The sequence below is a fragment of the Henckelia pumila genome, chromosome 3 (genome assembly GCF_033568475.1).
Source record: "Henckelia pumila isolate YLH828 chromosome 3, ASM3356847v2, whole genome shotgun sequence".
In the NCBI taxonomy this organism is placed as follows: Eukaryota; Viridiplantae; Streptophyta; class Magnoliopsida; order Lamiales; family Gesneriaceae; genus Henckelia; species Henckelia pumila.
This window is the reverse complement of record NC_133122.1, coordinates 187,375,503-187,447,591: the sequence shown is the minus strand read 5'-3', so window position 1 is coordinate 187,447,591 and position 72,089 is coordinate 187,375,503. Positions and strand designations below refer to the sequence as shown.

Below are 72,089 nucleotides of genomic sequence, written 5' to 3'. Positions count from 1 at the left end.
CTATATGATCATTTGCAGGAAAAGCAGTGGCTTCTCAAGAGGAGCTTCAATATACAGAGGGGTGACCAGGTCTGAAAAATCGGCTTCTACACAAACCTTTCCCGATTGACAAAATTATAACCTGCCCGTTGCCACTGTCTGAAATCTCTGTTATTGCATTGTTTTTAGCAGACATCATCAACATGGTCGGTGGCAGGCTCGAATAGGCCGAGTGGCAGGAAACAAGGATCTTTATCTTGGAACCTTTAGTAAGTATTTCAGCTTTCTAATGTTTGAATCAGATATCCGTTACTCAGACTTGTTTCAGTGTGATTTGATCCATAAACGATCAAGCACAAATAGGCTTAATACGTGAAGCTGATCAGGTTTCTTTAGTCTTGTTGAATTTCTTATTTCTAATAGATGCTAAATTTTATCAGGAAATGAGTGTGCCCGATCTCACAGGTTTACGTACATTTTCAGGTACTCAAGAAGAAGCGGCCGAGGCTTACGATATAGCAGCTATCAAATTTCGGGGCGTAAATGCTGTCACAAATTTTGACATCTCAAGGTATGATGTGGAAAGGATTATGGAAAGCAACACCCTTCTTTCTGGGGAGATGGCTAGGAGAAACAAATTGGCTGATTCAATTAACGATAGCTCGCTTAACATTCCGTTGAATCCAAACAATATTATGGACTCAAATGTGTCAAAAGAGAGCAGCAGCAGCAATGTGTCTGATTGGAGAATGACCCTTTATCCATCCCCTAGTACTAAAGCTATAGAAGAATTTAAGGTTTCAAACGTCTCAGTTCCTTTCGGGGATGAGTCGGGGAAAATGGTGAACAATTTTTCGAGCAATTCTTCCTTGGTTACAAGTTTGAGCAGTTCTAGAGATGGCAGCCCGGATAAAAACAACAGTCTTCCAATGCATTTTCCGGTGCCTCCAGCAGGAGCGAAGTTTTTCCCGGCGGCCCAAACAGCCAGTTCTTGGATCCAATCTGCTGCCCAGATGAGGCAACAGGTGCCACTTTTTGCTGGGTGGACTGATGCATCATAATGTGATCTAGGGAGTCCGACTGGTCTTGATTTTGTTGTACTGTTTTTAGAAGTTAAAATGGCAAATTATGGGGTAGATTTGTTTGTGTGGGGCTGAAAATCAACTTTTTATGTCTACATAATTCAAGAAAACTAGTGGGGCGGGCAGCCTTTAAATGAAATTCTGGGGGTTTTTATGGAGTGTCGTGTTGATTTCCTTTCGAGATTCAAAGATTTTAAGTCGTGTTAAACATTTTATAGCTGAAATAGCGACTTTAATCAGTTTTGCTCTTTTTCTATATTATTATTACTAGCGTCTTGCACACGCAATGCGTGTATTTATCAAATTATCATATTAAAGAATAATTTATAAATAAAACTTGTTAATCCTTAAAAAAATAAGAAACCAACTCAAGAAGGTAAACACGTGAGAATTAATTTTTATAAAATTAAAATATGTTAAATTTGAAACATGAAATGGTGGAAAAGTTGTATGAAATTAAATTGAAATTGTTAAATAGTATTTTTTATTTATTGTATAGGGTTAATTTTGGAAATTTACATAAAATACCAAAAAGTAATTACTATGACACCCTCTTATTTTATTACATAGTATAGATTATTATTATTATTATTAGTAATTAGTCGGATAATATTTGCTCAATAAAGGGAACTAGGAGAATATTAACCGTATATAATGCCATCCGCATCTGTGCTAAGCTATTTTTTTAATTCATAAATTGATTGAAAATTATAATATTTGCTTATATCTTCTCGACTTCTCCTATACGCATATAAATGTATATTTTTTAAAAGTGACTTGTATATGTATTACCATGATCAAGTAACCAAGATATCATTTTTACATCGTTACCACTTAAAAACAAAGGAATTGCATCAATGAAATCCATATAATTTGGCCATTGCCAATGGCATGCTGAGCTCGTACATGGGCAACTGCGCAGTATCCATGCCGAATTTGCTCAATAATCAAAGCATTAGGAGCTCTTGGTGTCTCGGATTAGAAATAGACTGACAAACTACAGCCATATCAGTTTCGACGAGTATTGAAATCTAACTGCTGCCCAACAACCTTGAAGAACCACAAAAGTCTCAGCAATTTGTGGATCAAAGTAACAAGACAACCCCTTCAACGTCCCTACCAACCACTCCCACTCCAAAACTATCAAGATCATCCCGCACCGCAGCATCCACATTGATTTTTATGGTGTCCATTGGAAGTGTACTCCATAAATTACGAGGTATAGGAGCTATTGAGACATATTACCATTACCGACTTCAATCAAATAGGAATGCTAAGGAATCAAATCATGACACCTCCTTTATTCCTAATCTAACAGATCCTACGAGACAATTGAGGAATAATATCCACACCCAATCGTGTCAAAATGGTAAAGAGTATTCATCTCCTTTCACTCAAGATAATTGACAGCACAAACATAGAGAGCAATTGATTGTAATCTCATCTTTCTATTTATTGGATCACTTTCAACTGTAAAATAGATATAAAAATATAATACATCTTGAATTCTCTTCTCACGTTAAAAAGAGAATCACATGTACAAAATATTATCCAGTTTTCAATTTTTTTATGGTACTAGAGTCATTTGTGAGATAAAGAGAGTTCTATACACCTTAACCATGACACCTACAATTTCCTTGAATGTTGCCAACTTTGTCACACTCAAACTTACCCGAGAAAATTATCGCTTGTGGCTTGAACTGTTGAAGTATGCTTCTATAAGATTGAATAAAAATAGAGAAGAGATCAGATCAAATAGTGCAAATCAGATGAGTTCAGTGATCAGATAAATTCATGGTCCAGATCGAATACTGGGATTAGATCAAAGTAATGGTCAGATGAGTCTTCGGATGAGTTCATGCAGATCAATTGCTCGAGTACGATGACTTGGTTAGAAGTCAGATGAAGTGTCCAAGAAGCTGTAAGCTTGAAGGCAGATCAATGCAGATCGAAGTACAAGAGCAGATCAGACTGATGAATGAAGGTTTATCGGGTTGGACCATGTTGATTTTATAGCTGGGCCGTAAGTTGTGGTTGACCTAAAGCCCAAGATGAAAGTCGGTGTAATTCTCTATATAAGCAGATGGAAGCTGGCCGTAACGAAGATAAGTGAAAAATCAAAATTCTTTAGAATATATTGAAAGAGAAGAAGGAGAGATTTCGGAGGACAAAACCAAAGCGAAGATTGTGAAGGGAAGAATTCAAGTATAAAATCTTGAATTGAGTCTGTACCTAGTTTGAGAGTTTATCTTAGTCTATCTCTGTAATAAGCTCTGTTCTTGAGCTTGGATTTGTTCTGTTGGTGATTAATAAAGTGGTTGTGTTGCTCTTCCGTGGACGTAGGCAAATTCCTTGCCGAACCACGTAAACACTTGTGTCGTTTATTTGCTTTCGCGTGTGTTGAGTTTGATCTGTGTCCGTTGGTTTTATCTGTTTCTGGGATTATTGTTCTTGTCTGTTAATTCTCGGAATATCGTATTCTTCCGGATTGATTCCTAACAAGTGGCGCCGTCTGTGGGAAACTAAGCAAAGATGGTGGGATCAATGAAGTTTGATATTGAGAAGTTTACGGGCAAGAACGATTTCTCGCTCTAGAGAATTAAGATGCGGGCAATCCTGATACAACAAGGATTGGTGGAAGCTCTTAAGAAGAAGAAGGAGATGTCTGATGATATAAAGAACAATGATGAATTACTCAAGAAAGCACACAGTGCAATTATTCTCTGTCTGAGTGATAGACCTCTTCGGGAGGTGGCCAAAGAAGAATCTGCAGCGGCGATGTGGCCTAAACTCGAAAATTTATACATGACGAAATCCCTAGCTAACCGTCTGTACATGAAACAGAGGTTGTACTCCTTTGTGATCAAGGATGAGAAGAACCTTGAAGACCAGATTGAAGAATTCACCAAGATATTGGATAACTTGAAGAATATTAAAGTAAAGCTTGAGGATGAAGATCGGACTTTGATACTTCTGAATGCTCTTCCTAAAGCATATGAAAATTTCAGGGAAGCTTTTCTATATGGAAGAGAACAAACAATAACCTTGTAAGAAGTTATGTCTGCTATTCAATCCAAGGAACTTCAGAGAAAGTCAAACACAAACACTGAATCGCATGGTGAAGGTCTTACGGCGAGGGACAGAAGTGATAGGAGGACATCTGATAAGTTCATTTTGTATGCGTTAGTTTGTGTTAGTTGTATTTATATTTTGTGTGAGTTCATATTATTTTTATGTGTTTTTTATGTGTTTTAGTTCATGTGTATGTATTTCACTTCCCCGGTTAATTTTGTAGGAAATTGGATTTTTGAAGAGCGAATAACAGAGCAGTCATGACATAAAAATCATATTTAATTTTTGAGAGATCCAAATCCGATCTTCACCAGTCAGATTAAAGTTCAAGATGTTTTGAAGCTGCAGTCCAAGTTTCAGGTCAATCCGACGGCTAGATCTTAAGATATGAATTTTTCAAAATCGTCGCTCGGAGCAGGAAAAAGTTGCGCTGTTGGTGGGAGTTTAGCGCCTCAAGGGGCGCTAACGCGCTAAGAAGGTGAGCAATCGCGCTGAGGAGGAAGCTATCGGGCATGTTCAGCAAGAATAGAGCGCGCGCGCGCAAGGGAATTATCTCGCGCGCGCGCAAGAGGAATTTCCAGAGAATTTTGAGAAGAACGCGCGGGCGAGCTTTTATCTCGCGCGCGCGAGAGAGGAAACCTGAGTCTCTGTATTTTAATGAAGCACGCGCGCGAGGACTCCAAGGCGCACGCGCGCGTGTTGACGGGCCAGAAAATTCCGAAAATTATATTTCAACTAGGAAATTAATTTTTAAGGCTTTCCAAACACTATAAATAGGAGTTTTTATTATTTTACAAGGGTTCCACAATTTTTTTGAGTTGGAGACGGAGGCAGAGACGGCTACACGCTTGGGAGAAGAATTCTTTTCTCTTTTCTTTTATTTTTCTTTTATCAATTCATGATTAAAACTTGGTTTTGAATTATGAATTGTGAGTAGTTTTTCTTTTTCGATCAAGGCCAGGTGATTGGGCCAGACAATTTATGTATAAAACTCGTTTGTTTATTTGGGATTTTTAGACTTGATTTGAATTTATTAATTATCGAATTTATATTTGTCTTACAAATTTCTTGGCCAGTTATTTGTTTGCTTGTTAATCGATTCCAAGTCGACAGAGGAGGTCTCGATTTTGATCACTTCGATAATCAACATAGTGTAAAACTGACTAAAAATAGAATTCGGTTTCATTATGCGGTTTAGGTTTTTACTGAATTTTCACAGCAATTTATGCATTCAAATTTGATTAGAATTACGAAAGATTAGTTCATCAATATTTGAATAGGTTGATTGTTCTAGAAATAGTCCTTCGAACAAATTAGGAAAATTCCCGTGAATTACGATTAAGTCTGATATCTTAGATTTACTGCTTGTTACATGAATTGTCTGGTACCTACGTGAGTCCTTGATCGAACTTTTCCAAATTTAAGTTAATCCAAAGTTTCCAGCTGCGTTTTAATTAATTTGATCTTTATTGCAATTTTATTATTTTTTATAAAATATGAAATCATCCTTTTTAATTAGTCTAGATTAAGTAGAAATAAATATATTTTGGTAATCATTTTTATACAGTCCCTGTGGGTTCGACACTTGGACCTTTGTCCACTATATTATTACTTGACCTGGTACGCTTGCCAGTTGAATTTATTCACACCGATTAACGCGGTCAAGTTTTTGGCGCCGTTGCTGGGGACTGTTTGATATCAAAATTTTTATTTCTCTTGAGATTAGACTATTTTTTTTTATTTATTTGCTTTCTGAATTTTTTTTTATTTGTGTTGTCAGGTACTCATCTTCTAGTGCATGCGTCGATCTAGACTATTCAAAAATCTTCTACCACTCGATTTGGAGATAGAACGCACACTTAGCAGGATTCGGAGAGCTAGGAAATATCTTAATTTGGAGCTTGATTCTGAGTCTGAGGAAGAGATGGCTGACGAAGTTGACAACCGCACTGTTTGGGATCTTATTAGGCCTCCGGTTGAAGGTTATGGATCCAGCATCGTTCGCCCCACTGTTGAGGCGAACAGCTTTGAGCTTAAACCCTCCACTATTCAGATGATCCAACTTCAAGCACGGTTTGGAGGCACTTCTACTGAAGATCCTTACGCTCATCTGGAGCGATTCCTGTCGATCTGCGACACCTTCAAAGTCAATGGGGTAACCTCTGATGCAGTGAGACTGCGGTTATTCCCCTTCTCATTACAGTGCGAAGCCTTGGAGTGGCTCGATGACCTGCCGACTGGTTCTATTACTACTTGGACGGGACTTGTCCAAGAATTCTTAAAGAAATATTTCCCTCCTACGAAGATGGCTAAGTTATTCTCTGATATTATATCTTTCAAGCAAAAGGAGGGAGAATCTCTACATGCGGCGTGGACTAGGTTCAAAAAGATGTTGAGGACATATCCTCAACATAATCTTACTCAAAGCCAGCAGACCCAGACGTTCTACAACGGAGCCGATCAGTCGGTTCGATCTATGCTGGATGCTGCTGCCAATGGATGTCTATTCAGGAAAACGCCAGCTGATGCGTGGGAGATCATAGGCAATATGGCAGAGAGTAACATTGGATGGCCGGATGTAAAAAAGGAAAAGAAGGCTGGAATTCTGGAGGTCGATGCTTTGATGGCCCTGAACGCTAAGATCGACTCTCTAATACATCAAGTGGCACTCATGAAAACAGCGCCAGCACAAGGGAATCTGAAAGAAGATCAGCAGTTGTTTGAAGTTGATGCGGTAAATTTTATGGGAAATCAAGGACGGCAGCCGTACAACTCCTACAACAACACTTATAATCAGAACTGGCAGTCCAAGCAAGAGGAGAAGAAGCCGAGCTTCGAGGAAATAATGATGAAATATGTGGCGGGTACTGAGGCTCGTTTACAAAATCAAGAAGCTATGATGCAGAGGTTGGAAAATCAGATGAGTCAAATCGCAACCCAACTCTCTACTCGTCCTACTGGAGCGTTGCCTAGCAACACTGAACCAAATCCAAGAGGCGTGAATGCTATTATGGTCGTGACTCGAGCACAGTCTGAGGAGAAGCAGATGGACGAAGAAGAGACCATGGAGAGGCCGAAAAGTTCAGAAGTTATGGAAGATGTGCGGGTTGAAAATTCCTCCAAGGAAAGTAAGAAAGGTAAGAGTTCAAAATTTGAAGTTAATGAAAATGTTGATTTATCTACTTTACCTTTCCCCCTTAGAGCTAAGCAAATATTATTTGAGTCTCAATTTAAAAAGTTTCTTGAAATTTTCAAGAAACTGCATATTAACATACCTTTTGCAGATGCTTTAGCTCAGATGCCGAGATATGCAAAGTTTATGAATGATTTGCTGAAAAATAAAAAGAAGCTGAGTGATCTTACGCAAGTCACAATGAAGGAGGAGTGCTCGGCGGTGTTGCAAAAGAAGCTTCCAACAAAATCTCAGGATCCAGGGAGTTTTTCTATACCCTGTCATATTGGAAGTTTGTCTTTTGAGAATGTGTTGTGTGATCTTGGGTCGAGCATTAATTTAATGCCTTATTCTATTGCTCGAAAATTAGGAGTTGAAAATATAGAACCTGCTACTATCTTTCTTAAATTTGCTGATGGTTCTATTAAATATCCGAGAGGGATCGTAGAGAATGTCCTAGTCAAGATAGAACACTTTATATACCCTGTAGATATTGTTATTCTTGACATGGATGAGGACTATGAGGTTCCACTGATTTTAGGGCGTCCTTTTCTTGCTGCTAGTAGAGCCCTAGTTGATGTTGAGAAGGGAGAGTTGGTTCTGAGATTGAATGATGAGCAAGTTGTTTTTAAAATGTTTAAGTCGGCTACCGATAGCCTAACTGTCAAATCTTGCTCTCATGTTAATTTTATTGATGTAATTTATGCTGATGTTGGTAAATGTCTGCAGGTGCAGTTGTCTGCAGGAATTAATCCCTTGCACAAGTTCTTTAATGATGTAGCATGCAAGTGCAGGACTGATTCGAGTTTTTCACAGACGGTGGATAAATCACCTTGAATTTCGCCACTCAAAGAGGAGTATAGTCGGGCTATAGACTATAAATTTAGCGCTGGCTGGGAGGCAACCCAGTGTTTTTTTTATTATTATGTTTTTGGTTTTTATTTTTGTTTTTATTTGGTTATTGTTTCTTTCCCATGCCAGTTGGTCGTGCTCGCCGATAATCTAGACTGCTGATACCGTCCCAGAGGATTTTGTCAAGAAGGAAGAGGATGCATCGAAAACCAGGGGAGTGTTATTGTTGTTTTCATTGTGTTTTTGTTTGTCTTGCATTTTGTTTATTGTTCTAAGCATTGAGGGCAATGCTTTGGATAAGTATGGGGGGGTAGATTAGTTTTGTTTGTGTTTGTGTTTGCATTCATTTGGTATAGTCTATTGCATATAGTTTGTATTCATGCATTTCATTATGTTTTGTGTTTATGTTGTCTTGCATGAGTTGGATGAGTCATAATAGCCAATGATGATGAAGTTTATTTGAAAAAAATGAATTTTTGAAAAAATTTTTTTTGCTCTTGACTTGACATGAGAAACTGTAGGTTGAACTGTGAATATTTATAAGCACTTTTGTTAGACTAGTGGAGTGTAGCGAAAGATTTGATGAAGTTTCTGTCTGTTTGACCATTGCACGGCAATAGGTGATTTGTGGATCTTGATTGTGTTCTATGAATTTTGATGAGGCTCTAGTTTACACTTATGATCTTGGGCGCACCTAGAAAAAAAAGAGTTTTATACAATTCCATCCGGGCCTTGAAAGGATTAAAATCCTATAATAAAAATTAAATTTAAGGCTAAGTATGCGGATTAAATGGGATTGATGTTCCATCCGGGCTATAGACGAGGGGATTAGAAAGAAAAAATAGAATGATTTTTCATATCCTATCCAATTGTAGCTAAGTCAACGGGTAATTATTGGGGCTAAAGCAATACCGGATGCAAAATCCGGAGGTGTGTAATTTATTATCTCAAGGGAGGTGAGTTTAGTCTAGAGGTTGTTGGAAGGAATGAGCACTTGAAGAGTGAAACTTGCACTGAATTGTCATACGTTGCTAAGCAGATTTGAGACGGAATTCGATCTAAGTTGCATGAAATTGGAATGACATTTCACACACACACGTTCACGTTAAACCGAAGGTGTATTATGAAAAGTTGAGAGCATGTCTGTGTTTTTGGTTTTGTGATTGAACTTCTCGGAGGCTTTGCACATTTATGAATCATCATTACTCATGTTTTTGTTTGCATTTTGTTTTTGCATGTCTTGCTCGAGGGCGAGCAAAAGTTAAGTATGGGGGTGTTGATAAGTTCATTTTGTATGCGTTAGTTTGTGTTAGTTGTATTTATATTTTGTGTGAGTTCATATTATTTTTATGTGTTTTTTATGTGTTTTAGTTCATGTGTATGTATTTCACTTCCCCGGTTAATTTTGTAGGAAATTGGATTTTTGAAGAGCGAATAACAGAGCAGTCTTGACATAAAAATCATATTTAATTTTTGAGAGATCCAAATCCAATCTTCACCAGTCAGATTAAAGTTCAAGATGTTTTGAAGCTGCAGTCCAAGTTTCAGGTCAATCCGACGGCTAGATCTTAAGATATGAATTTTTCAAAATCGTCGCTCGGAGCAGGAAAAAGTTGCGCTGTTGGTGGGAGTTTAGCGCCTCAATGGGCGCTAACGCGCTAAGAAGGTGAGCAATCGCGCTGAGGAGGAAGCTATCGGGCATGTTCAGCAAGAATAGAGCGCGCGCGCGCGAGGGAATTATCTCGCGCGCGCACAAGAGGAATTTCCAGAGAATTTTGAGAAGAACGCGCGGGCGAGCTTTTATCTCGCGCGCGCGAGAGAGGAAACCTGAGTCTCTGTATTTTAATGAAGCGCGCGCGCGAGGACTCCAAGGCGCACACGCGCGTGTTGACGGGCCAGAAAATTCCGAAAATTATATTTCAACTAGGAAATTAATTTTTAAGGCTTTCCAAACACTATAAATAGGAGTTTTTATTATTTTACAAGGGTTCCACAATTTTTCTGAGTTGGAGACGGAGGCAGAGACGGCTACACGCTTGGGAGAAGAATTCTTTTCTCTTTTCTTTTATTTTTCTTTTATCAATTCATGATTAAAACTTGGTTTTGAATTATGAATTGTGAGTAGTTTTTCTTTTTCGATCAAGGCCAGGTGATTGGGCCAGACAATTTATGTATAAAACTCGTTTGTTTATTTGGGATTTTTAGACTTGATTTGAATTTATTAATTATCGAATTTATATTTGTCTTACAAATTTCTTGGCCAGTTATTTGTTTGCTTGTTAATCGATTCCAAGTCGACAGAGGAAGTCTCGATTTTGATCACTTCGATAATCAACATAGTGTAAAACTGACTAGAAATAGAATTCGGTTTCATTATGCGGTTTAGGTTTTTACTGAATTTTCACAGCAATTTATGCATTCAAATTTGATTAGAATTACGAAAGATTAGTTCATCAATATTTGAATAGGTTGATTGTTCTAGAAATAGTCCTTCGAACAAATTAGGAAAATTCCCGTGAATTACGATTAAGTCTGATATCTTAGATTTACTGCTTGTTACATGAATTGTCTGGTACCTACGTGAGTCCTTGATCGAACTTTTCCAAATTTAAGTTAATCCAAAGTTTCCAGCTGCGTTTTAATTAATTTGATCTTTATTGCAATTTTATTAATTTTTATAAAATATGAAATCATCCTTTTTAATTAGTCTAGATTAAGTAGAAATAAATATATTTTGGTAATCATTTTTATACAGTCCCTGTGGGTTCGACACTTGGACCTTTGTCCACTATATTATTACTTGACCTGGTACGCTTGCCAGTTGAATTTATTCACACTGATTAACGCGGTCAACATCCAATGGGAAATACATGCCAAAATCCAAATCGAAGAGTCAAGGAAGATACCAGAACATAAACTATTGGTTTTGTGAGAAATTTATGTTCAATCATGAACTCATCAAACCATGTGTTTTTGATCATCTTGTAGGACACATGTGAAAGGATCATCTTGAATCCAATATCCATTCGTGGTTTTGATCACCTTTAGAAACCACCAATACTTCTGCTGAGTCATATCCATCTGCTAAGTCCGAGGCAGTGGAATAGGAGGTTTGATGAGTTCATGATTGGTATTGGTTTTGTGAGAAGCCAATATGATAGATGTGTCTATCTGAAGAAGGATGAAGGGCATGTTATCTTATATCTACTGATTTACGTTGATGATATATTTATTGCAAGTAAAAGTAGGACAGAGATATCATCCTTGAAACAACAGCTAAACTCAGAGTTTGAGATGAAAGATCTAGAGAAGCGAAGAGGATTTTGGGCATGGACATAATGAGAAACAGAAAAATACAGGAGATTCATTTGAGTCAGAAGAACTACTTGAAGAAGGTTGTTATGAGGTATAACATGAATCAAGCAAAATCTGTCTTGACCCCTCTGGGACATCATTTGAAGCTATCTGCGAATCATTCACCTGAAAGTGAGGAAGACAAGATGAAGATGGCTGGTATTCCATATGCTAGTGGAGTGGGGAGTCTCATATATGGAATGATGTGTAGTAGGCCTGATCTGGCATACGCAATCAGTGTAGTGTCAAGATTTATGGCTAATCCGGGAACATATAATTGGAAATCTCTAAAATGGATTCTCCGATATCTCATAAACACAACTGGGTTGGGGTTGAAGTTTGAAAAACAGCAAGATGGGATTGATCCGGCAGTTGGATATGTGGATTCTGATTTTATGGCACATCGATCAACTAAAAGTCAAATTTACATTCAGTGGTTGCTATTTCTACCACTGAGGCAGAATTCATAGCTGTTACTGAGGCCATAAAGGATTGTGGTTAAAAGGAATGATAGCGGAGCTTGGTGTAAAATAAGATCAAGTTGTAGTACACAGTGACAATCAAAGTGCAATACACTTGACGAACATCAAGTCTATCATGAACGATCGAAACACATAGATGTGAAGATTCATTTTTTCAGAGATGTAATTGAAAAAAGAGATGTGATCCTTGTGAAGATAACATCAGAAAAAAAACCCTGCAGGTGTTATGACAAAGTCACTGCCGTATGCTAAGTTCAAGAAATATTTGGACTTAGTTAATGCGGTGATTGGAAATTAGCCAAGGAGGCTAGGATGGAGAGCAACATTCAACCAGAATGAATCAAGGTGGAGATTGTTGAAGTATGCTTCTATCAGATTGAATACGAATAGAGAAGAGATCAGATCAAATCAAATAGTGCAGATCAGATGAGTTCAGTGATCAGATGAATTCATGGTCCAGATCGAATACTGAGATCAGATCGAAGTAATTGTCAAACGAGTCTTCGGATGAGTTCATGCAGATCAATTGCTCGAGTACGGTGACTTGGTTAGAAGTCAGATGAAGTTTCCGAGAAGTTGTAAGCTTGAAGGCAGATCAATGCAGATCGAAGTACGAGAGCAGATCAGACTGATGAATGAAGGCTTATCGGGTTGGACCATGTTGACTTTGTAATTGGGCCGTAAGTTGTGGTTGACCTAAAGCCCAAGATGAAAGTCGATGTAATTCTTTATATAAGCAGATGGAAGCTGGCTGTAACGAAGATAACAGAAAAATCAAAATTCTTCAGAATATATTGAGAGAGAAGAAGGAGAGATTTAGGAGGAGAAAACCAAAGCGAAGATTGTGAAGGGAAGAATTCAAGTATAAAATCTTGAATTGAGTCTGTATCTAGTTTGAGAGTTTATCTTAGTCTATCTCTGTAATAAGCTATGTTCTTGAGCTTGGATTTGTTCTGTTGGTGATTAATAAAATGGTTGTGTTGCTCTCCCATGGACGTAGACAAATTCTTTACCGAACCACATAAAAACTTGTGTCGTTTATTTGCTTTCGCGTGTGTTGAGTTTGATCTGTGTGCGTTGGTTTTATATGTTTCTGGATTATTGTTCTTGTTGCGGTGTTCGTGTTTGTTAATTCTCGGAATATCGTATTCTTTCGGATTGATTCCTAACATGAACAGTTACTCGCTCTTGCAGAAAGCCAAGACATGGTTGAACTCCTCATTGGTGAAAAAGAGAAACCAGCCATGTACGAAACCAACGTCACGACAGATGCAGCTTCAACCACTGAAACAAAAACAATCTCAGAGTAATATCTCCCATGGCAAAAATACGACCGCCTCTTGCTTGGTTGGAGTATGAATACTCACCAAAGAAGCCTTGGGCCTTGTCATTGTGCTAGAATCATCAAAATCAGTTTGGAATGCTTTGAAAGAAGCATATGCTCAAGATTCACAAGAACGTGAATTTACTCTTCGACAGCAACTTACATATCTCAAAAAAAGATCCAAATCAGTTCATGGCGGAACATTAAATAAAATTTAAAGGTATTTGTGTTATTCTTGCAGCCATAAGAAATCTAGTCCCCGACAAGACGAAAGTTTACTCTTTACTTGCCAAAATTGGTCCGAAATATGAAGCTTTTACAACGACCATACTCAAACCTCCTATGTCATCATACTCTGAAGTTTCCTCTCTCCTACAAGGATTCGAACAACGCAACACATGGGTCTAATCATCCAATTCACCATCATACAACTTTTATGGACATCTCACAACGTCAGCAACAAACTTATAACAACAATAGTCAAAACCATCATTTCTCCTCAAAAGGTAGAGGTTTTCAAGATACTAACAATAATTTTCAGCGGCTCAACCAGGCAAGAAATGATTCACAACAATTACAACAAGTGAACGATCATACTCCATGACCACCACCTCTTTGAAAATGATGGATGACCAGCTCGGAACGAGAAATGTACAAAAACCAGCAATTCCAACTCTGTGCAAGACCTGGACATATTGGAAAAATATATTGGAGCTTACCACACCAACAAATAAGCAGTGACGATCTTCCTCAAGCCCTCGGTGGCCTCACCATGGATACATCAGTCCTAGATGTCGAATGTACATCTGACACTAGAGCCTCAAATCATATGGCATCACACTCAGGTATGTTACAAAATCTCAAAAAATATATTGGCCATGATTTATTCTTCATTGGTGATGGTTCTCCTTTAAAGATCAATGCATTAGGGGATATTCTAGTCTCTGATGGTAATAATGGCTTACTTCTCCATGATGTATTGCATGTACCACAATTAACTCAAAACTTGCTTTCCGTTAGTCAGTTAACGTCACAATATCCTTTAAATTGTGAATTTACTGACAAATCTCTTTGCATTAAGGACTGAACAACGGGTCGAACCTTGCTGATGGGTCAACGTAAGGGAGACCTTTATGTTTTTATCAAATTCGAAGGAAGTTCACTTCTCAAATAGACAAACCTCAGGGAATGCAGATGATAAGTGCATTTTTATTTACTTAATTTGCATATGATTTAATGTGGATTTTTTCTTTGTATTGAGCGGAATTATGTGTTTTTATTGTTGTTTGTGTGATATACAGGAAAATACAAAAGTTGGTGAAAACAAGATAAAAAAAGTGGAAAAATTTAGGATTTTGAATAAGCGCTATTACGCTAAGAGGAGGCGCTGCTGTGCCTGTTTTTCGAGAGGATAGCGCAACTGCGCTATGTTAGTAGCGCTACAACGCTACTTTTACGTGAAGGAAGCGCTATTGTGCTGGGAATGAAGAGCTGCTATGCATGTTTCTTGAGAATGAAGCGCTGATGCGTCAGAGTTGTAGCCCTACTGCACAGATTAGGAAAAAAAAATCAAGTAGCAGATTTGAAGATGGGGGATTTTTGGGCTTTATTCTATGGGCGTTTGAGCATGTATAAAAGGGAAATTGAAGAGAATCAAGAGGGGAGCAGCCGCAGGCATAAATTCTATATCACAGAACGAACGAGAGAAATCAAGAGAGATTGAAAAGCTGAGAAATCTGCAGAAAACCGAAGAACAAGAGGAACAAAGACAAAGATCGCGCAAGCTGGACACGGAACCACATCTTCAGATTTTTTATTCTTTACTTAAGCTCTAAAATTCTGAATTGATATCTAGATTGAAGAACATGAATTTTTTTTGCCTATTTTTGATTATGAACTAAACTTTTTAAGTCTAGAGGATGATGTAGCTTGGTAGAGACAACTTCTGCGACTTTTTTATTTATCGGATTGAATTCCCTTAATTTAATTGTGTTTTATAGAATTGAGTTTCTTTCAATTACTTGATCAATAATTGAAATGTCATATTTATTTGAAATCGGTGCTCGAGAGAGAGGATTTTGAATAGGACCATTAGAAAATACATTGTTAATGTTTATATAGCTCGGGAGAGTGTATAACTTTAACAGAGCTTGTATAAAAACATCGTTTATCACATATCATTAAGCCCATATTTTTAATAGGGATATTGGAATCGAAGTTTATCTGATCCATTCTATTTATTGCTCGGGAGATGGAAATAGAAACACCTAAGTGTTCTTGGCTATTAGATGAAAGGAATTCATGAGCATAAATTAATTAGAAGTAGTCGTTGTCAAAACCAGATGAAATCAAATCCTCTAGATAATTTATCTCAGTGATATTTCTCTTAAGCATGTGATTTGCTTAATAGTTTTTCTTGATTATTTAAGTCTGATCAAAAAAATTTTCTATTTAATTTTCTAAATAAATTTTAGCCTATTCTAATTACAAGCACTATTATAATTTTCAAGCATACTCCTCGTGAAAACTATACTTTATTCATCCTTTATTAAAATTTGACAACGTGCGCTTGCGAGCAAGAAATTACGCAACAGGTTTTTGGCGTCGTTTTCGGGGTGTATTTTATTGAATTTTATATTAGTCTTGTTATCAATTAGTCTAGATTTTAATTTAGAGTTTTCTTTATTATATTTTTAGTTACTGATTTATTTTTATTCTTCTGAATTGGAGTTTATGCGAAGATCTCAAAGCGTTGATTCTCTACTTTTCGATCCTGAGATTGAATGAACTGCAAGAGCTTCGAGAAAGTTAAGAAGAGAAGAAGTGAAAGATATGACTGAGAATAATCCACCTCCCTTGGTGCCAATTAGAGATCACTTCAGGCCCGTAGTCCAGGCTCACTATTCTGGAATAGCTCATGGAACCATTAATGCCAACAATTTCGAGCTTAAGCCTTCTTTGATAAACATGGTTCAGCAGAACCAGTTCAATAGAAGGGCTACTGCCAATCCTCATCTGCATCTGAGGACATTTTTGGAGATTACGGATACAGAAAAAATGAATGGAGTTTCTGAGAATATTATTAGACTACGTTTATTTTCGTTTTCTCTTAGGGATCAGGCAAGGAGTTGGTTGCAATCATTACCACTTGAGAGTATTACGACCTGGGAAGATATGGCAGTGAAGTTTCTTGCAAAATATTTTCCACCTGCTAAGTCAACTCAACTGAAGATTGAGATCAGCACATTCCGACAGCATGATTCTGAACAGCTGTATGAGACATGGGAGCGTTACAAGGATTTTTTGAGATGGGAACCAAATCATACATTTGAAGATTGGGAGCAAATTGAACTGTTTTATAATGGATTGAATGCACCCCACGAGAATTTCTGTGGATTCAGCGGCTGGAGGTACGATTTTGCTAAGGATCCTGTTCAAGCATATGAGATGTTGGAGCAAATGACAATCAACAGTTTCCAATGACCGACTGAAGAGTTGGTGTCAAGAAATCGGTAGGGGTTTATGTGGTTAATCCTCTAACGTCTATATCTGCTCAACTATCGGCCTTGACTACACAAGTAGATGCTTTGAGCAAGGTGAGCATGACAGATACAGAAGGCGTGGCAGTTGCTATTGAAGAATCTCATCCTCCTAATCAAGTTCAGTATATCAATCCCAGAGGTTATGGAGGATATCGAGGTAATCCTATTCCTAATACTTATCATCCTAGATTGTGTAATCATGAGAACTTTTTGTATACCAACAATAAGAATGTGTTGAATCCTACTTTGGGATTCAATACAAACAAGGGTGAGGGAAAACCTTCATTGGAGGATGTGGTGAGTACTTTGTGACGAAATCTGGAAAAAGAATGTCAAGAACTGAATCTCGTCTTGAAAACATGGAAACACACATGAGTAATATGGGTGCCACGATGAAATCCCTTGAGAGTCAAATAGGGCAATTGGCGAGTGCTTTGAAGGATCAAAACATAGGCTATTTTCCAAGCAATCCTGAGGTAATACCTAAAGAGAAATGCAAGGTTGTTACTTTAAGAAGTGGAAAAGTAATAGGGGCTGAAGAAAGAAAATTTGAGAGTGAAAACCATAAGGAGGTCGAAAATTATATAGTTGAGGAGACGGAGGTTGAGGAGAAAAAGAGTAAAGTTGAGGAAAAGCGGATGTATAAGCCCAATCTTCCATACCCACAAAGATTCAAGAAAAAAGCTTTGGATGAGCAATTCACCAAATTTTTGGAGATTTTCAAGAAGATATACATCAACATTTCCTTTGCTGATGCATTGAAGAAAATGCTGAATTATGCAAAATTTATTAAGGATGTGATGTCAAAGAAAATAATGTTGCAAGAAACGAGGTAGTGAACTTGACTGAAGAGTGCAGCACCATTCTACAAAAGAAGTTGCCACAAAATCTAAAGGATCAAGAGAGTTTTACTATACCTTGTTATAATGGTGGATATTATGTAAGTAGGGTTGTGAGGACCTCGGTTCTAGTCATCTAATCGAGAATAAATCAATCGAGCATCAACAAATAATCCAAGGCATAAAGTAAAGGAATTTTTTTTAAAAACATGAACGAACTCGGTGCTCACCTCCGTGCTTAGGTCCGTGCATTAACCTGTAGCCAAGGTTCAACGGCTGCAAGGTACACGAAACCCGTGCCACCTTCGTGTCCAGGTCCGTGCTAATCAAATACACTAAAGCCAACTCTTTATTTTCTGCACAGACTCCGTGCCCCATCCATGCCCCATCTGTGCCCAGGTCCGTGCACAACATATCAAAATTTCTAGGTTTTTGCCTCGAACTCAGACCACTCGGACCCATGAACGGATGCATGTCGGGGTCCGTGCCTAGCCAAAATTCAAACAATAACAAAAACGAAGGTACACGAACCCAGGAACGGATGTAGGCACGAGGTCCGTACCCCGCTAAAACTCAGAAAAATAACTAAGGCATTCAGATCTGAAAATTCCAACATCAACTAAAAATCTCATACTACAACATGCATTAATACATCCAACTAGTAATCGTGTGAGACCTCGGTTCTAAATAGCTAATATCGGATTAAAAAATAATTAAGCATACAATAATCCAAAGGTGAAAAACAATAAATTTTTTTTAAAAGGGTGCCTCGCTCGATCGGTAAGATCTAACCGATCGAGCGAGTAACAATACAAAAGTTACTGCCCGAAGAACACCAACTCCGCTCGATCGGTAAGATTCAACCGATCGAGCCGGCCACCTTAAAACAAAACAGAAACTTAGCAATTTGTCCATCACTCGATCGGTCAAATCTCACCGATCAAGCGGTGACAATATAGATGCAAATATATAGCAAAAGACTTGATAAAACTCAAATCCAAAACATTCAAATCATAATCATGCATTACAATCACAATCTCTCCAAATAATACATGAAGTTCTAGAGTTGATCAACTTCTCAAAAGGATAGAACATGCAACGACAACATTTAACCATAAAGCTCGCATATTTGATACAACATAAACAACAAAGTTAGAGATCTAAAAATGTTCCAACATAACTAGATAGACATGCTGACACGTATTCTAAATCGAGTCCCACTACTATCTCTCCCTTTTGATGCTAACCAGGTCTTCGCTGACTCGATCTTGCCCCACCTATTTCCAAGTACACATACAAAACAAAGCAACAGCCGGATAAGTCCGGTGAGAATGATATTCCCAATAAAAGAAACATAACAAGTAAAATAACAACAACATGCTTTTAAGACCACAACATATACAATATCAATATAAATGAAATGCATGTATTTGAAAATGAGATATCAACTCTGATAAACAAGGAATTGTTGCGCTATGCTTTTGAGATCCCGAGGATGAGATCACGTAAGAACTCACCGACTCTCCCAATCGAGGTGGTGCCACGTTTCCCAATCCCCTAGACTTTGGTGCGACTATAAGAAGTATGCTGACACTAGGTGAACTTCTACAACCCAGGTCACTCGCAGTATAGCCCCCAAAACGTCTAACATAAAAAAGGCTGTTCTGCCCTCTGAAATCAACGTTTTGGCTCAAGATGAATGCATACGAAAACATAAAGAATTAAGCCATATAATAAAAGCTCAATCAACAAAAAAAATACAAGTTCCATATGCTAGAACAAGTATTGATGCAAGTATGTGATTTTAAGAGAAAACTCAAGAACCAACTGTCTTGAATATGCTATCCCGCTAGACGATGACTGCTTGTACCTTTCAAAAGCAAGTAGCTCCAACTCTGGATACGCGCTCTTCGTCCAATTCTTCGACGATTGAAAGCTGCTAACATAGGGCTCGACAAACTCCAAACGATCTGTACGGAGGCAAAGAAGATCAACAACGACGATCAAAACTCAATAGCCAAAGTTCTATAACTCAAAAACGGTTCAAAATATCAAAAACTCAAACAAGCGGCATAACAGTTATAAACTGATCAAATCGGAAACGCAGACAGCAGTACAATATCGATATCAACTCTTATCAATGCTAAGACAACAATAAAGGCTCAAACCCAACAAATCTCAAAACTCCATTTTCAAAAATAGGCTTCCAAAAATCATAACAAATCCGAACGACGCTCTAATTCAAAACCGACTGAGAATAAACGATTAGAACTCTGCCAAGCACAAAATAACCGAAACTCAATCGATTCTAACAACATCCGCAAATCATAGTTTAGCTGATCGAAGAAAAACTTACGATATAAGGAAGCTCTCGCTGCCGTGATCGCTAAACCGCCTTCATAAATAATTTCCAACGGACGGATTGAGCTCGGACTAAAATCTGAAAGATTGAATCTCAAATGGGGCATGTACAATGGTGGAGGCGTGCTTGTGGAAGGAGATGAAGGAAAATGACCAAGTTAACCAAGTGTGGATAATATATAAAATCCAATATTTGCGTTTTAGTCCCTGAAATTTCCAAAATTTGCAAAATAGATCTTGAGCAAAATCAAATCGGCCCTCGACTTCTGGAAACTCTGATTATCCCAAATAAGCTCAATTAAGATAAAATCGGGGCGTTACTATTCTCTACCTCTAAAAAGAGATTTCGTCATCGAAATCAGTAAGAATCACAACTCATAAGATATAATAAAGAACGAAAGACAGTAAGAAGAACTCACGTCATCCGAATAACACAGGAAAACACTGTCTCATGTCGGATTCTGTCTCTCAAGTTGCTTCCTCGACTCCGTGATGGCTCCACTGCACTTTCACCAAAGGAATCAACTTATTTCTGAGCTGTTTCTCCTTCCGATCAAGGATATGAATTGGTCGCTCAAAATAGCTTAGAGTCTCATCAAGCTCGAGTTCGTTAGGCTGAAGAATATGAGAAGGATCTAGATGATACTTCCACAACATAGAGACGTAAAAAACGTCGTGAATACCAGATAAATACGGAGGAAGTGCAAGTCTGTAGGAAAGATCACCTAACTTCTCAAGAATTTCGTACGGTCCGATGAATTTCGGAGATAACTTCCCTTTCTTACCAAATCTGACAGTGCCTCTGAAAGGAGAAATATTAAGGAAAACTAGGTCTCCCTGCTTGAAACTCAGAGGTCTACGTCTGACATTCGCATACTTCGCCTGTCTATCCTGAGCTGACTTCATTCTCATCTGAATGATCTTTACTTGCTCTGCCATATCTCGAATCATATCCGGTCCCAAATCAGGTGACTCGGACAAATCATCCCAATACAATGGAGATCGGCACTTCCTACCGTGCAAAGCCTCAAAAGGCGCCATACCGATACTCGCTTGGAAACTATTGTTGTAAGAAAAATTGACAAGAGGAAACGAATCCTGCCAACTAGTGCCAAAGTCTAGCACTACCGCTCTAAGAATATCCTCTAATGTCTAGATAGTCCGCTCTGACTGTCCATCGATCTGATGATATTAAGCTGTACTCAGATGCAATCGAGTACCAAGTGCCTCCTGAAGACTGTGCCAAAAGTGCAAAGTGAATCTAGGGTCTCGGTTTGAAACGATCGAATTAGGCATACCATGCAATCTCACAATGTTGCTAACATACAACTCAGCCATCTGATTGTGACGATACGTCATATTGTACGGAATAAAGTACGCAGACTTTGTCAATCTGTTGATCACTACCCAAATAGCATCGCATCCTCGAATAGATCGCGGTAGCTTCGTGAAGAAATCCATCGAAATGTGATCCCATTTCCATTCAGGAACAGATAGACTGTGCAATAGACCACCCGGTCTTTTCCTTTCTGCTTTCACTTGCTGACATTCAAACATCGCGATACAAACCTTGCAACGTCGCTCTTCACTCTCTTCCACCAAAACTGATTTTTCAGATCGTTATACATCTTACGGCCTCCAGGATGAATACTGAACCGACTTCAATGACCCTCTCGAAGAATACACTGCCTCAACTCCGAAATATCAGACACAACAATACGGTTATTCACAAAAAAACATCATCTCTAACCAGGAATTCAGACTGATGCCCAGATATGACTTTCTCTGCTGAAATCTTAGTGCTCGGATCAGACTTTTGTGCTTCTTTGATCAGAATAAACAACTCTGGCTCGGCTTGAATAGCAAACACCCTGATAGTCTTCCTATATGTTTCAAACTCTAAACCAGAAGTGCAACAATCATCGATCAATTGAGAAACACCGATAGTAAAAAGTGTTACAGTAGGTGCCCGTCGGGCCAATGTGTTGGCCGATGGTCCTTGTGAGAACTCTTGTATGACAATCTTTATTTTAATAATATTTCACATTATTTAATTTGACAAATCTTTATTTATATACCCATGCTAGCTGCATAGATAAAACCCTTGAATATACAAATAGTAGAAAGAATATGAGATAGTCATGTGATGACTATCATGAAACTCATATTTGGAATACTGTATATTCTAAACTGTTCCTAGTCGATTCAGCCACCATAAAGAAGGATAAAGACCGCTCGAGCTTGAGACTAGTATTTGCGATGTGAGTACCATGTTTCATTGGTAGGGGACATGGAGATGTCCAAGCATGCAAATAGGTGCTCCTTGTAGAGTGTGACACCCGGATCCAAAAAGTCTTAGGGCGGTACATGGTCCGCAATATGGGTGGTTAATACCTGAAAGATGGAAACCCCACCAAAGAATGGGCGACGAACCGATCCCACACCGGAATGAGAGATACAAAATATTTGATATGTACAACTCATATAAAAAAGGTGCATCTTTTTTTCGGAAGCTCATCACATAAGAACTCAAAAGTTAAGCGTGCTTGACTTGGGGCAATTATAGGATGGGTGACCCCCTGGGAAGTTTTCCAAGATGCGTGTGAGTGAGGACATAAGCACGCTGAAAAGACCCGTCTAGATACAGTGTACCGTTACAAATGGTATCAGAGCCTGGCCTCTCCCAGTACGGTGTGGTTCGGGGACGAACCAAGCGGAAGCTGGTGGGCATGTGACACCCGGAGCCAAAAAGTCCTAGGGCGGTACATGGTCCGCAATATGGGTGGTTAATACCTGAAAGATGGAAACCCCACCAAAGAATGGGCGACGGGTGACATGAATGAACCGATCCCACACCGGAATGAGAGGTACAAAATATTTGATATGTACAACTCATATCAAGAAGGTGCATCTTTTTTTCGGAAGCTCATCACATAAGAACTCAAAAGTTAAGCGTGCTTGACTTGGGGCAATTATAGGATGGGTGACCCCCTGGGAAGTTTTCCAGGGTGCGTGTGAGTGAAGACATAAGCACGCTGAAAAGACTCATCTTGATACAGTGGGGCGTTACATAGAGTGCACTGAACAACCCTCCCTAAAGGACTTTCCAAGTGGTTATCACTTATCGAGTGGAGAAGTCCTAGTTTATGGTTGTACACCATTAGTCCTTATGACCCGGGACAACATGGAGACTCTATATTCTAGTGCTTCACTTTGACTTGTTTACCGACTCTTCTGGGGTCATCAGGTGGCAATGTTGGGTGTTGTGACGAAACATATAGGAGTCAATGCATTGTAGTCGGGGATTCACCACTTACCTATGGGTATGGATATCCTATGTAATCTCATGCATACGTAGCTTGAAATCTCTGATCAGAGTAGGTGGTAATTAAGAAAGGGGTTTCTTGAATTACACCTTCGATGCAACTACGACATGACACATAGTTATCGATTCAATGACAACTCTCGATAAACCAATGGTTGTCGAATCGGTCGGGATATATGAGTTGAAGGGACCGTACTGTACGCTAACCATAATTGATTGGTTCTTGCAGACACTATCATTTGATACCTAGGGAGTCATGTAAGCGATGCTGCTAGACGTTTACATGACTGGTTGGGTACTATCAGACTTAAGTTTGACGTTCTTATTATCAATGTGTTGATCAATAAGAATGGAGCTATATAGGGTATGCTCATATAAGGGACTTGTTGATCCCGAATTACATGGAGATATGAACCCATTGCTAGTTGTATCAGTGAACCATTGAGGGTCACACAAGTACTAGCTTTCTAAATCCCGTTGAGATTGAAATAAGTTCAATGTGTTGAAAAACTTATAAAGGAGTTTATAATTAAAATAAATTAGAAGTTTGACTTCTAAATTGGAGAATGAATGGAATAAGTAACTTTTAATTTGTGAATGTGTTCCAAGATTAAAAGTTGACTTAAAATAATTAGTTTATGAAAATGGTGATTTTCTAAACTATTATTTTGAACTTAGTTAATTAATTCAAGTGTTGAATTAATTTAACACTAGTATACATTTTAATATACAAATAATTAAATTAATTCAAGTGTTGAATTAATTAAACACTATTGAGTGTAGTAGAGCTCAAATTAATATAGTGTTGTATAATTATTGATACTAGTGGACTTGAATGAGTTCAAGTTGAATTTAATTAATTGATTAAACTTAAATTGGTTTAGGTTTAATAATTAATTAAAATAAGTTCAAAAACATTTATATATATATATATATATATATATATATATATATATATATATATATATATATATACATATGTATGATATATATATGTGAGTGTGTGATGTAATGTGAAGGGGTGTGTTGAGTGGCACAATTTCCATGCATGTTTGCACTTCCCATGCATGACCTATTGTGTGCTTTGACCAAGATAAAATATACACATACAATATTCCATTCCACTTCATTTTCATTCCAAGCCTTGAAGTGGCCGAACACTTGGGCCATGAATTCTCCAAGTTTTTTTTTTCATTTTGAGGGAGAAAGAAAAGAAATCTCAATGAAAAATTCTCTAAATATTCTAGTGCATATTTAGAGCGGATCTAGATCGTCTAGTCGTGGACCTAATTCGGAGGCTCGAAGTGTTGAATCCATTTTGAGCAAGGAGTGCTCTTGAAAGCTTGTAGATTGAGTCTACCTTTTTCAAGAGCCTAGTTGTTTATCAACTTGGTTGGAGCCATAAATCAATCTTTGAGATTGATAGGTAAAATTCTAAACACTCTATGGTTGTTTGAGTTTTTGAATGCTACACAAGTGCTTGGATCTCTTTTGTTAAATTTTTTTTATATTTCCGCTGCGTTTCCGGGAACGAGTTAACCGATCCCCTTCAGTGGTATCAGAGACTAGGTTACTCTTTTGTGTAGTATTTGATGGATATTATATTGAGGTCAATTTATAACCGCATGAGAAAATCAAGATCTATCAATTTTGGGGCTGTTTTTATAAAATTTTTTCTTTTGATTTCGGGCAGCCTATGGGCTGCCCGAAGGGGTCCTAGCCCATACGTTTTAATAAAAAAAAAATTTTTTTTGGCCAGAATCCGGCGACGGAGTTTCGGTGATGACTATTACGACTTGAGGTTTTCAAAAGGTGTTTTGGAATATCATGTGTCATAGGCCCTAAATTGTTAAATACATTATAGTTTATTTTTATGAAAAATTTAAACTTTATAATATGTGATTTTTCTCATAAAATAAATAGTTAAAGTGTGAATTTGATTATTTATAGTAAATTGTGATTTACAAGAAATTCAATTATAAATAAATTAATTTGAAAGTAAACAAAGGTGTTTGTTTATTTTGTTAATTTATTTTATAATTGTGGTGGTTAGTGATTGGAGCAAGATATATAATATTTGATCAATTTATTATTGAGATAATTAATTGATGGTGTATGATATGTGATATTGTGCATGAAGGATGATCACAAGCCCAAGACCAATTTGCTAGGTGTATGCTAGGATATCTTGTGTTGAATGGTTGTAATAATTATCAAATTATAAAGTGGGCTTGGTTTATGGCCCGTTCCCACCACATGAGATGTATCCCTATTTGCCATGGATATTTTAATGTAAAATATTTGATAGTGAAAGTTCAAGATTGGAAGATGGTGGGTCATGATGAATTATGAAGAACCAAGACATGTAAATATTGGAAGCTTATGTAATTGTTGCATTTGCATCCCATGCATTACCTAGGATTGGACCTAGGCCCGTGTTTGGCTCACACGGGCCGAATAGTTTTGGGGCGATTGATCATCATTGTTAATGAGTTTGTACGTTATTATTTTATAATAACAAACTTGCATGAATCCGGCAAACATACGATCAAACATGGCGATCTTTAAAATTAATGATGAGACCATTTCAAAATTAGAAACCCTCATTTTAAATTAGATTCAAAATTTATATCAAGCCCGAAAAGGGAAATTATAAATTTGTTTATAATTTCCATGTCTTCCATCGAAAATGGATGCATGATGAACGCTACCCGTATTCACTGCTCGGCTCATTTTATTGGGGGGGGGGGGGGGGGTGGGCTTGGATGCCGGAAAGCTGTGACATCCATTGACATGGTGATGTGAACTACGTGGAACTCCCGTGACTTCGGCTCATATTATTGGGGAACTCATGGCGACCATCCATTAAGGTTCGATATCGATGGAAAAGGCTTGACACGTAAAGATGAACGACGTCATATTATTGGGTCCTAATCAAGCGTGAGACAAAATTTTACGTAAGGGTTGCATGGAGATGCAATTGGAAACTACCTTTTAGGAATTGTGATTGGCTGATTTTATTCGGGATCATGATTGGCTAAATGGACCTTATGTACCTACTGAGGAAAGGAGTTTTCCGTTTTCACTAGAGGGTAGTGATAATGTCAAAATAGTGGGAGTAAAAATTTATAAAGTTAAAGTCCATACTTTATATCTTATTAAATATTTTAAAATAGTCATTGACATTTATCTGTTATTATTTTTCAATACAAAGTTTTTGACAATGTCATCAATTCGCAATCCGCTATCTACAATACTCGACAAACGTATACTGACCGGTCCAAATTACCTTGATTGGCTAAGAAATCTGAAAATTGTCTTAAACTCGGAAAATATTGCAAATGCACTTGAAAAGTCGCCCCCTGCTGAGGCTCCGACTGGTTGTAGCCTTGCTGAGCTACAAATTTACAAGGATTGGTGTGATCATGACTTGAAAGCCAAGTGTTATATGCAGGCTTCTATGAATGATGAGCTTCAGCGACGTTTTGAGAGTGCAAAGCATGCTGCTGACATTCATTTGCATCTCAAAGAACTCTTTGGTGAACAAACACGCTGTAAGGCTCGAAAATATTAAATTATTAATTATGGGATTTGAGAATTAAATTTCATATTATGGGCTAATATGGATTTGAGAATTTATGGAAATGATAGATTAAATTTTCGAGCCGAAAATATTTAATTTGAGAATTTACGGATTTTGCGAATTAAATTCCGAGAATTCTTAAATTAAAAGAATAAATATTTGATTTGAATATTTATGGAATTTGAGATTAAATTCCATGTTTCGGGAATTAACGAAGATTAATTTTGAAGATGAAACCCGACCAGGGGTTGATTTGAAAATATCGAAGATTCGAGGGCTACAGTGCAAAAGGCCGGGATTATTGATTTAATCCGAATTTATTTATATTTAATCCGAGTATATTTAATTTGGGAATATTTAGAGTTTCGATTTTAATTCTAATATTCTTAAATTATTTTGGATTGAAATTGAATTAAAAAGAAGGCCGAGGACTGAATTGCAATTACTGAAGACTTGAGTGACTAAATTGCAATTTATGCAATACATATTTGATTTTAAGTTGATTATCAGCTTGCAACATGTATTCTTCAGAAAACTTCAGAATTTGGAAAGGAGAACAGAGGAACCGAAGTTGTTCCCTTTTTCTTTGAATTCGATTTCTTCGAAACCCCGTAACTTTTGATTCGATCGTCCGTTTTCGATTCCGAAAGATATTTTGGAATCCTTGCGACGAGGCCTTCGATTTGATGTAAGTATTTTGTTCTCTCGGAATATTTTGAAGAACGAAATATGGCAGAGATCAGATTATGAAACTATGTTGTGTTTTTGAGTTCGTATGCCGTTCGATATCGCAGTCGGATTGGAAATGAATTAAGAAACGAACTTGTCATGGTTTTAGCATGTTTTTGATTTGTTAACATGTGATTATAGCTGCTGATATGATGAATTCAGCTGATATAAGTGATACGAATGATTGAGTTGATTAGAAATGAATTCGATACCGCGTAGGTTCCCGATTTTCAATCGCTACAACACCGGTTGATTTTTTGACTTCGTTTTGATAGCCTATAACTGCGTTGAGATAGTTGTTTAGATGTTATGAATGTTATGGCATTTTTATTTCTCGATTTCAGTTGAGTTTCGAAGGATAACGATTCACGACTCCGAGTTGTATCGAATAAGAAGGAGTTGAAGTTTGAAATGATGTTGATTGAATCTATATTGATGATTTTGATTCAATTCTGAAATGATTGAATAGAATGAGGTTTGATATATATGTTTTGATGATATGTTTCAGAGTTTAATAGGAGACTATTGACTCAAGAACCTCAACTTGAAACCAAAGAAGAAGTGATCAAGATTGAAGTGAATGTGATTGAAGATTGATTGAATGAGCAGATTTGCTGTGAGTTGTGGTACTTCCTATTGCGATGGGGAACATGACAAACTCGAGAATGAAAGGTATAAGACGACAACGAGATTCAGGACTATGATACTCAAGATTGATGAATCTTGAGTAGTCCGCCAAATCACATACTAGTTATGTTTATTTTGATTATGAACTTGTTATTGTTCTTGTCGATCCATCCCAGGTAGTGGATCTTTATTGCTTTTGATATGATATGATGATATTGAATTGATTCTAATGCCAAGGTCAGATGGACCTTATTTTCGAGTCTGATGAGACGACGATAGATGAATATCCATGTCAAGATCGGATACGAATCTTGATGGCAACGAAGTGATAAGAATCAATTCTTGAGATAAGCGCGCTATATAAATTGAGTCTTGATTTGAAGTTGAGTCGATATATGCGTTATTTTTACTCTATTCTTGAGTTGATATGTTTAGAGTTGATATGAATTTATTTAACGCATTTATATGTCGATTATACTGAGAATGATTTCTCACCGGAGTTTATCCGGCTGTTGCTTTGTTTTGTATGTGTGCATTGCAACAGGAGGGGCATGAGCTTTGTTGAGACGACATTGATAGCTCGAAAGAGAGATGTAGCAAGTGTGGACTCGGGTTTATAAGTTAAAGCTTGATATAGTGATAGCATCAAACATAGCAAGAACTTAAGACTTGAAGTTATTTATGCTATGTTGAATAGCTTGTAGTTTTATATCTTTTAGGCTATTCAATTGATGTATTAAATGCATGATTTGATACTTGAAACTTTATACATGTTGATATGCATGTTTTAGAATGTATAAATCATGAATTGAGTTGATATTGAATGCATTTGGATTGATAATCCAAGTTTTGACAGCAAAAGAATGTTCTGATGTTTTTCCGGAAAGGGTTCCCACTCGATCGGGTGAATGTTACCGATCGAGCGAGGCCTGTTTTTCATGAGCAGGGAACTCGATTTTATTGCTCACTCGATCGGTAGCTTTTGCCCGATCGAGCGAGGCCAATATATGTGCAGACCCGAGAATTTGATATTTTGCTCGCTCGATCGGCTGACTTTGCCCGATCGTGCGAGGCTCTGAGATTTAAAAAAAAAAAAAAAATTTCTGCTCTTGATTTATTATTCTTTAATTGTTTGATTAATTGTTTAATTAATCATTAGCTACCCTTAAACAAGATTATCAACCCGAGGTTCCCACAACAGGTGGTATCAGAGCATAGGTTCTGGACTGAGATAGAAGCTGAGCGGGGTAGAGTGAGTCATATGCATTTATAGTATTGCATGATTATGCAGTATTTGATTCGATGATTTAATAAATTGAATGTACTCTTGATCTACCTTTGAAATTGAATTTATTAATTTACTGATTTGTAAATTTTCAAATTCTTATCGATGTTGTTATAAGAATTTCCCCGGGTGATGTGAGCACCCAGAATCAAAGAGAATATTGTTCTTTGGGTGATGTAAGCACCCCAGATTGACAGAGTGGTATGGCCAGACTGAACAGAATGGTATGGTCAGATTGAACAAAACTGTATTATTGCTCAGCTGAATGAAATATCTCTGATTGAACAAAACAGAATATCAGCGAATGAATAGATGTATTGCAGGTAGAAGTTGTTCTGAAGAACTGATGTTCAGATACCTGAAAGATACAGATGAATGACGTATCAGATTGATTGAATACCAACTTCGAAACCTAGCAATCAGCTGATGAATTTTGATGAAGAAATGATGAAAGAACAGAGGTATATTAATTTGTTGGTAAGTGCTTAGAACATAATTTTTGTTTATAGTTCTTTGCCACAACATATAGAAATGATGAGAAGGAAAAAAAAATATACCTTTTAGAAGCTGAATATTTTGAGTATTGAAAAATGTTTTATTAGACTTTGCAAGCCTACTATGATTCTTTGAATTGTGGATGATAATAATGAAGCTCAAGATTGAGTTGTTTAATTATTGGTTGAGATCGAAGAATATGTCTGAATAAATGCTGATGACTGAAGTATGTTATGAAAGACATAGTCTTGTTTAATAGAACTGAAGCTGAATGATGAAGCAAAATGACTGAAATTGTAAAGATGCTACGGTGTGTGGGAAAAACACATATTTAGCTACAATTTCTATTCCAGAAGTATACAGAGAATCAGAATGAAATTGCACCTGAGAATGAAATTTCAGGTAACAGATTTATTTTGTTTTGACATGTCTATTATTTGTGCAATAGATTCATGATAGCTGAAAGCTTATTATATGATCACCTCTGTATCAGAAAAGGGATTGTGTGAATTGAATTGAAGAATGGAACTATTTCTTCGATGAACTGAAACAGAAGATGATTTTGTTCGTATTGAAATATCTGTTTATGTTGCATGATACATGATGATGCAATAATCGAATACAGATTAGTAGAAGAATTGATGATAAGAAGCGATGAAATTAGATCAGTAAGAACATAATGTGCAATTGAATATGATGATATAGAATCTCGAATTAAGATTCTGTGATTTCGGTTTGCTATATGATGTTTGATTACAGAAATATGCCGAAATCAGTATATTCGATGCATTATATATGTTCATGATCTAAACCAGAATTGAAAGATATGTCGATGAGTAGAGATTGCAGATATATTTTAGTAAGATTCTTGACTTTAGTTTAAGTTGTGAACTGGAATTTATCAGAGAATTGATGAGTTTATGAATTGAATACTGCTTTTGAGGTTTACAAAATAGATGATGATATGAAAATCAGTTACAGATGAGTCTTTTATTTGATTTTACTGAAGTTATTACATCATAAATCATGATTTTTGAAATTCTTGATATTGATTTTGAGGTTTTGGTTCCGACTCAATCGATTTTGATGGACTCTTATTCTGTGTTAGGGTCTGATTTGATTTACTTGTCTTAAGTTGAGATGCTAGTGAGTTGTTTTCACTTAGCATATTGTCATTCATATTATTGTTCTGTGGATGACCTTGACTTAAGTGAGTTTCCCTGATTATGAATTTCAAGAGTTACTGATTGGTTGATGTATACATTCAGTATATTATAATATTTCTGGACTCGTATCTGATAGAATTTCCAATTGAGATTTGGGAAATATAACGAAGAGAAGAGATGAATGCGTGATTGATTGATCTTTTGAATTTATGTGCTTGAGTATCGAGATAGATACTAAAACAGTCAGAATTGCTGTAATCCAAATTAAGTGAGAATTGATTTTGAAGGATTAAAGCACATTGAGATGAGATCAAATTATTACAATTCAATTGAGAAATAGAAATGAAGAATGAAACAGACATTCGATCAATTGATTTCAGATTTTGTGTATTTTGGTTTGAATATTCAGATGAATATATGACCAATCGGAATGATTTTTTATTGAAAGCAATCCAGAACTGTTTAGAAGTTAAAAGAAACACATAAAGTAAACTGAAGTGATGAGAATTCAATACAGAATGCAATATAGAGATATAAATTGAAGCCTCAGATTAGAATAAATGAATTCTATTATGATTGATTATTTAATTGTGTCTGATATTTCCGAAAAGAGATATCAGAATTTGAAGAATTGCACAATAATGAATTCAATATTCATTCAATAATTGTTTTATCAGACGATAAAGCAAATAGAAGTAACAGAATTAGTACGTTTTCGAAGTTAAACGTATGGAGAGTTTCCGATGAATTTGAAAATCATTGACCAGATGAGTTCAGTGATAGTTTAGAAACTCTAGAATTGTTACGAGATTGTGATTTGAACGAATATTTTGCGAAACTACCATGATGAAACAGTTTTTGTGAAGTAAACAAGTGGTAGTTATGAATAGATTGATGGAAATTACTGTCTACGATGATTTGTCTGTCTGATCAAATAACTGAGTTGTGATTAGATTCGTTACAATAAGAATAATAAGCCACGAAATAATGTTTCAGATTGAAACATTGGGTTTACTATTAAATTGTAATACAGATGATTTGAATACTTTGAGTACTTTTTGAGATAAATGTACAATATGTTATCCTTGAATTGGAAGAATAATCAGAGAAAAATGAATTGCATTTCGAGAATGAATTTTTATCTGACATGATACCGATTATCAACAGTTCTGAATACGTTGAAATCTATGAATACAGTATAAACTCTGATTACAAAATAATCCGAATAGACTAATCAGATTTGTGGAATACACTGTATGAGATGTGAATAATAGCTATCGATTCAGATCTGTGAAGAAGATAGAGATATGATGAAATTACAAGAATGATGAAAATCTATTGTCAGGATTAAGTCTTTAGATTTATTCGACATATGTGGCATCGATTGATTGACTGATGTTATGAGAGTTGGTTATATGTGATTACATTATACCATTCTCGATTAATGGATTATCTGAGTTGATTTTCCAGATGTTGAGAATATTCTCAGAACTTTAATACCTGATTCGGTATTATTTATCTTGATGTGTTGCCACTTGAAGATTACAATTACTGTAACAACTAATGAATTGATTTTGAGATAATGTTATGATGATATGATGAAAAGAAATCCGATTTCTTTGTGTTGGAATGATACTACTGAAGTATATGATATTAGATCAGACATAATTTGTTGACAGCAGATCAGATTTGATTTGAGGAACACAAGGATGATGAATATATAGAAAGAATCAAGTTGTCACCAAAGTTGAATTGCATTGAATGACATGTCAGACGGAATTGATGATTCGATTGAACGATTTAATCTTTTCAGTTTGATATGATGAATCTGATTTGTTCCATGAGAATAAGATATATTTCCGATGTACTTTAATTAGTTGAGATATATGTCGAAAAGATTTTGAGTTAAGTCGATTAGTCGACAAATCCTTGATTGAAGAAAGAAACAGCTCAGAACAAAGTCGTTTCAATGATTTAAAGTGCAATTGAATAGATACTGATTACAAGAGAATAGAAGCAGATTCGAAGTAATAATCTGACAAGAGATTGAAAGATGAAGTGAGATACGAAAGGCAGAGTGGATGATTGAAGTGAGAATCACTTCAGATAATCATTCAGTCTATTAGATTTGATATTCTGGATGAATACGATTTCGATGACGAAATCATTTCTTAGAGGGGAGGAATTGTAAGGCCCGAAAATATTAAATTATTAATTATGGGATTCGAGAATTAAATTCCATATTATGGGCTAATATGGATTTGAGAAGTTATGAAAATGATAGATTTAATTTCCGAGCTGAAAATATTTAATTTGAGAATTTACGGATTTTGCGAATTAAATTCCGAGAATTCTTAAATGAAAAGAATAAATATTTGATTTGAATATTTATGGAATTTGAGATTAAATTCCATGTTTTGGGAATTAACGAAGATTAATTTTGAAGATGAAACCCGACCAGGGGTTGATTTGAAAATATCGAAGATTCGAGGGCTACAGTGCAAAAGGCCGGGATTATTGATTTAATCCGAATTTATTTAATTTTAATCCGAGTATATTTAATTTGGGAATATTTAGAGTTTCGATTTTAATTCTAATATTCTTAAATTATTTTGGATTGAAATTGAATTAAAAAGAAGGCCGAGGAATGAATTGCAATTACTGAAGACTTGAGGGACTAAATTGCAATTTATGCAATACATATCTGATTTTAAGTTGATTATCAGCTTGCAACGTGTATTCTTCAGAAAACTTCAGAATTTGGAAAGGAGAACAGAGGAGCCGAAGTTGTTCCATTTTTCTTTGAATTCGATTTCTTCGAAACCCCGTAACTTTTGATTCGATCGTCCGTTTTCGATTCCGAAAGATGTTCTGGAATCCTTGCGATGAGGCCTTCGATTTGATGTAAGTATTTTGTTCTCTCGCATGTTTTGAAGAACGAAATATGGCAGAGATCAGATTATGAAACTATGTTGTGTTTTTGAGTTCGTATGCCGTTCGATATCGCAGTCGGATTGGAAATGAATTAAGAAACGAACTTGTCATGGTTTCAGCATGTTTTTGATTTGTTAACATGTGATTATAGCTGCTGATATGATGAATGCAAGTGATATAAGTGATACGAATGATTGAGTTGATTAGAAATGAATTCGATACCGTGTTGGTTCCCGATTTTCAATCGCTACAACACCGGTTGATGTTTTGACTTCGTTTTGATAGCCTATAACTGAGTTGAGATAGTTGTTTAGATGTTATGAATGTTATGGCATTTGTATTTCTTGATTTCAGTTGAGTTTCGAAGGATAACGATTCACGACTCCGAGTTGTATCGAATAAGAAGGAGTTGAAGTTTGAAATGATGTTGATTGAATCTATATTGATGATTTTGATTCAATTCTGAAATGATTGAATAGAATGAGGTTTGATATACATGTTTTGATGATATGTTTTAGAGTTTAATAGGAGACTATTGACTCAAGAACCTCAACTTGAAACCAAAGAAGAAGTGATCAATATTGAAGTGAATGTGATTGAAGATTGATTGAATGAGCAGATTTGCTGTGAGTTGTGGTACTTCCTATTGCGATGGGGAACATGACAAACTCGAGAATGAAAAGTATAAGATGACAACGAGATTCAGGACTATGATACTCAAGATTGATGAATCTTGAGTAGTCCGCCAAATCACATACTAGTTATGTTTATTTTGATTATGAACTTGTGATTGTTCTTGTCGATCCATCCTAGGTAGTGGATCTTTATTGCTTTTGATATGATATGATGATATTGAATTGATTCTAATGCCAAGGTCAGATGGACCTTATTTTCGAGTCTGATGAGACGACGATAGATGGATATCCATGTCAAGATCGGATACGAATCTTGATGGCAACGAAGTGATAAGAATCAATTCTTGAGATAAGCGCGCTATATAAATTGAGTCTTGATTTGAAGTTGAGTCGATATATGCGTTATTTTTACTCTATTCTTGAGTTAATATGTTTAGAGTTGATATGAATTTATTTAACGCATTTATATGTCGATTATACTGAGAATGATTTCTCACCGGAGTTTATCCGGCTGTTGCTTTGTTTTGTATGTGTGCATTGTAACAGGAGGGGCATGAGCTTTGTTGAGACGACATTGATAGCTCGGGAGAGAGATGTAGCAAGTGTGGACTCGGGTTTATAAGTTAAAGCTTGATATAGTGATAGCATCAAACATAGCAAGAACTTAAGACTTGAAGTTATTTATGCTATGTTGAATAGCTTGTAGTTTTATATCTTTTAGGCTATTCAATTGATGTATGAAATGCATGATTTGATACTTGAAACTTTATACATGTTGATATGCATGTTTTAGAATGTATAAATCATGAATTGAGTTGATATTGAATGCATTTGGATTGATAATCCAAGTTTTGATAGCAAAAGAATGTTCTGATGTTTTTTCGGAAAGGGTGCCCGCTCGATCGGGTGAATGTTACCGATCGAGCGAGGCCTGTTTTTCATGAGCAGGGAATTTGATTTTATTGCTCGCTCGATCGGTAGCTTTTGCCCGATCGAGCGAGGCCAATATATGTGCAGACCCAAGAATTTGATATTTTGCACGCTCGATCGGCTGACTTTGCCCGATCGAGCGAGGCTCTGAGATTTAAAAAAAAAAAAATTTTTTTCTGCTCTTGATTTATTATTCTTTAATTGTTTGATTAATTGTTTAATTAATCATTTTCTGCCCTTAAACGAGATAGCAACCCGAGGTCCCCACACACGCCCACTTCGACATGCGATTGTCAAAGAGCTAATCACTTTGCACATGCGAGATGGGGCTTCGGTCCATGAGCATGGCCTGAAGTTGATTGGATTCGTGGAGAAACTCGTTAGCATGGATCTTGTGCTACCAACTGAGTTGACCACAGACGTGTTGCTCTTGTCACTGCCTAGCTCATTTGATCCTTTTGTGGTGAATTTCAACATGAACAAGTTAGATCCAACCCTTGAGGAGTTGGTTAACATGCTTGTTACGTTTGAATCCACAATCAAGAAAGAGAAGCCGGTTCTTTATGTGGGATCTTCATCTGGTTCAAAGAATATACCACGTGGGAAGGGAAAGAAGTGTTCTTTCCATGCTTCCAAAAGGAATGTGCCCTTGAAGAGGCAAGCTCCGAGTCCCGTTGTGGTAGCCACACCAGTTAAGGCTAGCAAGACTAATGACGTCTGTCATCATTGCAAGAAACCTGGACATTGGAAGCGTAATTGCAAAGAATATCTTGACCATAATAGTTTTGGAAAAGGTATGTTCTACATTGAAGTAAACATTTCACTTAACTCTTCTTCTTGGGTATTAGATACCGGCTGTGGCTCACATCTCTGTAATGATTTGCAGGTGATGGCAAGAAGTAGGAGACTTAGGGATGGTGAGACCTTCTTGAGGATGGGCAATGGGGCAAGAGTTGCTGCCAAAGCTATTGGAGATGTTTACTTATTGTTGGACAATGATTTTAAGTTATGTTTGAGAGATGTTTTGTTTGTACCAGATTTGGTGAAAAATATTGTTTCCATTTCTATGCTTGATAAAGATGGATATTCTTGTTTATTTGGCAAAGGTGTTTGCAATATTTACAAGAATGAATGTTTAATTGGTACAGGAAAATTGGAAAACGATCTATATAATTTAAAATTGAAAGATATTCCAAAGTATAATGTCCAAGAGATATCAAGAACAACCAAAAGAAAACAAGATACTCTAAATCCAGCACACTTATGGCATGCTCGATTAGGTCATATATCTTTAAGAAGGATGAACAAGCTAGTGAGAGAAGGCATATTTGATATGTCTGATATTAATTCTCTTACTACTTGTGAACCCTGTCTAAAAGAAAAATGACCAAAATTCCCTTTAAGGGCCATGTGGAGCGAGCCAAGGGACTGTTGGATTTGATCCATACAGATGTGTGTGGTCCACTTAGCATCACCACTAAGCACGAACATTCTTACTTTATTACCTTTACCGATGACTTCTCTAGGTATGGGTATGTGTATTTGATGAAATAAAAATCTGAAGCTTTTGAAAGGTTCAAAGAATTCAGAAATGAAGTGGAGAAACAATTGGGACGAAGCATCAAGGCACTCCAATCGGATCGAGGTGGTGAGTACTTTAGTGCTGAATTCCAAGAGTATCTTAGGGAGAATGAGATTCTCTCACAGTGGACTCCTCCTGGTACACCTCAGTTGAATGGTGTTTCAGAACGTCGTGACCAAACTTTGATGGACATGGTTTGGTCTATGATGGGGTTCACGGAGTTGCCGCCATCCTTTTGGGGATATGCGCTTGAAACAGCGGCACTGTTGTTGAACAATGTCCATTCAAAGGCAGTTGATAAGACACCATATGAGATATGGATGGGAAAGCCTCCAAAGTATTCTTATCTTAGAATATGGGGGTGCCCTGCTTATGTAAAGCAGACAGTGGGAGATAAATTGGATGCTCGATCCATTTTATGCTACTTCGTGGGATATCCAAGGAATTCGGTTGGATATTATTTCTATCATCCCAAAGAAACAAAGATGTTTGTTTCTAGGAATGCGACCTTCTTGGAGAAGGAATTTCTATTGGATAGAAAATGGGAGATGATAGAACTCGAGAAAGTTCGAGAAATACCCACGATTGTAGAGCCCACACCCGAACAGCCAAGAGAGGAGATACAAGTTCCTAGGAGATCCGAGAGGGTCTCAAGACCACCTATGAGGTATGGTCTACTTCTTGAAGAGGGCCCTAATGAGCCTGATCATGGATGTGATCCAAGAACCTTCAAGGAAGCGTTATCTGATGCCGATTCATCCAAGTGGCTTGAAGCTATGGAATCTGAGATGAATTCCATGTATTCGAACCAAGTGTGGAATCTTGTGGATCCAACTGAAGGAATTGTTCCTATAGGGTGTAAATGGATATACAATAGGAAACTTGGGACGGATGGGAAGTTGGTGACCTTCAAGGCTCGATTGGTAGCAAAAGGTTATACTCAAAGACAAGGAGTTGACTTTGAAGAAACTTTTTCTCCAGTCGCAATGTTCAAGTCTATTAGGATAATTCTTGCCATTGCCGCATGGTACGACTATGAAATGTGGCAGATGGATGTGAAGACAGCTTTTCTTAATGGAAATATTAAGGAAGAAATTTACATGTCTCAACCTCAAGGGTTCACATCTGTCAGAAGTGAGCATAAAGTATGCAAACTTCAGAGATCTATCTATGGTCTCAAACAGGCATCTAGGAGCTGGAACCTCAGATTTGATGCTACAATCAAAGAGTTTGGGTTTACTAAGAATCCTGAGGAACCATGTGTGTATAAGAAGGTCAGTGGGAGTGCTGTGACATTCTTGATACATTATGTTGATGACATTCTACTCATTGGGAATGATATAGGAATGTTGCAATCAACTAAAGTATGGTTATCGAGTAAGTTCTCGATGAAGGACTTGGGTGAAGCATCTTTTGTATTGGAAATACAAATCTATCAGGATAGATCGAAAAGATTGCTTGGTCTCACCCAGTCCACATACATTGATACCATCGTGAAGAGGTTCTCGATGGATGATTCTAAGAGAGGACATCTACCAATGTGTCATGGCGTGTCTCTATCCAAGTCCATGTCTCCCAAGAATGATGCAGAGATATAGGCGATGACACACATTCCATATGCATCTGCAATTGGTAGTATCATGTATGCAATGATATCTACACATCCTGACGTGGCCTTTGCACTAAGTGTTACAAGTAGATAACAATCGAACCCTGGTCTTCCACACTGGAAAGCTGTGAAAGACATTCTCAAGTATTTGAGAAGGACTAAGAATATGTTCTTGGTCTATTGGGGTGGAGAACTAAAATTGAAAGGCTATATGCTACAACTTAAATTGTAATTCACCCAACTGTAGGTTGTCTGCAAGTAATATACTCGTGAGTACGAGATCGATCCACGGAGAGGATGTTGTAAGTTTAATTTTAGCAATAATATATTATATATGAAAATATTATTATAAAACTTCAAATACACAAAATATAAAATTGTCAAGGCTTCAAAGGTCCATTGTTGGTTTATTTAAGATTGCTTAATAAAAATAAATAAAAGAAACTAAAATATGAATAAACATAAAAGAACAATGAAATATTTAAACAAGTATATCATATAATATAGTTCCCACTATATTAATATCAGATTAACCGATATTTAATACATGGTACCCATAATATATATATAGATGAATAAATATAAACATAAAAAGAATAATTAAATATTTAAACAAGTATATCATATAATATAGTTCCCACTATATTAATATCAGCCGATATTTAATACATGGTACCCATAATATATATATAAATGCATAAATATAAATTGACATAAAAATAAATGTTAGATCAAATCACAATATTTCATTTAGAACAACCGGCAGAGCCACGCTATCGTCTAAATAAAATATATGACTTTATGTTAGATGCGATAAAGTAAATGTTAGTTGCGGAAAAATAAATGTTATATGCGAGAAAGTAAATGTTAGTTGCGGAAAAGTAAATGTTAGTTGCGATAAAGTAAAAGTTAGATGCGAGAAAGTTAATTTTAGTTCAAATCACAATATATTATTTAGACGATAATTTTTATTTTTATTTTTATTTTTTTTCAAAATGGGTTTAATCTAGTAATCAACCATTTCTTAACAATCAATAAAAGCTTATAAGTTGTTTTCTCAATTCTCACCCCTCACTCACAAAATTTATGTGAGTAAATATTGCACTTTTACAAATTAATTCTCTCAATTATACATGTTATTATTCATTCAATCAATATCACTTTAATTATATACTCATAAAAATTTTAGAAAATATGTTATTTGAAAACACACAATTATATATTATTTATAACTTATATCCCATCAATTATATATTTTTTATTAAATTGATAAAAAGAAGAATAAATAAACATCTATACAAAAAGACTTCATTTTCTTAGTAGTTTGCAATTTAAATATATACGGAATATTAAAATCTAATCTATTGTGATAAAATGATAAATAAAAACTAATGCGTGTCAGGAGTTTTTGACTCCTTACTCTGCCATTGAAAAAGAAAAATAAATATTATTATAGAAATATATTTTTTTTAAATTTTAATTTTAAATTTTTTTTTTTTTTGGAGATAAATTCTCCTCCAAACCTGAATATGACATTGTTTTTAATTTTTTTTAAGAAAAATAAAGAGTACATGATGAAAGAGATATCACCTGGAATTATTGAAGATGAGGAACAAACACAAACCATTTCATGACATGTTGAATCAATGATCCAGTTTTCTTTTCTTACTGGTTGGTTGAGACCAATTGATCTTTGTTATAGCTGAATCAGGTTGATGAACAAAAGCTTGGAGATCATCAATTAATTGGTCTTCATTCGAAGCAGAGATGATCATCCTTCGTGAATTTTCTGAAATGAAATTTTGTTCCATAGCTACATCAAGAAAAGTCGACAAACCATCATAATAGTTATTGATATTTAACAAGCCAACAGGTTTATTATGGATATTAAGTTGTGCCCAAGAAACAACATGAAAAATTTCTTCTAAAGTACCAAAACCACCAGGTAAGGCAATAAAAGCATCAGAATTTTCTATCATTTTTGTTATTCTCTCGTACATTGATGAAACTTTCAACTCTTCCCCAACCGTAACACCTGTAATATTTCCTTCAGCTAAAGCTGTAGGAATAATACCCAAAACCTGACTACCTCCAAGATGAGCTGCTGTTGAAATAGATCCCATTAACCCAATATTGCCTCCTCCGTAAACCAAGTGAATTTTTCTCTCTACTAAATTTTTTCCAAGATTAATTGCTGCATCAACAAATATTTCATTCTTTCCAGTATTAGAACCACAAAAGACACAAATATTTTTCAATTTTTATGAAGAAGATCCTGTCATGTTTTTTTTTTCTTTTCAAAAATATAGAGAGTTGAGTGATTTTATAAGGAAAACAAGGAATAAGACAGAAATAGGATTACAGATGTGAACAAAATGATGAAAATAGTAAAAAAAACAATAATATATAATAATAACATGCATGCGTATAAACAGTGATGTGATTGTGGCACACAGTGTTCCTTCAATATTTATGAGTCGAGGGTTGGCTTACCATCCAATTTTCTTATAAATTGGCAAATAGGGTCTTTTTTAGTCAGATTCCCAAGACCATTACCATGACGCTGCGCTTGGAATAGTTTCCATAAACGGAGAAGTTGACCTTGTACATCTCCACTAGAATGCGTCTCAAGAGTCAATGAGATATCATCTAATGACTCTTTACTTAGCCCATTCTTAATGAAATCAATTTTATCTTCTCTATTTGTGGAAACATATCCCAAAGATCTGCATTGTCTATTACAAGTCCATCTAGCACAATTATGACAAACATCTAACCTTTTAGCCATTCTTTTCTTCGCATAGGTACTTTTTTCTTGTCCAGACATATTTCGAACAAGTAAGAATTTTGGAACTTCACCACCTAATCGAACCTTGGCTTCAATTATATGACGAATATCCTCCGGGATTCCTTTTTGCATAAGCATTCTCAATCTTTCACATCTGCCTTCATAAATCATTCTCAGAACTTTTTTAAAAACAGATGAAAAATATTTACCAAGTTTTTTGATAGCTTCATCCATAATATATATTTATATATATATATATTCAATTATTTTGGGAAATTGAAATAAAACCGACTAAAAGTAGTCACGGAGTACCGTTATCCGCCACTTAACCGGGAAGTGAACTCAATTCTGCAAAAATAAAATAAAAATATAAGTAACAATTAAGTTGGATCATATAAAGGCATAAACTCTTCATTAAAAACTTCATTTTCTATAAACGGTTTAAGTCTTTGCCCATTAACTTTAAATACATTATTATTTTTAGGATTTTCAACATCAACAGCACCATGAGGATTGACAAATTTAACAATAAATGGTCCAGACCATCGCGATCTAAGTTTTCCTGGAAACAAATGCAAGCGAGAATTATAAAGTAAAACTTTTTGTCCGATTTCAAAAGATTTTCTCATAATATTTTTATCATGAAATGCTTTTGTTTTATCTTTATAAATCTTTGCATTTTCATATGCATCATTTCTTAATTCTTCTAGTTCATTTAATTGTAATTTTCTTAATTTAGATGCATCTTCTAAATTAGTATTAAACGCTTTAATTGCCCAATAAGCTTTATGTTCAATTTCAACAGGTAGATGACAATGCTTTCCAAAAACTAATCTATATGGTGACATCCCCAATGATGTTTTAAATGCAGTTCTATATGCCCATAATGCATCACTTAATCTTAAAGACCAATCTTTTCGATTTGGATTGACTGTTTTTTCCAAAATTTGTTTTATTTCTTTATTTGCAAGTTCAACCTGACCATTCGTTTGAGGGTGATATGGAGTAGAAACTTTATGTGTAATACCATATTTTCTTAACAATGAAGAAAATGATTTATTTATAAAATGACTTCCCCCATCACTGATTATAGATCTAGGTATTCCAAATCGACTAAAAATATTTTCTTTCAAAAATTTTATCACAATTTTATGATCATTAGTTCTACATGCAATTGCTTCAATCCATTTTGAAACATAATCGACAACCACTAAAATATAAGTGAATCCAAAATATAATGGAAATGGACCCATAAAATCTATTCCCCAACTGTCAAATATTTCAATAATCATGATTGGATTTAAAGGCATCATGTTTCGTTTTGAAATTGAACCCATTTTCTGACAATTTTCACAAGATTTGCAAAATGAATGTGTATCTTTGAATAAAGAAGGCCAATAAAATCCACATTGAAAGATTTTTGCAGCTGTTTTCTTTGACGAAAAATGACCTCCACATGCCTCAGAATGACAAAATTTAATGACACTACTTACCTCATTGTCGGGTATGCATCGTCGAAAAATTTGATCAGGACAATACTTAAACAAATAAGGATCATCCCAATAAAATTTTTTGACCTCTTTCAAGAATTTATTTTTATCTTGTGAACTCCAATGAGAAGGCATTTTATTTGTCACAAAAAAATTTACAATATTAGCAAACCAAGGCATAGTAGTAGCATAAAATAGTTGATCATCCGGAAAATTTTCATTTATTGGTATTTCATTTTGAGATGATTCAGAAATTATTCTTGATAAATGATCGGCTACTACATTTTCTTTTCCTTTTTTATCTTTTATTACAAGATCAAATTCTTGTAACAACAAAATCCATCTTATTAATCTCGGCTTAGCAACTTGTTTATTTGATAAATATTTTATGGCAGAATGATCAGTATAAACAATAGTAGTAGAACCAATTAAATATGATTGAAATTTATCTAATGCAAACGCTACTGAAAGTAATTCTTTTTCAGTTGTTGAATAATTGATTTGAGCACTATTTAAGGTTCTACTTGCATAATAGATCACATAAGGTTTACCTTCTTTTCTTTGTCCTAACACGACTCCTACAGCATAATCACTTGCATCACACATTAATTCAAATGGTAAAGACCAATCAGGAGGTTGTAAAATAGGTGATGTAGTTAAAAGATTAATTATCTTTTTAAAAGCAGTTTCACATTCTTGAGTCCACTCAAATTGTGCATCTTTTGTTAAAAAATTTGAAATTGGTTTCGATATTATGCTAAAATTTTTTATAAATCTTCTATAAAATCCCGCATGACCCAAAAATGATCGAATTTCTTTGATCGTGTTTAGTGATGGTAAATTAGCAATAACATCAACCTTAGCTTTATCAACTTCAATTCCTTTTTCAGATATGACATGCCCTAACACAATTCCGGATTTAACCATGTAGTGACATTTTTCCCAATTTAAAACAAGATTTTTTTCTTCACATCTTTTTAAAACTTCTTCCAAATTTTTAAGACAGTTTTCAAATGAGTTTCCAAAAATAGTTATATCATCCATAAAAACTTCAACAAATTCTTCAATCATGTCACTAAAAATACTTAGCATGCATCTTTGAAAAGTAGCCGGGGCATTACATAAACCAAATGGCATTCTTTTAAAAGCAAAAGTTCGGAACGGACAAGTGAAAGTAGTTTTTTCTTGATCTTCTAATGATATTGGTATTTGATAATACCCCGAATACCCATCAAGAAAACAATAATAAGGATTACCTGCCACTTTCTCTAAAATTTGATCTAAAAATGGTAACGAAAAGTGATCTTTTCTAGTTGCATTATTTAATTTTCTATAATCAATGCACATACGCCAACTAGATGGAATCCTAGCTTGTAATAATTCTCCCTTTTCATTTTTTTATAACAGTGATGCCTGATTTTTTTGGTACTACTTGTGTTGGACTTACCCATTTACTATCCGAGATTGGGTAAATAATTCCGGCATCTAATAGTTTTAAAACTTCATTTTTAACAACTTCTTTCATGTGTGGATTTAATCTTCTTTGTGGTTGTTGATATGTTTTAGCATTTTCTTCCAAGTGAATTCTATGTGTGCAGATTAAAGAATTTATACCTTTTATATCTTGCAAAGTCCATCCAATTGCATTTTTGTTTTTTTTAAGTAGTGTTATTAAATTTTCTTCTTGTTTTGGTAAGAGGGTAGAAGATATTACAATAGGATATGTTTGATTTTCACCAAAAAAAGCATATTTTAGTTCTATTGGTAAGGGTTTTAATTCAAGTTTTGGATGATCATTTTCTTTTACTTATTCAAGTTCATTAATTTCTTCAAATAACTTTGATTTAAAAATATTTTTTGAATCAAAACTTTCCACTAAACAAACTTCAGATTGTTGATTTAAGTTTTCTTGGTGTATATTTTCTTCCACGATTGTTTCTATTGCATTATCATCTTCATATTCATTAATACTTGGTTGTTTACATAAATTGAACACATTAAGTTCTAAAGTCATATTTCCAAAAGACAATTTCATTATTCCATTTCGACAATTAATTAAAGCTTTTGAAGTTGCTAGAAATGGACGTCCCAATATTACTGGAATTTCGTTATGTACTTCTATTGGTTGTGTATCCAAGACAATAAAATCCATGGGATATATGAATTTATCAACTTGAACTAATACATCTTCTACAATACCTCTAGGTATTTTGATTGACCTATCGGCTAGTAAAAGAGTAACAGATGTAGGTTTTAAATCTCCCAACTTAAGCTTTTCATAAACTGAATAAGGAATTAAATTCACACTTGCTCCCAAATCTAACAAAGCTTTTTTAATTTTTTTTTTCCAATAATACATGAAATTGTTGGACAACCGGGATCTTTATATTTCAAGGTAGAATTATTTTGAATAATAGAACTTACTTGCTCCATTAAGAATGCTTTCTTCTTTACATGCAATTGTCTTTTCATAGTACATAAATCTTTTAAAAACTTTGCATAAGAAGGCACTTGTTTAATAGCATCTAATAATGGAATATTTATTTTTACTTGTTTAAATACTTCATAAATATCAGAATCATTTTTTTTGTTTTTTATTATTTACTAATGCATGAGGAAAAGGAACATGTTTATTTATTTTATCATCAATTTTCTTATTTTTAGGACTCAAAGCATCATCTTTCTCAAAAGTATCAGGATTTGAATCCTTACTCTTTGAGTTTAATTGATCTTTGTTTTCATCACTATATGGATCATTAACTATTTTACCACTTCTAAGAGTAATAACAGATTTTACTTGATCAAATTTATCTTGATTTTTAGGATTAGGTTGTGGTTGAGATGGAAATTTTCCTTTTTCATGAATATTAAGTGCAGATGCAAATTTTGCAAGAGTTTCTTTCAAATCATTCATAGATTGAATGTTTTGAATATTGATAGACTCTTGTTTTTGAATGTATGCATGAATTTCATCTTCAAAATGTTTTCTTGGAGGTGGGATATAAGGAGCATAACCTTGATGACTTTGGTTATTGTGAAAAGGTTGTTGTGAAGGTTGTGCATTATTATCGTTCCTCTAACTAAAATTAGGATGATTTCTCCAACCAGGATTATATATTTGTGAAAAAGGATCTAATGTTGGTTTTTTAAAATTGTTAACATAATTGGCTTGTTCATGGAGACATTCTTTAAATGAAGGCAAAGTAGGACAATTTTTTGTAAGGTGATCATGTGTGTCACATATATGACAAACAATTTCTTGAACACTTTTTAATTGATCACTCTTTTTCATTTCTAATGACTCAATTTTTCTTGCTAAAGATGCAAGTTTAGCTTGAACATCTACATCATCTTTAAGATGATAAATACTACCCCCATTTGTTGAATTATTGGTTTTACTTGGTGGTTCAATTGAGCTTATATTATCCCAATTTGAGCATTTTCTGCTAATGACTCCAAATATTCTATAGCTTCATTTGGGTTTTTATCTTCAAAAGTTCCATTACACATGAATTCTATCATTTGCCTATCTTTAGGTATTAAACCTTCATAAAAGTGAGAAACTATCCTCCATATTTCAAAATCATGATGTGGGCATGTATTAAGTAACTCTTTATATCTATCCCAACATTGATAAAATGTTTCCCCTTGTTTTTGAGAAAAAAGTTGTAATTTGTCTTTTAAAAGATTTTGTTCTATGGGAAGGAAAAAACTTTTTTAGAAATTGTTGTTGCATTTCTTCCCATGATCTTATTGAACTTGATCTCAAATTTTACAACCATGTTTTAGCTTTATCTTTCAAGGAAAAAGGGAAAAGCTTTAATCGAACAATATCCATGCTACAATTTTGATCATTATAAGTGTTGCAAACCTCCTCAAATTCTCTTAAATGCAAATATGGATTTTCAGAATCTAAGCCATGAAAATTTGGTAAAATTTGAATGACTTGTGGCTTAAAATTGAAATTAGATGCATCAGGAGGAAAAACTAAACAAGATGGTGTACTAGTTCTTATTGGATTCATATGGTGCCTAAGTGTTCTTGGTTGTTCATGTTCTTGATTATTATTATTATTATCATCTTGATTATTAGAATTATCCTCCATGTTTAAAATATTTTTAGATACTCGAACAAGTCTACCACTTTGTTTACGACTCCAAAGAATCATACAATTAAAAACAACATACTATTTACATAATAACAAAATTAAACTTAATTTTATACCTCCCCGGCAACGGCGCCAAAAACTTGCTACAACTTAAATTGTAATTCACCCAAGTGTAGGTTGTCTGCAAGTAATATACTCGTGAGTACGAGATCGATCCACGGAGAGGATGTTGTAAGTTTAATTTTAGCAATAATATATTATAGATGAAAATATTATTATAAAACTTCAAATACACAAATTATAAAATTGTCAAGGCTTCAAAGGTTCATTGTTGGTTTATTTAAGATTGCTTAATAAAAATAAATAAAAGAAACTAAAATAAGAATAAACATAAAAGAACAATGAAATATTTAAACAAGTATATCATATAATATAGTTCCCACTATATTAATATCAGATTAACCGATATTTAATACATGGTACCCATAATATATATATAGATGAATAAATATAAACATAAAAAGAACAATTAAATATTTAAACAAGTATATCATATAATATAGTTCCCACTATATTAATATCAGCCGATATTTAATACATGGTACCCATAATATATATATAAATGCATAAATATAAATTGACATAAAAATAAATGTTAGATCAAATCACAATATTTCATTTAGAACAACCGGCAGAGCCACGCTATCGTCTAAATAAAATATATGACTTTATTTTAGATGCGATAAAGTAAATGTTAGTTGCGGAAAAATAAATGTAATATGCGAGAAAGTAAATGTTAGTTGCGGAAAAGTAAATGTTAGTTGTGATAAAGTAAAAGTTAGATGCGAGAAAGTAAATGTTAGTTCAAATCACAATATATTATTTAGAACAACCGACAGTGTCACGCTATCGTCTAAATAATATATATGATTTTATTATAAATAGATACTTATATTTATAGTATATAATTCTTGTAGTATTTATTGTATCATATTTGACAACAAATCAAGGTAACCACTTTCAAGGTACCAAGCATTTGATGTAAATAGATAACAACAAATCTTCCAAAATTATACCTACAAATAAGGATCAATTAGAAAAACAAAATAGAAATAGAAAAAGAGAAGAATATACAAAATATAAACAATCTTACTTGACCAACAATGAAACCTTTTCACCTTGACATTAAAATATTTAGCTTGCCATGAACATGAAACTCAAGAGTAAGGATAAAATAAATTTCATACTTGAACTTGAGAAATATGCACACTCAAACTTTTATTCTCACACACTCAATATTTATTTTACAAATGAGGACTTCTCTACACTCTTGCACACTACAAAGCTTATACAACACATCTATTTATAGGCCAAATGAGAGCAAGGGTCCAAAACTCATTAAATATGGAATAGTAAAGTTGGTGGGTGCTTGTCTCCTTGAATGTCAATACATTGACCCAACTTTAATTGGCATGTTTGATGCCTTAGACTTCCGATTTTGCTTCTGCACAAAACATATAACACGTAACCCTTTGTCTGTAGATGTGTTTTGACAACTCATTCACCCCTTTTGGATAAAATATGAAATACTTATGATATTTTTACTCCAAGCTAGTCATAGTAAAAGTAAATCTGTCTCCATTTTGATGTTTGATTATTTTGATCATCTTAATGAAGTTTTTGGAATTTCTTGTCTTCTACAAAGTTGAAGATGCCTCTTTTGTGATTCTACAGGTTTTGAGATTACTCAATTATGACCTCTGTAGCTTGAGTAATTTTATTTTTACCAAACCTGCGCAAACCGTAAAATACAACATTTTAGTAAAACATTTAAATATAAACACATAACACTAAAATAATACAACTTCATAATTTTAATTAAACTTAAATTTTAAAACACACTTTTTAACATATAAATAATTACAAATTTTAAGTTTCATCACTATACCGACTCTAGCTTCTAAAGCGATGTTGATGATTCGAAGTCAACTTCCGGTTTTGTATTCATGCTCAATGGTGCTGCTGTTTGTTGGAAGAGTTCCAAGTAAAACAGCACTGCGGATTCAACCACTGAGGCAGAATATATTGCTGCATCCGATGCTGCAAAGGAAGCTGTTTGGATTAGAAATTTCATCCAAGAGTTGGGCGTTATTCCTAATGGAGTTGATCCAGTCCCGGTGTACTGGAACAACACTGGTGCTGTTGCTCAGGCAAAAGAACCAAGGTCTCATCAGAAATCCAAACATGTACTGAGAAAATACCACATCATCCGGGAAATTGTGGAACGAGGAGATGTCTTGTTAGACAGAGTCGCCTCCGCAGATAATGTTGCTGATCCACTAACTAAGCCTTTACCAAGACCATTGTTCGAAAAGCATCGCGAATCAATGGGTTTGAAGAATATGGGTAGTTGGCTCTAGTGCAAGTGGGAGATTGTTAGAGTAGGTGCCCGTCGGGCCAATGTGTTGGCCGATGGTCCTTGTGAGAATTCTTGTACGACAATCTTTATTTTAATAATATTTAACATTATTTAATTTGGAAAATCTTTATCTATATACCCATGTTAGCTGCATAGATAAAGCCCTTGAATATACAAATAGTAGAAAGAATATGAGATAGTCATGTGATGACTATCATGAAACTCATATTTGGAATACTGTATATTCTAAACTGTTCCTAGTCGATTCAGCCGCCATAAAGAAGGATAAAGGCCGCTCGAGCTTGAGACTAGTATTTGCGATGTGAGTACCATATTTCATTGGTAGGGGACATGAAGATGTCCAAGCATGCAAATAGGTGCTCCTTGTAGAGTGCACTGAACAAACCTCCCTAAAGGACTTTCCAAGTGGTTATCACTTATCGAGTGGAGAAGTCCTAGTTTATGGTTGTACACCATTAGTCCTTATGACCCGGGACAACATGGAGACTCTATATGCTAGTGCTTCACTTTGACTTGTTTACCGACTCTTCTGGGGTCATCAGGTGGCAATGTTGGGTGTTGTGACGAAACATATAGGAGTCAATGCATTATAGTCGAGGATTCACTGCTTACCTATGAGTATGGATATCCTATGTAATCTCATGTATACGTAGCTTGAAATCTCTGATCAGAGTAGGTGGTAATTAAGAAGGGGTTTCTTGAATTACACCTTCGATGAACTACGACATGACACATAGTTATCGATTCAATGACAACTCTCGATAAACCAATGGTTGTCGAATCAGTCGGGATATATGAGTTGAAGGGACCGTACTGTACGCTAACCATAATTGATTGGTTCTTGCAGGCACTATCATTTGATACCTAGGGAGTCATGTAAGCGATGCTGCTAGACGTTTACATGACTGGTTGTCAGACTTAAGTTTTTTGACGTTCTTATTATTAATGTTTTGATCAATAAGAATGGAGCTATATAGGGTATGCTCATATAAGGAACTTGTTGATCCCGAATCACATGGAGATGTAAACCCATTGCTAGTTGTATCAGTGAACCATTGAGGGTCACACAAGTACTAGCTTTCTAGATACCGTTGAGATTGAAATAAGTTCAATGTGTTGAACAACTTATTAAGGAGTTTATAAGTAAAATAAATTAGAAGTTTGACTTCTAAATTGGAGAATGAATGGAATAAGTAACTTTTAATTTGTGAATGTGTTCCAAGATTAAAAGTTGACTTAAAATAATTAGTTTATGAAAATGGTGATTTTCTAAACTATTATTTTGAACTTAGTTAATTAATTCAAGTGTTGAATTAATTTAACACTAGTATATATTTTAATGTACAAATAATTAAATTAATTCAAGTGTTGAATTAATTAAACACTATTGAGTCTAGTAGAGCTCAAATTAATATAGTGTTGTATAATTATTGATACTAGTGGACTTGAATGAGTTCAAGTTGAATTTAATTAATTGATTAAACTTAAATTGGTTTAGGTTTAATAATTAATTAAAATAAGTTCAAAAACATTTAAATATATATATTTGAACGTGTATATATATATATATATATGTGAGTGTGTGATGGAATGTGAAGGGGTGTGTTGAGTGGCATAATTTCCATGCATGTTTGCACTTCCCATGCATGACCTATTGTGTGCTTTGACCAAGATAAAATATACACATACAATATTCCATTCCACTTCATTTTCATTCCAAGCCTTGAAGTGGCCGAACACTTGGGCCAGGAATTCTCCAAGTTTTTCTTTTCATTTTGAGGGAGAAAGAAAAGAAATCTCAATGAAAAATTCTCTAAATATTCTAGTGCATATTTAGAGCGGATCTAGATCATCTAGTCATGGACCTAATTCGGAGGCTCGAAGTGTTGAATCCATTTTGAGCAAGGAGTGCTCTTGAAAGCTTGTAGATTGAGTCTACCTTTTTCAAGAGCCTAGTTGTTTATCAACTTGATTGGAGCCATAAATCAATCTTTGAGATTGATAGGTAAAATTCTAAACACCCTATGGTTGTTTGAGTTTTTGAATGCTACACAAGTGCTCGGATCTCTTTTGTTAAATATTTTTTTTATATTTCCGCTGCGTTTCCGGGCACGAGTTAAACGATCCCCTTCAGAAAGAGATAAAGAACAAAGCTTTCGGCTCAAGGCATCTGCAACTGCATTCGACTTTCTCGAATAATACTTGATTTCACAATCGAAATCCTTCAACAGATCTAACCATTTCCTCTGTCTCATATTCAGCTCTGCCTGTGAAAACAAGTACTTAAGGATCTTATGGTCAGAAAAGATCTAGAAAGACTCACCATAAAGATAGTGACGCCAGATCTTCAAAGAAAATACGATCGCAGTGAGTTCAAGATCATGAACCGGATAACGAGTCTCGTGCGGCTTCAGCTGCCTCGATGCATACGCTATCACATGCTTATGCTGCATAAGAACACATCCCAAGCCTTGGTTATAAGCATCGCAATACAAGGTAAAACAACCAGCACCTTTTGGAATAGAAAGAATCGGAGAACTGGTAAGTCTCCTCTTCAGATCAACAAAGCTAGCCTCACAATCTGAAGTCCAGATAAAAGGCGCATTATTCTGATTCAGTTAAGTAATTGGCTTGGCAATAGACGAGAATCCCTTAATGAATCGGCGATAATAACCAGCTAAACCCATAAAGCTTCGGATCTCAGGCACTGATGTCAGTCTAGGCCAATTCATAACCGCTTTAATCTTGTTGTGATCGACAGAAATCCCCTCTCCAGAAATAATATGACCGAGGAAGACAACTCGGTCCAACCAGAATTCACACTTAGACAACTTGTCAAACAACTGCTCAACTCGCAAAATCTGCAAGAAGGTCCTCAAATGCTCTGCATGGTCAGTACGGTCCTTCGAGTAGATAAGAATGTCATCGATGAAGATAATAACAAAATCATCTAAATATCGCTAAAAGATACGGTACATCAAACCTATAAAAACCGCTGGAGTATTAGTCAAACCGAACGACATGACTATAAACTCAAAATGACCATACCTTGTTTTGAATGCGGTCTTAGGAACATCTTCCTCACGAACTCTCAGCTGATGATAACCTGACCTCAGATCAATCTTCGAATAGACAGAAGAACCCTGCAGCTGATCAAAAAGGTCATCTATTTGAGGTAAAGGATATCTGTTCTTTACAGTAGCCTGATTCAATTGACGGTAGTCAATACAGAGCCGCATAGAACCATCATTCTTCCGAACAAACAGAACAGGAGCACCCCAAGGCGACACACTAGGTCTGATGTATCCCTTGGCAATCAAATCCTCAAGTTTCTCCTTCAATACTCTCAATTTGACCGGTGCCATACGATACGGAGCTTTGGAAATAGGTTGAGTACCTGGCACTAAATCGATACTGAATTCGATCTCTCGAATTGGCGGCAATCCAGGAATTTCTTCCAGAAACACATCAGCAAACTTTCTAACCACGGGTATATCAACCAATGCTGGGCTATATTTTAGTACATCAACTGCATAAACCAAAAATTCTTCTGCACCTCTCTGTAACAAAAGAGTCATAGATAATACTGAAATCAAAGGAATTCTAGATCGAGAACCCTTACCAAAGAATTTCCACTCGTCTGCCATTTCAGGTTTGAATCTGGCAACCTTCAGAAAATAATCGACTGTTGCCCTGTACTTGGTTAAAGCATCTATACCAACAATACAGTCAAAATATTACAGCCCAAGTACAATACAGTCGAACTCTAACAAATTTCCCTCAAAACAAAGTTCACCGTTCCTGACTAATCTGACAAAAATAATTTCTCCACCCAAAGGTGAAGTAACAGCTACTACAGTAGGCAACAAATCAGTTTGCAAAGCATGAATCAACACAAATTTTTCAGAGATAAAGGAATGAGAAGCACCTGTATCTATCAATACATGTGCAGAATAACCGAAAATCGAACATTTACCTGCTATAACATCGTTCGGTGCTGCCTGAGCCTGATCCTCTGTCAAAGCAAAGACTCTTGCCTGCTGTCTCGGAGGCTGATTCGCATTAGGGTTACCTCCCTGTCTGTTCTGATGCTGAGGCTGGAATGAGTGAACTGCAAAAGACTGCCTCTCAGGCTGAGCTGCAGGTCTAGATAAACGTCCACTTTGAGTTCAATCTCTACCTCGCTGAGGACACACCTTAGAAAAGTGTCCCGGTTGCTGACAGGTATTGCAGTTCCCAAAGACTCCTACACACTGATCCGGGGAGTGTCTACCTCCACACTTGTTGCATAACAAAGATGAAGATCAAGAACTCTGTCCTGAACCAAACTGCTTGGAACCACTAGAACTAGAAGAATTGTTCCCCTACTTCTTAAACTGTTTCCCTCTTGAATTTTTTTAAAAGGGTGCCTCGCTCGATCGGTAAGATTCAACCGATCGAGCGTACCACCTTAAACCAAAACATAAACTTAGCAATTTGTCCATTGCTCAATCGGTCAAATCTCACCGATCGAGCGATGACAGTACAGATGCAAATATACATCAGAAGACTTGATAAAACTCAAATCCAAAACATTCAAATCATAATCATGCATTACAATCACAATCTCTCCAAATAATACACGAAGTTCTAGAGTTGATCAACTGCTCAAAAGGATAGAACATGCAACGACAACATTTAACCATAAAGCTCGCATATTCTATACAACATAAACAACGAAGTTCGAGATCTAAACATGTTCCAACATAACTAGATAGACATGCTGACACGACTTCTAAAGCCGAGCCCCACTACTATCTCTCCCTCTTGATGCTAACCAGGTCTTCGCTAACTCGATCCTGCCCCACCTGTTTCCAAGTACACATACAAAACAAAGCAACAATCGGATAACTCTGGTAAGAATGATATTCCTAGTAAAAGCAACATAACAAGTAAAATAACAACAACATGCTTTCAAGACCACAACATATACAATATCAATATAAATGAAATGCATGTCTTTGAAAATGGGATATCAACTCTGATAAATAAGGGATTGCTGCGCTATGCTTTTGGGATCCTGAGGATGAGATCACGTAAGAACTCACCGACTCTCCCAATCAAGGTGGTGCCACGTATCCCAATCCCCTAGAATCTGGTTCGACTATAAGGAGTATGCTGACACTAAGTGAACTTCTACAACCCAGGTCACTTGCAGTATAGCCCCCAAAACGTCTAACATAAAAAAGGCTGTTCTGACCGCTGAAATCAAAGGTTTGGCTCAAGATGAATGCATAAGAAAACATAAAGCATTAAGCCATATAATAAAAGCTCAATAAATACTAAAATACAAGTTCCACATGCTAGAACAAGTATTGATGCAAGTATTTGAGTTTAAGGGACAACTCAAGAAACAACTGTCTCGAGTATGCTATCCCGCTAAACGATGACTGTTTGTACCTTTCAAAGCAAGTAGCTCTAACTCTGGATACGCGCTCTTCGTCCAATTCTTTGACGATCGAAAGCTGCTAACACAGGGCTCGAAAAACTCTAAACGATCTGTACGGAGGCAAAGAAGATCAACAACGACGATCAAAACTCAATAACCAAAGTTCTATAACTCAAAAACGGTTCAAAATCTCATAAACTCAAACCGAGGGCATAACGACTATAAAATGATCAAACCAAAAATGCAGACAGCAGTACAATATCGATATCAACTCATATCAATGCTATGACAACAATAAAGGCTCAAACCCAACAAATCTCAAAACTCCATTTTCAAAAATAGGCTTCCAAAAATCATAACAAATCTCAACGACGCTCTAATTCAAAATCGACTGAAAATAAACGATCAGAACTCTGCCAAGCACAACATAACCGAAACTCAATCGATTCTAAAAACATCCGAAAATCAAAGTTTAGCTGATCAAAGAAAAACTTACGATATAACGAAGCTCTCACTGCCGTGATCGCTAAACCGCCTTCAGAAATTATTTCCAACGGACGGATATAGCTCGGACTAAAATCTGAAAGCTTGAATCTCAAATGGGGCGTCTACAATGGTGGAGACATGCTTGGGGAAGGAGATGAAGGGAAATGACCAAGTCAACCAAGTGTAGATAATATATAAAATCAAATATTTGCGTTTTAGTCCCTGAAAAATAGACCCTGATCAAAATCAAATCGGCCCTCGACTTTTGGAAATCTCAAATAAGCTAAATTAAGATAAAATCGGGGCGTTACAAATCGATAATACATGATATTTCAAGAGTTGTTCAAATACTCAAAAGGTAACATGCATTGGTTCTAGGCTAGTTACTTCAAAATACAAATCAAGTTCGAAATACAAATTCGACTTCTAAACCAAGCCCTCACTTCTATCAATCACAACCCGAATTAGTCATGTCGCCTCTAACGCGATCTTGCCCCACCTGTTGCCAACTACACATACAAAAACAAGACAACAGCCGGATAACTCCGATGAGAACAATATTCCCAGTAAAAGCAACATAAACATGTAATATCAAATAACATATCAATATCATGATATGAAATATATAAGTTTCAATAATAATAAAAATGAAATGCATGTATTTAAAATTCGAGATTATCTTATCGGATAATCAAGGGAAAACTCGGTTCTTCAGTTGGGATCCCGAGGACAAGATATCACAACAACTCATCGACTCTCCCGATCGAGGTGGATGATGTATAATTCAATCCTCTAGACTATCGTGCAACTATAAGGAGTATTCGGACACTCGAAGACCTCAACAACCCATGCACTTGATTATAGGTCCCAAGACGTCTAATTCGAATCTAAGCAGCTCTGCCCTTTCAAATCAAAGATGTAGGCTCAAGATGAATGCATATATGAATCACAATGCATTAAAAAATGATACAAATAATACAATTCAAATTATGTCAACTAAGAGCATGTAATCAATCAACATATTCAAGTTCTAAATCAAGAAAAAGTAATCATGCAAGTATGTGATTTAGGGAACTCGAGCATCAGATCTATCTAGAGTATTCTATCCCTTTTTGATTGATGTCAGCTTATACCTTATTCTCGATTCGTGGTTGCTCCAAATCTGGATAATAATAATGACAAAAGATTCAATAAAAATACATTCAATCTCAATTTAAACAAACAAGGTAAACTCGTTACCAATCTCAATCAATTCTTCGACGATTCGAATTCTGCTAACTACAAGCTCGACAACTCTCAAACAAATCTGAAATAGGATGAATAAGAACTCAAGATCAATCATTCAACTCAATTCAATTTCAAAACACATTCAAACTTTCGAATTCAGAAATCCTCAAACCGACGGAATAACGGCTATTAAACGGCCAATCGAAAATCAATGAACATCAATCCAACAACTCATATCATCCAAAACCATTCAAATATCAACAATATTCCACAACCCCATTCTCGAATTTCATTCAAAAATTCAATACAAATCCAAACGTCGCTATTTTCCCGATCCGACTTAGATATACTATCACAGCTAGCTCAAGAGCATTTATATCCAATAAAAATGAAATTCCATCGACATCCAAAATATCGGACGGTTCGAAAAAACCAAAGAAAACAAAAGTTTGAAAGAGGCGTGGATATGACTTCTCACGTGAAGAAGAGGAAGAAGAAGAAGAAGAAGAGAAGAAGAAGAAGAGAAGGAAAGATATGAATCTACACACATACACAACTTAAATATCTAAGACCATGTGCCAAAATCCAAGATTTGCACTCAAGCCCTTGAATTCTTTGAAAATTGCAATTCAACCCCTGATCAAAAAGTTCAAAACTTCCAATTCAATCTTCGAATTTCATAATCTCGGAATATCAATATCAATCTCAATTAATCTCGATTAAGATAATTTCGGGGCGTTATAATTCTCCTCCTCTAAGAACTGATTTCGTCCTCGAAATCGCATACGATTTGATCACAAAAGATAAAAGATAGAATCAAAGACAGAAATAAGAACTCACATCATAGAAATAAATCTGGAAATCACTGTCTCATATCATGCTCTGTCTCCCAAGTCGCTTCTTCGACTCCGTGTCGGCTCCACTGAACTTTCACTAATGGAATCGATTTGTTTCTAAGCTTCTTAATTCTCTTTTCGGTCAAGAATCTGAATCGGTCGTTCGAAGTAGCTCAACGTCTCATCAAGTTCTGCCTCGTTTGGCTGAAGAACAAGAGAAGGATCTGGGTGATATTTCAGTGACATAGAGACATGAAAGACGTCGTGAATACCAAGAAGAGACGGAGGAAATTCAGGTATATAGGCAAGATCTTCTATCTTCTCCAGAATCTAATACGGTCCGATGAATCTCGGAGACAAATTCCCTCTCTTCCCAAATCTGGCAGTGCCTCTGAAAGGAGAAATCTTCAGAAATACTCGGTTTCCCTGATCAAAACACAAAGTTCTGCGTCTGATATTCGCATACTTGGCCTGTCTGTCCTGACATGTCTTCATTCTCAATCAAATGATCTTCACCTGCTCAGCCATATCTCTAATCATATCTGGTCCCACGTCAGGTGACTCAGAAATCTCATCCCAGTACAAAAGAGATATGCATTTATTTCCGTAAAACGCTTCGAAAGGTGCCATCCTGATACTCGTATGATAGCTGTTGTTGTACGAAAACTCAACAAGAGGAATAGAATATTGACAACTAGTGCCAAAGTCAAGAACTACAGCTCGCAACATATCCTCTAAATTCTGTATCGTCCTTTCTTACTGTCCGTTGGTCTGAGGATGATATGCTGTACTCAGATGCAATCGAGTACCATGTGCCTCTTGAAGACTGCGCAAAAAGTGAGAAGTAAACTGAGGGTCTCGGTCTGAAATGATAGATCTCGGCACACCATGCATTCTCACAACTTCTCTGACATAGATATCGGCCATCTTATCATGTCTGAACGTCATCCTGTATGGAATATAACAATCAGATTTTGTCAATCGATCAATCACTACCCAGATAGCATCACAACCTCGGACTGATCGTGATAGCTTCGTGATGAAATCCATCGAAATGTGATCCCATTTTCACTCAAGAACAGATAAACTATGGGTCCCCGGGCTCGTCTACTAAAATACCATAATTAAATAAATACGACATTTAAAATACGCAGCAACAAATACGGAAAAATAATTTTTTTTATTAAAGGTTCGGCGCAGAAAAGCTGAACTAAATGGGTTTCACACAGAAGCGCTGAATTTGGCGCTTCTGTGTGAAATGAGATTTCAAATGGGAAAATAAACGCTTCTGCGTCATTTTTATTCTCAAAGGAAATCCCAAATCCCTGCCCTTTCATGCATCTGCGGAAAATTCAAGCGCATATGTGTGGTTTCTGGGCCAAGTTTACTGCTCTGTTTTCTACTGCTACTGTCATAGAGTTATTGCTGTCAAAAATTATATCCAACATCTAAAACAATTTATAAACTTACTCAAACATGATTCAACATCAATAAAACCTAATCTCAATCCTCTAGACTATGCAAAAACTGTAAAATACAAGAGTTGGATGCTATAAAATTCAACATATTCAAAAGTAAGATTTTGACAACATTCTACAACATAACCCGGAGCACCACGTCTAATATCTCAATCTCGATCTATCACGGGCGTCTCTGACTGGTTCCTGTCCCATCTATTGTCATGCACGCATACAAAACAAGACAACAACCGGATAATTCCGGTGAGAACATATTTCTCAGTATAAGCGACACAAACATGAAATAACGTTAGCATATCAATTCTGAATCTAAATTAAAAGCAAAGAAAAATCTGTAAACTGAATCAATCATCGAGATTCGTATCCGATCCCGACATCAAGATTCTTATCCGATCTTAGTATTCAAGATTCGTATCCAATCTTGACTTGGATATATCTGTTCTTCGTAATTCGTATCCGACACGACATCAAATGTAAGTGATTTATAAATCAAATATCCATTTACCTAAGATGGATTAAACAATTCAAGTTCAAGTTCAAAAATATATATCTAAACAAGTATGTGATTTTTCCGGGATAACTCAAGAATCATCATTCTCGAGTTTCAAACCCCTTATGATCGATATCATCTTATACCTTTTCTATTCTTTGGTTCTGAAAGTGCTACCAATCTGAAAAATAGTATCAATAACCATACATCACCATTTTTTCAAACTCAACTCAATTCTCAAGATCAAAATCACACTAAACCTTGATCAAAGCTTCACCGAATCAAAATATGAATTCCCGAGCTCGTCACTTCAATAAAAATCTGAAATATAGTGATCACAAGCTAGAAATATCAGAAATGAATTCATATCATGTTCAACTCAAGCCATCTAAACTCAAACTTGATCAAATTCTTGAACCGACGACATAACGGTAAAAATTAGGTAACCGAAACGATATCTAACTCAATATATCAATCAAGTCAAACAACAATCCTAAACATATCAGCCATAATACACGTCCAGAACAATAATATCAGAATTGAACGTTTCATAAATTGCTTCAAAAATTCATAAGAAATCCGAATGGCATTCTTTTTCCGGTCCGTTTTCAAATATACGATACATGCTAGTTCAAGAACATACTATCTAAAAATAATTAAATTCCATCTTCAACTCCAAAATCAAACATAATAGAACTTAAGAAAATTTATATCAAAACGTAGCTCTCGATGAGGTGATCGCGAATATATATTCGAATATGAATTCTGACGGCCGGATCGCCAAAAAATCAAGCTTCAAGAGGTTGAAAATGGCGTGGGGTTTGCCTTCTGTTTTCTTTCCCTTTCCTAGCTGTTGAACACGTTTGATGATGGTGATAACAAGTGGAATTAGATATACTCAAGCTAAATTTCAGTTTAATCCCTGAACTCTTTGTTATTTGAAAATCAGTCCTCGGATAATCTTTTTAATTCAATTTCAATCTTAAAATATAAGAATATTAGAATTTAAATCTAAACTCTAAATATTTTCAAATTAAATATTCTCGGATTAAAATTAAATAATCTCGGGCCTTACATAAACTGTTCAACAGACCACCTGATTTCTTTCTCTCTGCTTTCACCTGTTGAAAGTTTAAACATAGGGACACAAACTTCGCAACATCACTTTTCATCTACTTCCACCAGAACTAATTTCTCAAATTTTTGTACATCTTTCGATCACCTGGATGAATGCTGAATCGACTGCAATGTGCCTCTCGCAAAATTCGCTGTCTCAACTCGGAAACATCTGGAACAATAATATGATTATTCACAAACAAAGCATCATCACTGACCTGAAATTTAGACTGGTGTCCAGATGTGACTTTCTCTATTGAACTCTGAATACTCGGATCAGATTTATGTGCCTCTTTGATATTCACAAACAACTCTGGTTCGGCTTGAATAACAAAAACTCTGATAGACCTCCTATCTGTTTCAAACTCTAAACCAGAAGTACAACAATCATCGATCAAATGAGAGACACCAATAGTAGATAAAGATAAAGAACATATCTTTTGACTCAAAGAATCAGCAGCTGCATTTGATTTCCTCGGGTAATACTTGATTTCACAGTTAATTTCCTTCAGAAAAACTAACCATCTTCTATGTCTCATATTCAGTTCAGAATGCAAAAATAAATATTTCAAGCTTTTATGATAAGAAAAGATTTCAAAGGGCTCACCATAAATATAGCGATTCCAGATCTTCAAAGAAAAAAACAATAGCTGCAAGCTCAAGATCATGAATCGGATAACGAGTCTCATGCGGATTCAGCTGCCTTGATGCATATGCTATCACGTTCTTCCTCTGAAGGAATAGATAAAACTGGAGCACTGGTAATCTCTTCTTCAAGTCAATAAAACTGGCCTCACAAGCTTCGGTCCAGACAAAAGGCGCATTATTCTGAGTTAGCTGAGTAATCAGCTTCGCAATAGAGGAGAATCCCTCGATGAATCTGCGATAGTAACTCGCTAAACCCATAAAACTTTGAATTTCAGGCACAGATGTCGGTCTAGGCCAATTCATAACCACTTCAATCTTGCTGGGATCAACAGAAATCCCATCTCCAGAGATAATGTGACCGAGAAAGACAACTCGATCCAACCAGAATTCGTACTTCATCAGTTTGGCAAACAACTGTTCAACACGCAAGGTCTGCAAAACGATTCTAAAATGTTTTGCATGATCAGTACGATTCTTCAAATAGATAAGAATATCATCAATAGAAATAATCACGAACTCATCCATATATCTCTAAAAGACTCGGTTCATAAGACCCATAAAAACTGCTGGAGCGTTCGTCAATCCAAAAGGCATGACAATGAATTCCAAAATGGCCATAACTCGTTCTGAATGCAGTCTTTGGAACATCTTCCTCTCAAACTCAGCTGATGATATCCAGACCTCAGATCAATCTTTGAATATACCGATGAACCCTTGGCAATCAAATCTTTGAGTTGTTCTTCCAATTCTTTCAGTTCAACAGGTGCCATTCGATAAGGAGCTTTCGATATAGGTTGAGTACCTGACATCAATTAAATGCTGAATTTGATCTCACGAATTTGAGGCAATCTAGGAATCTCATTCGGAAAGACGTCAGCAAACTCTCTAACCACTGGTATATCAACCAATTCGGGGCTAGATTTCAGTACATCAACTTCATATCTCAAGAATCATTTTGCACCTTTCTATAATAAACGGGTCATCGACAAAATATATATCAAAGAAATCTTGGATCGAGAACCCTTACCGAAGAAATTTTCACTCGTCTGCCATTTTGGGTCTGAATCTGACCACTTTCTGGAAACAATCCACGGTAGCCCTGTACTTGGTTAAAACATCTATACCGACAATACATTCATAATCTGAAAACCCAAGCACAATACAGTCCAGTTCAATCATATTCCCCTCAAGTAGAAGTTCACAATTTCGGACTGATCTCATAGAAACATTCCTCTACCCAAAGGTGAAGTAATAGAAACAGCTGCAGGAAAAGACTCATATGGAAAAGAAAGCATCATAATTTTTTTTTTGAAGGTAAAGGAATGAGATGCTCCAGTATCTATCAATACATGAGCAGAAAAACTCGAGAGAACTCAATTACCTGCTATGTCATCATCAGGTGCTGCCTGGGCCTAATCCCCGGTAAGAGAAAATACTTGTTCCTATTGCACCAGAGGTTAATTCATGTTCTGATTACCTCCTTGTCGATTTTGCTGCAGTGGATGATGAGTGAACTACATAATCTTGCCTATCTGGCTGAGCTACCGGTCTAGAAGAACTCCCACCCTGAGATCGCTCAGAATCACGTTGAGGACACACTTTGAAAAAGTGTCCAGTCTGATGACAGATATTGCAGCTTCCCAGAGTCCCTAACACTGTTCACTGAGGTGACTGTTGCGATATTTGTGCCCGCAAGTGCACTGTGTCAAGTTTTAATATAATGATAAATAGAGTGTCGATCCCACGAGGAGTAAAATGAAATTATCTAGTACTTGTAATTAAAATAGTCCCAATTTTATTTAGAAAATCAAAGTTTGAGAGGTTCGCAGAGAAATTAAATAAGCAAAGGATTTTATAGCACGCACACAAAGTTCATAGATTAATCAATCAAAGGAAAAATGGTCTAGAGGTTTATATTTCACCTGGTTCCGACAACAATCACTCCTAATTAACTTATTTTCGTGAATTCCTTTCAATTAATAACCAAGAACACTTAAGTGTATTATTCCCTCTCCTAAGTGCCGAATAATATGTATCAACTACAGTTCAATTCTAATATCTCTATTAAGAATCTACTTGTAGTTATCTATGCAAAACAATGTTCTTCTAAAGGCTCTGTTAAAATTATACACTCTCCCGGGTTATATAAATAATTAACAGTGTTATTTCTATTGGTCCTATTCAAAATCTCCTCTCTCGAGTGATGGATTCTAAATAAATATAACAAATCAATTATTGATCAAGTAATTGAAACGCCAATAAATACTAGAAAAACAATTAATCTACTAGAATTCAATCCAAAAATATCAAAAAGTTGTAGAAGTATCTACACCAGGCTACATCAACCTCTAGACTAAGAAATTTAGTTCATAATCAATATATTGCAAAAACAAATCATGTTCATGAAACTAGACATCAAATCAATAATAATAAGTTCAAAAGAAAGAAAACAAATCCGTAGTTGGTCTTCCGTGTTCGGTCGATCAATCTTCGTATTTGTTGATTGATGTTCTTCAAGTTTTGCCCAAATTTCTCTTCTCCAAATCTCACGTTTAAGCTCTTTTGATTTATTTTGTGTTGTGTGGCGGTTTCCCCCTCAATTATGTTCAAAAATATCCCTTTTATATGTGCTTCAAATCCAATAAATAAAAGCCCACGAAAGTCCGAAGGTTTCCTTCTCAAAAAACCAAAAAAACTGACTTTCGCGATGGCGCGGGCGCGCTTGAAGAGAGGGGAGCCTGCGCATGTGATTCTGTCTCCTTGAGGTTCAAAATTGCTCAACTGGCGTGCCCGCGCTTGAAGTAGGCGCGCCCGCGCACATTCCTTGGGTATGAAAATCTGCAATGCACGACAATGTTCAAAAAATCATATCTCCCAATATAACCGTCGGATTGAGCAGAAATTTTGACAGATGCTTCAAAACATTTTAAACATTATTATGAATGGTGAAGATTGGATTTTGTTGCCTGAATAATGCCCAGTAATTTTCTGAAGTTGATACTCCAAAATGCATCCTTCCACTTCTTTTTGCTATTGTTCTTCCAATTCTTGCAACTCACAAAAACAACAACCAATACACATAATATTCACTCGATACATCACAAAATTCAAGCCAAATCATATATAAATTAAGTGCATAAATTGAACTTATCAAATTCCCCCAAACTTAAACTTTTGCTAGTCTCGAGCAAAACAATAATGAGTAATATTGTCGGCCTCCAAATTTTTACATTTCGATATACTAATGTAACAAATTTGTTTCATAGAATCATCAACTCTGCTCTCTAGTTTCAAGACACTCTCCACCAAGTTAAACTTCTACTTACTGAGATCAAAAGGACTTTTAAAGATATTTCATAATTTTTCATAAAATTACTAGATTTTGCACCCGGCTTTATTTTATTTTGCCCCAATAATTACCCGCAGACTTAGCTATAACTGAAGATAGGATTCGAATTTCAATCCCCTCGTCTATAGCCGGGATGGAGCATCAATCCCATTTTATCCGCAAACTTAACCATGGATTGGTGATTATGATTTCAATCCCTTTCCAGGCCCGGATGGAGTTGTTTTAACAAAAAAAATTCCATGTTTCTTTTGCAACTTTTTAGATTTCAATAAAAAAAATTTATTGCCTAAATCATTTCTAAGCTTGTAGAAGTCTACCCCGATTTAAAGTACAAATCACCAAAGTTAAGAATCGAATAATCCAATTCACTCACAAAATCACAAAGTTTCTCTAATCACTAGGGTCTAGACAGTCAAGGCATAGTGATATGGGTGAGAACTCAAGATTAAATATAGCTAACAATTGACCTTTTTGCACAAAAAATTAATTTCATCATAGGCCAACACAAGTACACATAATTTATTCAACTCAAACTAACTCATGAAAATTTTTCAAAATTTTCAAAATATTTAAACACATCCCCCAAAATTAAAATGTGCATTGCCCTCAAAGTACAAGATTAAATAAAATTAATGGACACATACCTTGGGCACGAGCGTCAGTACTCGACACCATCTTAATCACTCAAAGCTCTTCATGCAGGGGTATCTCTTAAACTCTCACCGCTTCATCTTCAACTACACAACTCAAAATAATTATTGATTTCTAGTTTCAACATGCACAAAAGATAAAATAAAAACGAAAAAAACTAAAGAAAAAATATAAATAAAGCAAAAAACAAAAATGTCTTGGGTTGCCTCCCAAGAAGCGCTTAGTTTATAGTCCATAGCCCGACTGTCACTGGTTCTAGCCCGGTTCCACTTTGTTGGAGGATTTTCCCTTTTCATTCACCCTCCAAATATATTCTACAACCCGCTTGATCTTTGGTTTCTTTTTCTTCTTCTTTAGCACCACCAGATCCTTCTCTCTTGGCACTTCTATAGCACTAACATCTACACGACAGCTTTCCATTTCCTTGATTCTTCAATCATGAACACCTTCTCCGTGGATGGATTGTTAGCCTCTTTGAACACATTAAAAATCAATTTCTCACCATAAACTCCCATCGACAGATCTCTTTTCTTAACATCAATCTTGGCTTCAGCAGTAGGCAAGAACGGTCTTCCCAAAATCAAAGGCATATTTCCGTCCCCCTCCATATCTAACACAACAAATCCACAGGAAAAATAAACTTATGTACTTTTACCAGAACATCCTCAATGATTCCACCCGGATATGTGATAGATCTATCAGCTAGCTGGAATGCGATTGTCGTGAGCTTCACCTCTCCAAGTTCTAAACTCCTGAAAATTGAAAAAGACATTAAGTTAATGTTAGCTCCTAAATCACAAAGTGCTTTATTAAAATTAGAAGAACCAACAATGCAAGGAATCGTAAAACTCCCTGGATCTTTCAATTTCTGTGGTAACTTCTTTTGCAGGATAGCACTACACTCTTCAGTCAAGTTCACAGTCTCAAAATCCTCCAACTTCCACTTCTTATACATTACCTTTTTTAAGAATTTAGCATAATTCGGAATTTGCAGCAAAGAATCGGCAAAAGGAATATTGATGTGCAGTTTCTTGAAGATTTCAAGAAATTTTGAGAAATTCTCATCCAATGTCTTCTTCTTGAATTTCTGCGGATATGGAAGTGGTGGTTTATACATCGGTTTAGGCTCAGGTTCACTTTTTGATTCCATATGCTTACTCTCACCACTCTTGCTATCACCAACTTCAGCTTCTTCGACATTCTTCTCCTCTTCAACTTCAGCTTTCGACTCATTTACTCCAACTTCTTTTCCACTTCTCAATTCGATGGCCTTGCAATGCTCAATAGGATTCACTTTGGTATTACTTGAGAACTGACCTCGATTATTATCTTTCAGTGCATTTTACAGCTGCCCAATTTGAGTCTCCATAGATTTTATCATGACACCCATATTGAACACATGTGTCTCCAAGCTATCGAGATGATTTTCAGTCCTTGCCATCCTTTTACCAGATTCCTGCCCAAAAGTACTCACCACTTCCTCCAAAGAAGGCTTCCCTTCTCCCTTATTTGCATAAGAAAAATTTTCATGGTCACACAATTCAGGATGATAAGAATTTAGGAAAGGGTTACCTCGATAGCCTCCATAACCTCTAGTATTAATGTATTGGGCCTCTTCAGGAGTGTGTGCTTGTGAATAAGTGACAGACTTACCTTCAGAATTTCCCATGCTCATAACCGCTATCTGTGTAGTCAATGTCGATAGTTGAGCAGATATAGATGTAAGAGGATTCACATCATAAACTCCGGTTGACTGTCTGATGCCAGCTTGTTCAGTCGGCCACTGAAAGATATTAATATTCATCTCTTCCAGCATGTCATACGCCTGAGCAGGATCCTTCGCAAATATTATACCTCCAGCCACAAAATCCACAGACATTCTTGTAGGTGCATTCAACCCATTGTACAAAAGCTCAATTTGCTCCCAATCTTCAAAATTATGGTTAGGACAACGTCTTAAAAAATCTTTATACCTTTCCCAGGCTTCGTAAAGTTGTTCAGAGTCCATCTGCCTGAAGGTGTTGATCTCAATCTTCAAATGGGTGTGGAAAATATTTTGCAAGAAATTTCATTGCCATCTCTTCCCATGTAGTAATGCTCCCCAACGGCAGTGATTGTAGCCAACTTCTAGCATGATCCCTGAGAGAAAAAAAACAAGCGTAAGCAAATAATATCCTCAGGAACACCGTTCATCTTTACCATATCAGTTATCTCCAAGAAGGTCCGAAGGTGCAGATGAGGATCAGCAGTTGCACTCCCATTAAATTGGTTCTGTTGAACCAAGTTGATCAAAGCCGGCTTCAATTCGAATTTGTTGGTTGGCATTTATCGTTCCTCGAGCGATTCCAGAATAGTGAGCCTGGATCATCGGCCTGAAATGATCCCCGGCAACGGCGCCAAAAACTTGTTGCGATATTTTTGCCCGCAAGTGCACTGTGTCAAGTTTTAATATAATGATAAATAGAGTGTCGATCCCACGAGGAGTAAAATGAAATTATCTAGTACTTGTAATTAAAATAATCCCAATTTTATTTAGAAAATCAAAGTTTGAGAGGTTCGCAGAGAAATTAAATAAGCAAAGGATTTTATAGCGCGTACACAAAGTTCAGAGATTAATCAATCAGAGAAAAAATGGTCTAGAGGTTTAGATTTCACCTGGTTTCGACAACAATCACTCCTAATTAACTTATTTTCATGAATTCCTTTCAATTAATAACCAAGAACACATAAGTGTATTATTCCCTCTCCCGAGTTTCGAATAATATGTATCAACTACAGTTCAATTCTAATATCCCTATTAAGAATCTACTTGTAGTGATCTATGTATAACAATGTTCTTCTAAAGGCTCTGTTAAAATTATACACTCTCCCGAGTTATATAAATAATTAACAGTGTTATTTCTATTGGTCCTATTCAAAATTCTCTCTCCCGAGTGATGGATTCCAAATAAATATAACAAATCAATTATTGATCAAGTAATTGAAACAACAATCAATACTAGAAAAACAATTAATCTACTAGAATTCAATCCAAAAATATCAAAAAGTTGTAGAAGTGTCTACACCAGGCTACATCAACCTCTAGACTAAGAAATTTAGTTCATAATCAAAATATTGCAAAAACAAATCATGTTCATGAAACTAGACATCAAATCAATAATAATAAGTTCAAAATAAAGAAAACAAATCCATAGTTGATCTTCCGTGTCCGGTCGATCGATCTTCGTATTTGTTGATTGATGTTCTTCAAGTTTTGCCCAAATTTCTATTCTCCAAATCTCACATTTAAGCTCTCTTGATTTCTTTTGTGTTTTGTGGAGGCTTCCCCCTCAATTATGTGCAAAAAAAATTCCTTTTATATTTTTATATGTGCTTCAAATCCAATAAATAAAAGCACGCGAAAGTCCGAAGGTTTCATTCCCGAAAAACCAAAAAAATTGACTTTCGCGATGGTGCGGGCGCGTTTGAAGAGAGGGGCACCCGCACATGTGATTCTATCTCCTGGAGGTTCAAAATTACTCAACCGGGGCGCCCGCGCTTGAAGTAGGCGTGCCCGCGCACATGTCTCGGGTATGAAAATCTGCAACACGTGACAATTTTCAAAAAAATCATATCTCCCAATCTAACTGTTGGATTGAGCGGAAAGTTTGACAACTGCTGCAAAACATCTTAAACTTTATTATGAACGGTGAAGATTGGATTTTGATGCCTCAATAATTCCCAGTAATTTTTTGAATTTAATACTCCATAATGCATCCTTCTACTTCTTCTTGCTATTGTTTTTCCAATTCTTTCAACTCACAAAAACAAAAACTTGACACATAATATCCACTCGATACATCACCAAATTCAAGCCAAATCATATATAAATTAAGTGCATAAATTGCACTTATCAGTGACGACCTCCACAATTGCTGCAGAAAACACCTGAGGATCCAGAAATCTGTCACGAACCAAACTACTTCGAATCACTGGAACTAGAAGAACTGCTCCCTGGATTTTGGAATTGCTTTCCCTTCAGTCAGAAATGATCTCTTATGTTACTACCACTATATCCGGACGATTTCTGTAAAGGAATCTGCTGAAGAAATTCATATTTAAACAGACTCCAAGAAATAATCGTACCTTGATTCTCTAAGGTTTTCTTCGTCTAAATCCCCCAAATTTTTGCAATACCCTGAATTTTATGCACAACCAACAGGATTCGACGGTCATCTGTGCAGTCCAGAGAATCAAACAACTGGTCGATCTCATCTAACCAACTTTCACACCCAACAACATTTTTGGTACTCATCAGAGTCAGTGGTTTGAAAGACTGAAACCTCATCAGTAAGGTTTCCATCGGTGTCGGAGTGACATGATCCATTTGATCCGTAATAGTACTATCTTGTTCATTCAAAGGGTTATTGTTGGTTGATGCTTGTTCAAAACTCTTCGAGGAGACAAATTTGATATTCAAGAGCATTAGGACACAAATATCTCAATTTCAACGATTCGGTGCCCATCAATCCATGTTCGACAAACTTAATCTATTTTCAAAAGTATTCAAATTCGGAACACAATCTGATTCTTATTCGCATCTCTAATATTCCATTCTTTACAATTTATATCAAGTAATCATGCTTCAAAATTTAAATCACAAAATCATGTAATTCAAATAATTCTCAAATGATAAAGCATGCTCGCATGAAATCCAAATAATCAAATAAGGAATTCAATCACATGCGAGAAATATAATCAAACAGACTCAATCTACGCCGCTCACTTCTAATTCAGTCCAAGAAACTTATCGCTCTAATACCACTTAATGTGAAGACCTCAGTTATTGTCATCTAATCGAGAATAAATCAATCGAGCATCAACAAATAATCCAAGGCATAAAGTAAAGGAATTTTTTTTAAAAGCATGAACAAACTCGTGCACTGATGTGATGGTATTTTCCTATGTTTGATTGAGTTATTTTGTGATGATTAGGTGTATTTTGATTGGCTAAATTCATGTTATAGTTCCTAATCATTTTATGTGATTTGATATAGGAAAAGAGAATAAATGGAGCTAAAGATGGAAGGAAAGAGCCGAGATAAGAGAAGAATTACGAAGCAGCAGTGTTCAGAAAATAATTTTTAATTTTAGAGAAATAAAAATCCTATCTCCATAGCTCAGAATGAATTCAAGATGTTTTGAAGCAGCTGCCCAAATTTCAGCTCAATCCGACGGCTATATCTCCGGATATGAATATTTCAAAATCGCTGTTCGCTGATAAAAAAGTTGCGCGCTCGATCCGTCCAATTCAATAGATCGAGCGGGAGCAGAAAGAAAAGCTGGACAGAAAGTTGGCATAATTTTAGGCGCTTGATCCGCTGAACTCGCGCTCTTGATCGCGATGGAATTTTTTGAGAAATTCTTTTGAATTAGGAAACTTATTTCTTTAGGACTCTAGTATTTAAATACTCCTATAACTCGAAAATTAGGGTTTTTTTGATGAGACTTAGACGGCTTGGAACGTGAGAAACACATTGGAGGCTAGGTTTTTCATCTCTTTTCTTAGATTTAATTTTTCTTTCATGAAATTTTCTAGAGAATTCATGAATATTTGTGGCTAAGTTTTAGTACTTGGTTGAGAAAAACGAACCCTTGAGTTATTTTATTGGTGAGATTCATTTTTCTATTGTTTAATTCCAAATTGTGTATCAAAAGTTGTTTTGGATTGATTGTCATGCTTGTATGTGAGATTTTAGGATTGATCACCTTAGGATTTTTCTATACAATCTATTGCTAAATTAGAATTCAAATCCGTAATTGTGTGAACCATCTAATTTGTGAAGCAACTATGATTAATATTTTTTGCTGTTGAATTTGTTAAATCGTAGGAACAACAATTGACTAGATTAAATACAATCGCTGGTATTTGTGTTGTCTAGATTCATCAGTTTTACTCATTTGAATGCTGCCGTGGATTTAAATCTAATCGCTGGTATTGGGTTAATTTATGGGGTAATGGTTAACTTAGAACGCTGGTTTCTAGTTAACTAAAATTAAGGTGTAACAGAAATTAAATTTCCAATGATGGATATTCAATATGAATTAATTATTTTTAGGGAATCGATGATCGAATGAATAATTTCAAGGGAGTAGTCGACCGATACCAAGTCTCATTAGTTTATTGATCTTTCTTATTTTAATTCTTGCATAGTAGTTTATAAAATCCAAAAAACCCTTTTTATTATTTTTAGTATTTTAAGAACACTATTTAAATTTCACTTTTCTCGTGGAAACGATCCCTACTCACACTACTGCATATTTTGTTATCTTATTTGAGTTGGGTAATTTGGGCGTGACACGACTTAGCGTTGCCAAATTTTAGCGCCGTTGCCGGGGAAGGCATTTAATTTATTTGTGTTCTTTTATTTTTCTTTCTTTGTTTTGTTTATTTTCTTTCCCGTGCTTCTTGGGTTTGTTAATGCTTTTAGGTGACTCTTCAGAAGAAGAATTTCCGTACGATTTGGAGATAGAAAGAAATTTGCATAGACGAAGGAGAAAAGCTCATAAGAGACTAGAAGAGGACGAGCGCGTGGTTGAAGATCTGACAAGAGCA

The 72,089-nt window shown here is 35.7% G+C and overlaps 2 protein-coding genes across 2 annotated transcripts in view; one reads left to right on the top strand and one right to left on the bottom strand.

Annotated features, from left to right (window-relative positions):
• Window positions 1–1,249, top strand: part of LOC140888781 (AP2-like ethylene-responsive transcription factor ANT) — a 3,715-nt gene extending 2,466 nt beyond the window's left edge. Inside the window, exons 7-9 of the mRNA XM_073296480.1 lie at window positions 19–69; window positions 169–248; window positions 463–1,249. Of these exons, the coding sequence (XP_073152581.1) occupies window positions 19–69; window positions 169–248; window positions 463–1,040 (709 nt within the window). The 3' untranslated portion in view covers window positions 1,041–1,249. The remainder of the gene's footprint in view (window positions 1–18; window positions 70–168; window positions 249–462) is intronic.
• Window positions 1,250–38,461: 37,212 nt separating this feature from the next.
• Window positions 38,462–65,518, bottom strand: LOC140890165 (uncharacterized). The gene is made up of 8 exons (XM_073297924.1): window positions 65,488–65,518; window positions 44,920–45,037; window positions 42,578–42,959; window positions 41,819–41,858; window positions 41,617–41,773; window positions 40,904–41,044; window positions 40,629–40,828; window positions 38,462–38,475 (listed from the first exon to the last, which is right to left on the bottom strand). The coding sequence occupies exons 1-8, from the start codon at window positions 65,516–65,518 to the stop codon at window positions 38,462–38,464; spliced, it is 1,083 nt and encodes a 360-aa protein (XP_073154025.1).
• Window positions 65,519–72,089: the final 6,571 nt, after the last annotated feature.

What these genes read in the sequence shown, in the direction of transcription:
- LOC140890165 (XM_073297924.1), bottom strand. Translation starts at nt 65,518, where the DNA reads ATGGTGTCGAGTACTGACGCTCGTGCCCAAG. An exon ending in GGATGTCACCATATAGATTA is followed by an intron (nt 41,859 to 42,577) that starts GTTTTTGGAAAG and finishes GGAATCCCGGAG; the next exon opens with GATATTCGTCATATAATTGA. An exon ending in AGCCAAGGTTCGATTAGGTG is followed by an intron (nt 41,774 to 41,818) that starts GTGAAGTTCCAA and finishes TGTCTGGACAAG; the next exon opens with AAAAAAGTACCTATGCGAAG.